Source organism: Bufo gargarizans, chromosome 2 (assembly GCF_014858855.1).
Source record: "Bufo gargarizans isolate SCDJY-AF-19 chromosome 2, ASM1485885v1, whole genome shotgun sequence".
Lineage (NCBI taxonomy): Eukaryota > Metazoa > Chordata > Amphibia > Anura > Bufonidae > Bufo > Bufo gargarizans.
This window is the reverse complement of record NC_058081.1, coordinates 524,746,477-524,818,565: the sequence shown is the minus strand read 5'-3', so window position 1 is coordinate 524,818,565 and position 72,089 is coordinate 524,746,477.

Below are 72,089 nucleotides of genomic sequence, written 5' to 3'. Positions count from 1 at the left end.
TGCGAATATGCCCCCCTAGAAGCGGTAACTATAAAGTCTGCCCACCAAGAACTCTGCAATGTGAGCCAAGGGAGTGAAGACTCCTCCCTCTGGGTTCCACCCTCATTCCCCACACTGAGTAAGCGAGCAGCAGCAGAGAAGATGGCGCTCCTACAACCTATGTGGGGAGAGATGCTCGCCAGTGTACGAACAGTACCCACCGGAGATCCGTGTATCCCAGCTGGTCCGGAAGAATGGCCCCTCAACGCTGACGACAATCCCGGAGGCAGTGGATCCCTCTGGGACGGCTGACTCTGCACCCAAGATGGCCTCCGACATCCAGACTGCTCCCGCGGAAGCAGCTATCAAGGCACCAGAGGAGATGACCACCTCTGCCTTCTTACCGACTGAACCAACCGTGGCACCGACGACCGACGCCCCGGTCCTAGAGCCAGTCGGAGGAGATGACCGTCGCCCAGAAGCAAGCCGCGATCAGCCTCGATGACCACCAGGAGGCACCGGAACCGGCCGCCTGGCCACGACACCAGGTAGGAGCAGTCACACTCCCTGAGGCCCCAGCCCGGTCCGAAGCTGCCCCTGCATCGTGCCCGGTGGACTCTGACACACCTCGCAGGCCCGAACAAGCTCCGCTACACATACCTGCTGGTGTGGTGTAGGCGGCCGGAGTATCCACTCCGCTGCCCAGAGCAAAAACCCCCAGGCCAGGACGCCTCAATCACGTCCAGACCACGTGGGAGTAAAAATCGGCTATTGAAGAGTGGGTCAAACAAGTGCTAAATGACCCCCGGCCAGGTGACCCAAAACTAGTCCAGCGCACAGGGACGGTCCTTTGGTTTGCTGTAGAGAGAGAAGTGGGCGTCCTCCAAGACAGTCCTTCAGGGGCTGAAATATTTGTGGGCCGCCGTTCTGTCAAGCGCTCTTACTTGCCCCAGGCCCATCACAACCTGTATGTGGGGATCAGGTGGAATACATCCCCATGCGCTCCATCCAAGGCACTTTCGCCGCCGGTGTGACTCTGCTGGCCAAGCCATTGTCCCCTGCCTTGACCCCAGAGATCTCTCAGGAAGATCCAGGCTCTGCAGGGAGAGTCGGCTGCATTCAGGAGGCCCCAGACGGAAGGATGTACTTTAAGGAACAACCCCAGCCAGAACCGAAGCCCCTCGTCCCTGACCTGGCCGCACCACCAACACTACGGGTGGGCCAGATTAATAATTATGTGCTTACATTCAACCCCAGGGTGCAGCCATACATATTGCCTTGGAAGCTGCCCCAGGCCTGCCAGATCCCCATCAGCCGGAGGTATTAACCACCTCTGCACCGGCTAGGGATCCCTGTCTGCAGCAGGTTATTGCAACCTTTGCCAGGCTGACTGCACAACCATTACCTAAGGACACCACCAGAGGGCAGTGGCGCACCACTACTGCTGCAACCCTAAGCTACCAGAAGCAGGAGCGCCCCCTAATGCGCTTCATTAGCTCCAGCAGCGAGGAGGACCTGGACGTCCTTCTCTAAATGCCCTTTCCTACTAAAATAAAAAAACTTTTAAAAGCCACAGCGTGGACTAGTCCTGAAAGCTGAGGGACTGTTGACCAGTTCTGTTTTATCCCGTTGCCTCAAGTTGCAGCCTCAGCCAGATGGCCACCTTTGTCAGGACTCCCCCCATCATCATCAACCCTTTGCATCCAAGTTTACATAGTTTTATCCCCTTTCTCAGGTTACTTGATAACCGTATGGAACTATGGTTCTTAATATGCTGCTATATTATGTGCTTTTACATGACATTTTTTACCATTTTTATTGGATTACAATTAACTCTATCATTCCTATTGGATTATAAGTGACTTTTTGTTTCCAGAGGATTCAACTTTGAAGCACTTCAAAAGAAAAAGGTCTCAAGCTATATTTGAGCTTATTATTATTGCACTGCAACGAATGCATAATATATTGGCACTGTTTTACAGATTATGCAACGTTAAAAGCTTGCACCCAAAGTAAAGACTCAAACGTATACCTCAGCTCTTTGTGATTTATACTGTGATATTATTGCACTAATTTTGCCTAAAGTTTACATGTTATGTAACGTTCAAGTATTATATGCCCATTGTGTGTATTCTTTTCTAGATGCCACAATGTGACCTCAGTCACTCATTGTGAAATTGCAATTACTTTTAGACTTAACCAGATATGTAGCAACTTACTCTTGTGTGCCTTGCTTTACAGCTCTTGTTCCCTTTATACGGACTGCCTATATCATGGATGTCAAACTCATGGCCCTCCAGATGTTGCAAAACAACAACCCCCATCATTCCCTGATAGCTGTAGTATGCCCAGGCATGATGGGAGTTGTAGTTTTGCAACAGCTGGAGGGCCACGAGTTTGACATCCCTGGCCTATATGGACGATTAATACTAATGGCCTACACCAGGTGTTATATACCCATAGGTACCCAGGGTAGGACCAAGTGATAAGTCCTGGCAGGTCCAGTAACTAACAGGTAACGCCGCTGCTTTGGGAATGGTTAGAGGAGTTTTTTACCCCTCCTTCCGGCTTGCTATTTGTTCAGGATTTCTCCCATCCTGAGGCGTCTTCCAGGAGTTTCATGGGATTATCATGCCCTCCTCCTGTGACTGCCAGAAGTCCATGGATATGCTAATACCTACCCTTCTGTACCTTTGCCTAAGGTATGGTACCTCAAGCCTTAGTGCCATTTTAGCTACCCATAGTCACCATAGTGATCGTGCTTTAAGCCTTATATTTTGACTTTGGTGCAGGGAAGGGAATACAGGATAACGCTACCCTTCCATTTGCAGGCATTTGATTACATAATGGTGGGACTACAGAGTAAAGACACCCCCATGCTTTCTTTGGTGTTAGGATCCAGAACACTTCAAAGTCAGTCAGTAGTTATTACTTTGTGCAGACCTTTGGTTCACTGGTTATACTGCCCTACTCATGCAGGCAGAAACCTCAGGGTAGCCGTTATATGTTTGTCTTTGTCTGTTATATGTGTACTACATGCAGCACTTTGTATTTATTTGGGTACCCCAGAGATGGTTTCTCCCCTCCTAAGCATAAACTGAGGGCGATGTAGAAGAGGATTGCGCTGCAGGAAAGGAATCTTCTTGTAAATGTAAGTTCCCTTTTGAAAGTCTTAAACCAATGGGATCACAGGCCAACTTTACAAACCTTCACTGGTATGGAAATCTGTGGTATAGAAAAAACGCACTATGGTGTAGCGAGTTCAAACATCTAACGCACCATGTGAACAGGATATACTCACAAGATTCCAGATGGGTAAGTGCACGTAGAGATCTAAAAGGTGTTTCCTATAGGGCTCTGCTGAGATGAGAAAACTATAGTGTAATATGCAAAGACACGGTGCACGCCTGCAAGACGATTGTACTCACAGAACTTCACTGGAATAATGCATGAAAGGATCCTGGCAAAATCTTCACAGGCAGCTGGGCAGATCGAACAGACGGAGGTCCAGGGGCGTCGGTATAGGAAATTTCGAATATCAATCAGCAGATTGAATACTCCTACACCTGGATGGCATCGGACCACAGCTTTCAGAAAGATCTCAGTAGAGGAATCGCAGATGTAATACGCACCAAAGGGATTTGGCTATAAGTTTGGCATCAAGGCTATAATTCCAATGGACGTAGAGATAATCAATATTTCCCCTATGGGGGTAGGAACCAGCATACACCCTATTACCATCAGGGTAATTATAATAATTACAATCACAAAAGATATAGGCAGCGTCCATATAATAATGGAGAGCAACAACAGCCACCCAGGTCCGGGCATGCTCCCACATACCCTACCAGGGATCAACTTAGTTTTAATAATTGTAGGAGTCCTGTAAAAAATATAAAAAATAATAAAAAACCAGTGGAGGAAATACCGCTAAACCAGACCAAGCCATTCCTCCGGAATTATTTGGGAGGAACACTAGTGTACGGCAGAATACCTTTGAACAAATAGGGATGGAGGATGGTAAGGATAAGTCATTAGTCATAGCAGATTTACATGAGAGAGACCTGAGCCAGAATTTTCCCCATCAAGGTATGCGGGGGATACAGAGGGACCCCCCCCCCCCCAGGAGAGAATAATCAAAGAGACAACCAGAACGCCCCAAAAAAGAAGCTACATCGAGGATGTAGAGGTAGGGGACGGAAATCCCATCCCAGGAGGGAAGAAAAGCAAGGGGAGCCAATAGGAATTTTCAACTTAAGCAAACATCCGCTATCTAAAGTAGAAAAATTGGTCTTACAGAAGGGATTAAAATTTGCACCCAGTAATGGCATCAATAAGTTCAGTCTATTCCTTGATATACATAGATACATCAGAAAATTGAACTTAGCAAAGTATCATTTAAATTCACAACCATCCCTGCCGGCAAATATTGTGACTACTGCAGGGGTCGTACATACCGATCTACGTAGTAGATCAAGATTTTGCCCAAAAAATAAAAATAACGAGTGCATTGATGCGTTTAAATGTAGCCTCCTAAACGAATTAGAGAAGATAGATCACAAACCTAAAAAACTAAATCTCTCTAGGGGGGAAAAGGAGGCACTGAAACAGCTGGAAAGGAATGATACGATAGTGATTAAACCGTCTGACAAGGGGGGAGGAGTTGTCATAATGGATGTTGACCAATATACTAGGGAAATGGATAGACTGCTTTCTGATGAAGATACTGTCATGGTCTTACCTTCTTGCTGTTCTCCTTCGTTTGACATGTGCTGGCGGCCATCTTGGTTTCTGGGTTTCTGTAGCCTCCCACCCTGCGGCTTCTCCTTCCCACTGGGAGGAGCTGGATGCCTAGCTCATATATATAGGAGGTCTGTGGCTTCAGTTCCTTGCTTGGTCCTCCTGTGTTCACATGCTTCTAAGACTGCTGCTGCTTCTGGTTCCTGATCCTGGCCTCGTCTGACTACCCCGCTGGTTCCTGATCCTGGCTTCGTCTGACTACCCCGCTGGTTCTTGATCCTGGCTTCGTCTGACTACCCTTCTGGTTCCTGACCTCTGGCTACGCAAGACCCTGCTTCGGTTTAGCCATCCGTTTGGACTTTTGCTTACAGCTTGATTTTCAATAAAGCCTTCTTATTTCCACTTATCTCTTGTTGTACGTCTGGTTCATGGTTCCATGACATTAGGACCAAGCCATGAATTCTGACGGTACAGGGCCATCCTCGCTACCTACGCTGATTGCCAGACTTGATCAGCAGGATCACCTGTTGGGTCGGTTCGCTGTGGCGTTGCAAACCCTGCTTGAACGCACGGCTCATTTCGCTTCCGTTGCCGATGGGTCGGTTGTCGCTCCTGGGCCCGCTCCTACTGCCGCTCCGGTTGTTGCGCCAGAGTCTACCCCGACACCTGTTGCTGCGCCTGCGGTGTCTCGGAGTATGACCGGTTCTGCCCCCCTTCCACAGCGCTTTGGGGGAGAGCCAACTCAGTGCCGAGGTTTCCTTAACCAGGTGGGCATTTATTTCGAGTTGCTGCCACATGCCTTTCCTACTGAGAGATCAAAGGTGGGCTTCTTGATCTCGCTGCTCTCGGACAAGGCCTTGGCCTGGGCCAGCCCTTTATGGGAGAACAACAATCCGGTGGTTGCCGAGTTTTCCGGTTTTGTTGCTTCTCTTCGGAAGGTATTCGATGTGCCGGCTCGTGCTGCCTCTGCTGCGAAGCTCCTTATGTCCATCAGACAGGGTTCACGATCCGTAGCTGAATACGCCATTGAGTTTCGTACCCTGGCAGCAGAGGTGGGCTGGAATAATGAGGCTCTGGTCGCTGCTTTCTCTCATGGTCTCTCGGATGCCTTGAAGGATGAGGTTGCAGCTAAGGACCTACCAGTGGAGCTCGAGTCTCTTATTTCTTTCCTGATTTTGATTGACACCAGACTCAGGGAGAGACCTTCCTTTAAGGAGAGCCTGCGGAGGCCTTCTAACAGATTGGCGCCTACGTTTGCTGTCCCACCCGTGCCTCCCTCTCCTCCCACGCCTCCTGGGGATGACTTGTCTGGGGGTGAACCCATGCAGCTGGGGTTTGCTCGCCTGTCCGAGGGGGAGAGGGTACTCCGGAGACGCGAGGGCCGATGCATGTACTGTGGTCTCGGTGGGCATTTTCGGTTGGCATGTCCGAACCGTCCGGGAAACGCTCGCACCTGAGATCCTGTCGGGGGCAGATCTTGGGTGGAGTCTCCTCGTCCCCGGTTTCCCGTGTTGACAAACCACTGATCACTGTTGTCCTCTCCTGGGTCGGGGGCTCGGTGACGACCCAGGCGTTGGTGGACTCTGGTGCTGGTGGTTTGTTCATTGATAGTGTGTTCGCTGCCGCCAATTCCATTCCTCTGCAGCCTCGAGGTTCCCCACTGGCTCTTGAGGCGATAGACGGCAGACCCCTTCTGCCGCCACACGTGACTCATGAGACCCTTCCAGTGGGGATAGCCATTGGTGCCGTTCACAGAGAGTCGGTCTGTCTCCAGGTGATTTCGTCTCCACACTACTCGGTGGTCTTGGGGTACCCCTGGCTCCAGAAGCATAATCCGACTTTCGATTGGAGATCGGCCGAGATCCTCTCGTGGTCACCGCAGTGTGGGGCTAGTTGCATCCATGGGCCTGTCAAGTTGCTGTGTACTTCCTCGGACTCTCTGTTGCCTCCTGAATACGAAGAGTACCGGGATGTATTCGATAAGGTGCGCGCGGTTGCCCTACCTCCGCACCGCCCATACGATTGTGCCATAGAGTTACAATCTGGTGCCGTTCCTCCTCGTGGCAAAGTCTATCCACTGTCGGTAGCGGAGAATGAGGCCATGGAGGAGTACGTGAGGGAGGCGCTTTCGCGCGGACACATTCGCAAATCCTCGTCCCCGGCAGGGGCTGGATTTTTCTTTGTGAAAAAGAAGGGCGGTGAGTTGAGGCCTTGCATCGATTACAGGGGTCTCAATCGCATCACGATCAAGAACGCTTACCCGATACCCTTGATTTCCGAGCTGTTCGATCGCCTCAAAGGGGCCACGGTCTTTACCAAACTCGACCTGAGGGCGGCATATAACCTGGTAAGGATCAAGGCGGGCGATGAGTGGAAGACCGCGTTTAACACCAGGACCGGTCATTATGAATCCTTGGTTATGCCCTTTGGGTTGTGCAATGCGCCCGCAGTCTTCCAGGATCTCATCAACGATGTTTTCCGTGACCTGTTGCAGCAGTGTGTGGTGGTCTATTTGGATGACATCTTGGTATATTCTGAATCCATGGAGGCCCACATTATGGATGTCAGACGAGTGTTGCAACGGTTACGAGAGAACAGGCTGTTCGGTAAGCTTGAGAAATGCGAATTTCACCGATCCCAGGTAACCTTCTTAGGTTACATCATTTCCGCTGAGGGGTTCTCCATGGATCCTGAGAAGGTTTCGGCTGTCTTACAGTGGCCCCAGCCCAGTGGTCTCCGTGCCCTGCAGCGCTTTTTGGGCTTCGCCAATTATTATCGGAAGTTCATCAGGGACTTTTCTATGCTAGCCAAGCCTCTCACGGATCTGACCAGGAAGGGCAGTAATTTCCAGGTCTGGCCGCTCGAGGCCATCCGAGCTTTTGAGGCTCTAAAGTCCGCCTTTGTGTCGGCTCCGATTCTGTCGCATCCCAACCCTGGGTTGCCCTTTGTCCTCGAGGTGGACGCGTCTGAGACGGGAGTAGGCGCCCTTCTGTCTCAGCGTAGAACACCAGAGGGTCCTCTGCTTCCTTGTGGGTTTTACTCCCGGAAACTGTCTTCCGCGGAGTGCAACTATCAGATTGGTGACAGGGAGTTATTGGCCATCGTGCAGGCCCTTAAAGAATGGAGGCACTTGCTCGAGGGTTCGGTGGTTCCGGTTCTCATCCTGACGGACCACAAGAATCTGACCTACCTTTCTGAGGCCAAGAGATTGACACCACGTCAGGCCAGATGGGCTCTGTTCTTGTCACGTTTTAATTACGTGGTCTCCTACCTACCCGGTTCCAAGAACATCAGAGCGGATGCCTTATCACGGCAGTACTCCGAGCTGTCCGGGGAGGAGTCGATTCCGACTTCGGTCATACCTCCGAATCAGATCCTGGCCGCCATTCGCACCAGCCTGACCTCTCCCCTGGGTGAGCAGATTTTGGCGGCTCAATCTGGTGCTCCCTCTGGGAGACCCAACGGCAGATGTTTGTGCCTGAGGAGTTGCGCACTCGGTTGTTGCGAACCTACCATAACTCCAAGGCCGCGGGGCATCCTGGAAAGAATCAGCTGTCCTGGGCTGTTTCACTTCTGTTCTGGTGGCCTTCTCTACGTTCCGACATCGCCGCATATGTAGCGGCATGCTCCGTTTGTGCCCAGAGTAAGTCCCCTCGGCACCTTCCGTTGGGCCTTTTGCAACCCATAGCCACCGGGGAGCGCCCATGGTCACACCTGGGGATGGATTTCATTGTGGACCTCCCTGCATCCCGAGGCCATACGGTCATTCTCATGATTGTGGATCGGTTTTCCAAAATGTGCCACTGTGTTCCTCTCAAGAAGTTACCCTCTGCACAAGAGTTGGCCACGATTTTCGCCAGGGAGGTCTTCCGGTTGCACGGTTTGCCCAAGGAGATTGTGTCGGATCCGGGGAGTCAGTTTGTGTCCAGGTTCTGGCGCGCCTTTTGCTCCCAGTTGGGGATTCATCTCTCTTTCTCCTCGGCCTACCACCCTCAGTCCAATGGGGCCGCAGAACGATCCAATCAGGCCTTGGAGCAATTCCTTCGTTGCTATGTCTCCGATCACCAAGACAATTGGGTTGACCTCCTGCCTTGGGCTGAGTTTGCCAGGAACACGGCGGTGAACTCTTCCTCTGGGACGTCTCCCTTCATGGTCAATTATGGGTTCCAACCTGCCGTGTTACCGGAGGTATTCTCTCCCCAGGATATTCCGGCTGTGGAGGATCACCTTTCCGTCCTACGTGCTTCTTGGGTACAGATCCAGAGGTCCCTTGAGGTCTCTGCGCAGCGCCAGAGACTCCAGGCTGATCGCAGACGAGCGCCCGCTCCTTCCTACCAGGTCGGAGACCGTGTATGGTTGTCCACCCGCAACCTCAACCTTCGAGTGCCCACTCCCAAGCTGGCGCCTCGCTTTGTTGGTCCCTTCCGAGTGCTTCGCAGGGTAAACCCGGTAGCCTATGCCCTTGCGCTTCCTCCTGGCATGCGGATCTCCAACGTGTTTCATGTCTCCCTGTTGAAGCCATTGGTGTGTAATCGTTTCACTTCCTCGGTTCCTCGGCCCCGTCCGGTCCAAGTGGGCAATCGTGAGGAATATGAGGTGAGCAATATCCTGGACTCACGCCTGGTCCGCGGTCGGTTGCAGTTTTTGGTCCATTGGCGTGGTTATGGTCCAGAGGAGCGTTCCTGGGTTCCCTCCGCAGATGTCCATGCTTCTGCTTTGCTCCGAGCCTTCCACGCACGCTTCCCTCAGAAACCGTTCCTTACTCCGCGGAGGAGGGGCCCTTGAGGGGGAGGTACTGTCATGGTCTTACCTTCTTGCTGTTCTCCTTCGTTTGACATGTGCTGGCAGCCATCTTGGTTTCTGGGTTTCTGTAGCCTCCCACCCTGCGGCTTCTCCTTCCCACTGGGAGGAGCTGGATGCCTAGCTCATATATATAGGAGGTCTGTGGCTTCAGTTCCTTGCTTGGTCCTCCTGTGTTCACATGTTTCTAAGACTGCTGCTGCTTCTGGTTCCTGATCCTGGCCTCGTCTGACTACCCCGCTGGTTCCTGATCCTGGCTTCGTCTGACTACCCCGCTGGTTCCTGATCCTGGCTTCGTCTGACTACCCTTCTGGTTCCTGACCTCTGGCTACGCAAGACCCTGCTTCGGTTTAGCCATCCGTTTGGACTTTTGCTTACAGCTTGATTTTCAATAAAGCCTTCTTATTTCCACTTATCTCTTGTTGTACGTCTGGTTCATGGTTCCATGACAGATACCTATTTAGTTTTGAAGAATAATCCACTTGTTCTGTTCAAGGGACAACTGAAGGTTATCCTAAAGAAGGGTTTGGAGAAGGAAGTGTTAAATAAGAAAGAATTTGAATACCTTTTCCTCAAATGCCCTGTTACTCCTGTCATTTATTTTTTGCCAAAAATGCATAAGGATCCCATCAATCCACCAGGGAGACCTATTGTTTCAGGGATTAATTCCCTGAACAGTAGGGTATCTGAGTATATAGATTTCTTTTTGCAAAAATATGTGACAGTGGCTCCTTCTTACCTCAAAAATTCCACGGATGTCATTGATCTTATGGATGACATGGGTGAGGTGCATGGACCAGTGTGGTTGGCCACAGTTGATGTTTCATCCCTCTACACCTGTATTCCTCAAATTTTGGGTATCAGAGGGGTCCAGGAAGCATTGGATCAAGATCCAGAGATGGGGTCAGATCAAAAAAGTTTTATTTTGGAGTGTGTAGTTTTCTGTCTCACTCATAATTATTTTCTTTACAAAGATAATTTTTATCTGCAGCACTCAGGCGTGGCGATGGGGGCGAAATTCGCCCCAAGCCTCGCCAATCTTTTTATGACTATGTGGGAGAGGGAGAATATTGATCAAATCCTCAAAAAAGATCAAGAAGGGGGGCAGCTATTAGTGTGGCGAAGGTATATAGACGACTGCCTTCTCATTTGGTCTGGTGAGAGGGAGGGTCTAGATGCCTTTATAGCAGGCATTAACGTCAATAATTTTAATTTAAAATTCACCAGCAGTATTAATGCTACTGCTGTAGATTTCCTTGATTTGACCATCTTTATCGAAGAGGGCAGATTTAAGACTAAGACTTTTTTCAAAAGCGTGGATGTGAACACGTACATTGAGCTTAAGAGTTGCCATCATCCATCATGGCTTAAAAATATTCCCAAAAGCCAATTCCAACGCATCTCAAAAAACTGTAGTAAGGTGGAGGACTATAGAGAACAGGGACAGATGGTCAAAAATAGGTTTCTGGAAAAAGGATACGAAAAAGAATTTTTAGATAATTGTAAGGATGAGATAGAACAAAGACGCACCAATACCAAACCACAGACAATTAAGAATAAAAAAGAATTCACTAAGGATTTTAAATACACATTTTTGACCCAATATAACAGCAAAATGGGCTGTATTAAAAATATGATTAAAAAAAATTGGCATATCCTTCAAAATGACCCTATTCTGAAAAAAGACTTGCCAGCAAGGCCTCCTGTAGTTTTTAAAAGAGCCGACAATCTTACCAACAAATTAGTTCGTAGTGCCAGTCTTGCCACTAGTAAAAACCCTATTAGTACCAATAAAGGCAGGTTTACATGGTGCGGTTTTTGCTTACCATGCAAAAACCGCAACCTAAAAGATCGAGCAAGATCTGTAGACACCATTTCAACTAAAAAAACAAAAGATACTACCCTGAAAATCAGAGGCCGTTTTTCCTGCAATAATGTTGGTGTAATCTATCTGTTGGAATGCCCTTGTGGGCTCCAATATGTCGGCAGGACCACACGGAGTCTCAAAACTCGGGTGCAGGAGCACATCCGTAATATTAAAAAGGGTCTTGAGACCCATAGTGTCTCATTACATTTTAAGATTTATCACAATAAAAATCCCAAAGGTCTGCGGTTTTTTGGATTAGAATTAGTACATACCCCCACTCGAGGAGGGGACTTTATTGCCTTAATAAATAAAAAAGAGGTGGAATGGATGTTCCTTTTGGGCACCATCCAACCGCAAGGGTTAAATATTGAGTGTGACGTTAATGCTTGCTTATTTTAATGTTTATTTTTCGCCAGTCTATTAGGTTCTGTCTTTTTGCTGCATTTTATTTGTTCAATTTTAGTCTGTCTATGTATGTCTGTTCCATTCCCAGTTTTTTTGGATGCTCATGACGTGGGATGGGGGAGGTTTTCCTGCTATTTAAAACCCAGCGGTATCTTGTTACCTATCAATGCCCCAGACGAAGCATCACTGCGAAACCCGGGTCGGGCTTTATAGAGATATTTTAAAACAGTTTTAGCTGTTAACTTTTTGTTTTTATCAAACATATTAAATATATTTTCATCTGACCCTTTGGTGCGTATTACATCTGCGATTCCTCTACTGAGATCTTTCTGAAAGCTGTGGTCCGATGCCATCCAGGTGTAGGAGTATTCAATCTGCTGATTGATATTCGAAATTTCCTATACCGACGCCCCTGGACCTCCGTCTGTTCGATCTGCCCAGCTGCCTGTGAAGATTTTGCCAGGATCCTTTCATGCATTATTCCAGTGAAGTTCTGTGAGTACAATCGTCTTGCAGGCGTGCACCGTGTCTTTGCATATTACACTATAGTTTTCTCCTCTCAGCAGAGCCCTATAGGAAACACCTTTTAGATCTCTACGTGCACTTACCCTATAGGAAACACCTTTTAGATCTCTACGTGCACTTACCCATCTGGAATCTTGTGATTATATCCTGTTCACATGGTGCGTTAGATGTTTGAACTCGCTACACCATAGTGCGTTTTTTCGATACCACAGATTTCCATACCAGTGAAGGTTTGTAAAGTTGGCCTGTGATCCCATTGGTTTAAGACTTTCAAAAGGGAACTTACATTTACAAGAAGATTCCTTTCCTGCAGCGCAATCCTCTTCTACATTTACCTACATAGCGGACTTTTCTCACATTGTCTTTTGGATTTGCAGCGCTAGAGAGGACAAGTATTTTCAATAGAGACTTTATCCTTTTATTCATAAACTGAGGGCGGCTTAACTCGAAGTAAGGGGTAATGTAACACCCCAGAGTTGTGTTACTAAACTCTTCTACCCCGCTACAATCTGTTAAGAGCTTTCACTTTGTCATCTGATGTAATTTTACATTATATCTTCACAGATGTGCATAAAACCTTGTTAACTCTGATAATTGCTGTAATTTCCATGTTCACAGCAGGTGGCAGCAATGTGTTAGCAAGGACGTGAGTTATAACACCTTAAAGGGCCCTGTGATTGTACCCTGCGCACGCTGCAATTGGCGTCACTAACAAACTATAGACTATTATACCCATATCCTGACCCACTGCATAAGTGGCGTCAGTGTACCCGTTCCTGCTCATTGCACATCCATGTGTAACCCATATTACATATATACTATTTGGCTGAAAAGTGGTTTCCAGAGCACTCCCACCAATAGTCCGTGATGCCATCTATGTTCAATGGTTTTCACAGAGCCATGGGCTTGATTGAATGGGCATCTTTGGTCCGCATCATGGACCAAGGTACTTTATGACTAGGGTTGAGCGAACCCGAACTGTAAAGTTCAGGTCCGTACCGAACTTTAGGAATTTTAAACAAGCGTTTAACTGTGTGACCTTAGAAGCCATCACAGCCATGCCAACTAGTGGCATGTCTGTGATTGGCCAGTGCAGCATGTGATCCAGCTTCTATATAAACTGGAGACACGTAGCGCTGCACGTCACTCTGCTGTGCTTAGTGTAGGGAGAGAATGCTGCTGGTGCTTTGAGGGAGAGAATAGGACAGAATCTGTGATCAGAACTCCAATTGAACTCAGCAATCTACATAGATTTAGTTGTGCGGGTGCAGTGCACAATCTTTTTACCCTGCCCTGAGCCCAGTGACAGAAAAAAATAACTTTTATCCGTCTGTCAGTTTGGTGGGCGTTGGCGGCAGCTATTTTATGCAAGCTCTGTGCACCAGCACTGCATCTGAACTTTTGTGAAATTCAAATCCAAGCTTGAAATACTGCACTAATAATCATTTTTTTTTTTTAAAACACACTTTTTGGGCAATATACAACATCTGGTGCATTTTCAGGATTAGTCAGTGTGCAATTTAAGCTAGAAATACAGCCATAATTTTCTGGGTTTTTACAACCACCCTTTTTTGGCAAAATACACTATTTTACAGCCCTTGATGCATCTGCACGTGTGAAAGTCAAGCGTTATATACAGCTTTCATATTCTGTTAGTAAAAAAACACACTTTTTTGGCAATATCCAAAATCTGGTTCCTTTGCAGGATTAGTCAGTGTGCAATTTAAGCTAGAAATACAGCCATCATTTTCTGGGTTTTTAAAAACACCCTTTTTGTGCAAAACACTATTTTACAGCCCTAGCTGCATCTGCACATGGGAAATTCAATCGTTATATACTGCTGTCATATTCAGTTATTAAATAAACACCGGTTTTGGGCAATTTTTTTTATTTTGCAGCCTTTGCTACATATGTCATTGCGAGATACACACTTTAGATACTGTGGTTCTATTCAGATATTTGAAAAACAACCATTTCGGGGAAAAATTTTTAATTGCGGCCTAGTCTGGATCAGGACGTGTGAGATACACCCTTTACATAATGTGGTTCTATTCAGTTATTTAAAAAACAGCCATTTTGTGAAAAAATAATTAATTCCGGCCTAGTCTGGATCAGTACGTGTGAGATACACACTTTAGATACCGTGGTTATATTCTATTATTTAAAAAAAACTGCCATTTGGGGCAAAAAACTTAAATTGCGGCCTAGTCTGGATCAGTCCGTAGAGATACACACTTTAGATACTGTAAATATATTCTGTTATTTGAAAAACTGCCATTTTGTGCAAAAAAATTAAATTGCGGCCTAGTCTGGATCAGTCCGTGTGAGATACACACTTTAGATACTTTGGTTATATTCTGTTATTTGGAGAACAGCCATTTTGGGCAAAAAAATTAATTGCGGCCTAGTCTGGATCAGTCCGTGTGAGATACATACTTTAGATACTGTGGTTATATTCTGTGTAATGGGATTAGCTCCCGGGACCGCCGTCTCCTGGGATAGACGGGCGCTATAGGCACATAAAACATAGTCCAGTCCAAGGAAGTATGGTGCAACTGGCCTCAGCCAGTTTTATTGACTTTTGCAGAAAAATAAATATTAAACAAAACAGTTCAAAACAAATGAAATACCTGGCCGTCTGGCCACTACGTCTAAACAGGCAGTAGTCCCTAACTACATGAAACTGAGCCTTATGCCCAGCTCCATCAACCAAACACACTGTTGTTTTTCACTCACCCAGTAGGGTTCTTCCCAGGAGCAGAGAGATCAGCTAGTGAGCTGTTTGCCCTTTTATAGCACACTCAGGTTCCAAGGTGATTAGCCACAGTTGCCCTGAATACCTGGAGTGGCTAATTGGAGCAGGGACCCACCCATCTCTCCCTGCTCCAAGCAGCCAGGCCCTTCTAACCAGGTTTTTTTTTTTAACAAAACCCTTGCAAAGAGAAAACCTAGTTTGCCTTGCTGTCAATTCCCTGGCTGCTTTTTTAGAACATATAGGACAGGAACCTAGGTGAAATGTAGACTCCTTCTACCACTTTCCCCCTGGTCCTGTCAAATCTGTTATTTGGAAAACAAACATTTTAGGCAAAAATCTTTAATTGCGGCCTAGTCTGGATCAGTTCTTGTGAGATACACACTTTAGATACTGTGGTTATATTCTATTATTTGCAAAGCAGCCATTTTGTGCAAAAAAATTTAAATTCCGGCCTAGTCTGGACCAGCACGTGTGAGATACACACTTTAGATACCGTGGTTATATTCTATTTTTTTTAAAACAGCCATTTGGGGCAAAAAACTTAAATTGCGGCCTAGTCTGGATCAGTCCGTGTGAGATACACACATTAGATACTGTGGTTATTGTAACAGACCATTTCAGCAGACAAGGGGTTAAGATCCGTTTAGGCGATATGCCCCTTTCCGAGAGACAGGCACAGCTACTGCAGAACACCAACCTCCCGAACTGGATACAAAATAGCACTCCAAACTGGAACCTCGCAAATAGCTGTCAGCAGACGAACAGGAAAAGCGTACAGTCAGCTTACACTCCTGGCAATCAGTCTCCAACAGCATACAGGGAATCCCCCCAATAACGAGACAAGGCTCCGTCTTGAGGGTCAGCAGTGGTCTGAAGTGCTGGCACACCCAGCCTGGTTTTTATTACAGTTTGTTGCAGATACAGGACAGATACAACACATCCCCACAATGCATCATGGTTTCCTCCCCTCTGTCCCGGAGACGACCGAAGACAATCCAATTATCTCTCAGGACAAAAGGGAGATCGCCAATACACATGTGGAGACAACAAGACAGACATCACCATTTAAACACACAATGGGACAATAGAAACACACCCACACAAAATCCTCCCCTCTGCCGATGATGACCATTGAACACAATGACGAATATAATTATCAAAGGCAGAGAAATACAGTTTTATAAAACATATCACAGGAACCCCAAAACATGCAATAACCCAATAACCAATATATCCTCAGAACCGGGGGATCTGGGTGAACCACATGTCCAAAATTCACCCACATCCGTTCAGTAGTTTGGAAGATACAGTTACACTGAAAATATACAAGTTATACCGAAAATAGTCACTAATAAATGTGTCCCCTGTTTGGTAGTTTCAAACTACTGAATGATGTCTCTGTGCACCAAATACAGGCAAGATAGCACCGTGTTGAAGAGTCAGAACAGTGTCTGTGAGTTAAAATGGCCGCTATCTATTGTTCTCCCCATGTGCTCTATCCAAGCAAGTAAGGCAAATGATGCAATCCAGGGACAGAGGGCTCCGTCCCAAGTGCCTTAAGACCCAATAACTTAAGGGACCATAATCCCAGGGCAGGAGGCTGGTAAACAGCCCCCTCCAAAACACCGTGGCGAGGTTGGTTTCGCCACAGTTATATTCTATTATTTAAAAAAACAGCCAATTGGGGCAAAAAACTTAAATTGCGGCCTAGTCTGGATCAGTCCGTGTGAGATACACACTTTAGATACTGTGGTTATATTCTGCTATTTGGAAAACAACCATTTGGGGCAAAAAACTTTAATTGCGGCCTAGTCTGGATTAGTCTGTGTGAGATACACACTTTAGATACTGTGGTTATATTATGTTATTTGGAAAACAACCATTTTGGGCAAAAAGCTTTCATTGTGGCCTAGTCTGCATCTGTACATGTGAGATACACCCTTTACATACTGCTGTTCTATTCAGTTATTTGCAAAACAGCCATTTTGTGCAAAAAACTTTAATTCCGGCCCAGTCTGGATCAGCACGTGTGAGAAAGACCCTTTAGATACTGTGGTTCTATTCAGTTATTTGAAAAACAACCATTTTAGGCAAAAAACTTTAATTGCGGCCTAGTCTAGATCAGTTCGTGTGAGATACACACTTTAGATACTTTGGTTATATTCTGTTATTTGGAAAACAGACATTTTGTGCAAAAAACTTAAATTGCGGCCTAGTCTGGATCAGTCCGTGTGAGATACACGCTTTAGATATTGTGGTTATATTCTTCCATTACTAAAACACCCTTTTTGGACAAAATACACAATTTTATAGCCCTTTCTGCATCAGCACGTGTGAAATTCAAGGGTTACATACTGCTGTCATATTCAGTTATTAAACAAACACCCAATATGGGCAAAGCATTTTGTTTTCCAGCCTTTGCTGCAGATGTCATTTTGAGATACACACTTTAGATACTGTGGTTCTATTCAGTTATTTGAAAAACAACCATTTTGGGGAAAAAAATTTAATTGCGGCCTAGTCTGGATCAGTACCTGTACGCCCTATGTCCGGAAGAGGTTAAAGGGCTTATGGAGGTGGCTGTCCCACAGTATGTCGTGCCCAGCTGCCACTAGTTTTCCAGGTGAGCCATCCCTTCCCTGCACAACCAAGTGGGGGACAAAATCAGGAGTGTACTGCGCAACGCCATCTGTGGCAAGGTGCACCTCACTACGGATAATTGAGCCAGTAAGCACGGTCAGGGACGTTATATCTCCATAACAGCACACTGGGTAAATGCAGTGGCGGCTGGGCCTGAGGCAGGTAGCAGTTTGGTGCATGTCCTTCCACCACAGAGGATTGCAGGGCGCTTCTCTTTGCCTCCTGTTGCTTCCTCCTCCTACTCTGCTTACTCATCCTCTACCAGCTCCTCATCCGGTCAGCGTAACACCTTCACCACCGACTTCAGCACAGCCAGGGGTAAACGACAGCAGGCAGTTTTAAAACTTATCTGTTTTGGGGACAAACCCCACACCGCGCAGGAGCTGTGGACGGGCCTTGAAAAACAGACCGATGAGTGGTTGGTGCCAGTGAGCCTCAAGCCTGGCCTGCTAGTGTGCGATAATGGGCGAAATCTCGTAGCAGCTCTGGGACTAGCCGGTTTGACGCACATCCCTTGCCTTACGCATGTGCTGAATTTGGTGGTGCAGAGATTCCTTAAAATTTACCCTGATATGTCAGAGATGCCGCATAAAGTGCGTGCCACCTGTGCGTGCTTTCGGCGTTCTCACCCTGCTGCTGCTTGCCTGTCAATGCTGCAGCGTAACTTCGGCCTTCCCGCTCACCGCCTCATATGCGACATGCCCACAAGGTGGAACTCCACCTTGCAAATGCTGGCCAGACTGTGCGAGAAGCAGCATGCGATAGTGGAGTTTCAGTTGCAGCATGCACGGGTGAGTCGCTCTGTGGAACAGCACCACTTCACCACCAATGACTGGGCCTCCATGCAATACCTATGTTCCTTGTTGCGCTGTTTCAAGTACTCCACCAACATGGTCAGTGCTGATAACCCCGTTCTTATGGTTACTATCCCACTTGCATGCCTCCTTGAAAAAACGCTGCTGGCGAGGATGTGGCACAGGAGGAGGAAGAGGGATCATTTTGTAGGGTTTCCGGCCAGTCATTCACAAGTGGCTCCGAGGGTGATTTCTGCACCCACAAACGCCAGGTACACAATTGTCCAGCCAGGGCACAGTTCTGGAGGATGATGAGGTGGAGGATGAGGAGATGGAGGAGGAGGAACCATGTTCACAGCAGGGTGGCACCCAGACTAGCTCATGGCAGAGGACACAGACTATACACCTCCCACAGAGGACAGCTTTTCGTTGCCTCTAGGCAGCCTGGCACACATGAGCGATTACATACTGCAGTGTCTCTGCAACGACCGCCGAGTTGCCCACATTCTAACTTGTGCTGATTACTGGGTGGCCACGCTGCTGGATCCCCGTTACAAGGACCATGTACTGTCCTTAATTCCCTCACTGGAGCGTGATCATAAGATGCGCGAGTACAAGCGCACACTGGCAGACGCGCTGCTGGTGGCATTCCCACCTGACAGCAGGGGCACAGTGGAAGCACAAGGCTCAGGCAGAGGAAGAGGTCACCCAGACAGCTGGGGCACCGCCAGTAGAGATGTCGCGAGCATAAAATTTTCCGTTCGCGAAGGCAAACGTGAATTTCCGCAAATGTTCGCGAACGAGCGAACCGGGCGAACTGCAATAGACTTCAATAGGAAGGCGAATTTGAAAACCCACAGGGACTCTTTGTGGCCACAATAGTGATGGAAAAGTTGGACTAACACCTGGACTGTGGCATGCCGAAGGGGGATCCATGACAAAACTCCCATGGAGAATTACGTAGTTGACGCAGAGTGTGGTAAGTTGAAATCGCAATGCAATTTATAGAACTTGAATTAATCGCATTGCGATTTCAACTTTCTCAAATCCGACAGTACATTCTAGCATGGAGCCGTTCCCATGGTGATGAGGACGCTCCATGAGCACGAAAGTCGGCAGAAGTTCTACATTGAAATCGCACTGCGATTTATAGAACTTGAATTAATCGCATTGCGATTTCAACTTAGAGCTTCTGCCGACTTCCGTGCTCATGGAGCATCCCCATCACCATGGGAACGGCTCCATGCTAGAATGTAGTTTCGGATTTGAGAAATTTGTAATCGCAATGCGATTAATGCAGGTTATATTAATCGCATTGCGAATTCAAATTAGAGCTGGGTTCCTAATGGTTCTATTGCTAGTATATAACGAAGATTGAGAATATAGTGCTATATTCGTTATATTCCCCTAAAGTGAGGAAAATTGGCTTCTACCTCACAGGTTTTTTTTTTCCTTCCTCTGGATCAACTTGCAGGGTGACAGGCCGAACTGGATGGACAAATGTCTTTTTTCGGCTTTATGTACTATGTTACTATGTAATACAACCATTAGGAACTTAGCTACAAGTTGAATTCGCAATGCGATTAATATAACCTGCATTATTCGCGTTGCGATTACAACTTAGATCTGAGTTCCTAATGGTTGTATTGCTAGAATTGACAACGAATATAGCACTATATTCTCAATCTTCGTTATATTCTATCAATATAACCATTAGGAACCCAGCTCTAAGCTGTAACCGCAATGCGATTAATATAACCTGTATTAATCGCATTGCGATTACAACTTTGTGACACTGCAGCTTCAGAATTAATCTAAGATGGATGCTATCCTTGCTTTTTGATAGGCGGTGGGAGGGAGGGTATGCTGATTGGCTGGAATGTGTCTGCTGACTGTGAGGTCAGGGTCAAAGTTTGCTCAATGATGACGTATAGGAGGCGGACCGAACATCGCATATGTTCGCCTGCCGCGGCAAACGCGAACATGCGATATTCACCGGGAACTGTTCGCCGGCGAATAGTTCGGGACATCTCTAACCGCCAGCACCTCAGAAGGCAGGGTTAGCATGGCCGATATGTGGAAAAGCTTTGTCAGCAAGCCACAACAACCAGCACCATAATGGAACATAGTAGTAGGAGGCAGCATTTCATCAACATGGTGGAGCAGTATGTGTGCACACGCCTACACGGACTGAATGACGGGTCTGCCCCCTTCAACTTCTTGGTTTCCAAATTGGGCATATGGCCTGACCTTTCCCTTTACGCCTTGGAGGTGCTGGTCTGCCCTGCAGCCAGTGTATTATCTGAACGTGTGTTTAGCCAGTATTGGCTACCTTGTCCTCCTCCAACGCTGCTTCCACCTACAACGCTACGTCCACCGCATCCTCAAACTCCTACTCCATATGGACCTCCACCTCATAAATCAAATGTTTTTTTTTTTTTATTTGTACGTATTTTATTTTATGTAATTTCACTACTTTGTCTGTTACATTTTCGGGTGTAATTCACCAATTTTTGGGTGTGATGTACCACTGCTATACCTATTAGACAGGTTAAAAAAATTCACAAATTTGTCTGTTACATTTTCAGGTGAAATTCACCAATTTTTTTGTGTGATGTACCACTGCTATACCTAGTAGACAGGTAAAAAAAAAATGAATAAACCCCTGCTCTGCATAGGTGACAGGAAATAAAATTTCAGATATTCTTCTTTACTTGATGTGCGCCACCTCCTTTCATTCAATGCTTAAACTTTAACAAGTTTTCCCACATTTGCGCTTCAATAACTTGTCCCACATTTGCGCTTCAATAATTTGTCCCTCATTTGCGCTTTAATAATTTGTCCCACATTTGCGCTTCAATAATTTGTCCCACATTTGCGCCTGATTACATTTAATTTCATCCATTGACCTCCCTTGGATGTGGTATCCCTTTCTCAGGCTCCATCTCCGGCCTGGAACCCTGAATCCACGCCACCCGTGATCACCATGGTAGGCGCATAAAAGAACATCGAAAGTTGATAGAGCAGATATCCAATTGGATCGTGGACATCACGGGGACGTGCAACATGGTGGAGCAGTATGTATGCACACGCCTACACGTACTGAATGATGGGCCAGCCCCCTTCAATTTCTGGGTCTTCAAATTGGGCACATGGCCTGAGCTTGCCCTTTACGCCTTGAAGGTGCTGGCCTGCCCTGCAGCCAGTGTATTGTCTGAACGTGTGTTTAGCACGACTGGAGAGGGTTATCACAGGTTATATTTCCCAATGTTTTGGGGGGTACCCTTATTTAAAAGAATAAAAAAAAAGTTAAAACCAAAATACTGTGTAGGCTACCTCCTCCACCGCCGCTTCCACCTACACTACTACATCCAGCGCCTCCTCAACCCCCTACTCCATTTGGAACTCGTCCTCCTAGATCAAGATTATTATTATTTATTTTTACGTATTTTATGTTATTTAAAGTCATTTCCCTAACCACTTTTGTTTGCAGAGCACTTGCCATGCTCTTAACCACATTTTGCTGGCATTTGCAGCCCTCTAGCCCTTTCCATGACATTTTTTCAGCCATTTTAGTGCTCAAATATTCAGGTCCCCATTGACTTCAATGGGGTTCAGGTTTGGGGTCAAGTTCGGGTCCCAAACTCGAACTTTTTTGTGAAGTTCGCTCGAACCCGTCGAACCCGAACATCCAGGTGTCCACTCAACTCTATTCATGACCCATGGCCAGTGGAAAAACAAGGATGTGTGATGAATGGGTCAGTGTGCAACCTGCAAAAAATGCAGATAGATCATGGATGAAAAATACAGTTGTGTGCATGAGACCTTAGCAGAACTCAACATTGCACACTAAACTTGTGAAGATGTGATGAAGTTACCAAGTATATCTCATGAATCAATACGCCAAAACTGACAGTTCTTATGTCTCTTAAATGGTCCAGATACAATGTGTGGATCAAATCTTCCTTCCGTCTGCCCACTTGCTATGTTGAGCCAATTTTCTTAAAGGACCAAGCAATTGGTTTCGCAACATGTCTGCTTTCTGTCTGAATGGAAGCAATAATTGCCTATATTTAGGCCCCTTTCACACGGGCGAGTATTCCGCGCGGATGCGATGCGTGAGTTGAACGTATTGCACCCGCACTGAATACCGACCTATTCATTGCTATGGGGCTGTTCACATGAGCGGTGATTTTCACGCATCACTTGTGCGTTGCGTGAAAATCGCAGCATGCTCTATATTCTGCGTTTTTCACGTAACGCAGGCCCCATAAAAATGAATGGGGTTGCGTGAAAATCGCATGCATCCGCAAGCAAGAGCTGAAGCGGTGCGATTTTCACACACGGTTGCTAGGAGACGATCGGGATGGAGACCCGATCATTATTATTTTCCCTTGGTTATAAGGGAAAATAATAGCATTCTGAATTCAGAATGCATAGTAAAATAGCGCTGGAGGGGTTAAAAAAAAATGAACTCACCTTAGTCCACTTGTTCGTAGCCGGCATCTCCTTCTGTCTTCATCTTAGCTTTATGTAGCAACAAGGACCTTTTGTGACGTCACAGTCATCACATGATTCATCACCATGGTAAAAGATCATGTGATGACTGTGACGTCACCAAAGGTCCTTGTTGCTACATAAAGCTAAGATTAAGACAGAAGGAGATGCCGGCTATGCGAACAAGTGGACTAAGGTGAGTTAAATATTTTTTTTTTTTTTAACCCCTCCAGCGCTATTTTACTATGCATTCTGTATTCAGAATGCTATTATTTTACCTTATAACCATGTTATAAGGGAAAATAATACAATCTACAGAATAACGATCCCAAGCCTGAACTTCTGTGAAGAAGTTCAGGTTTGGGTACCAAACATGCGCGATTTTTCTCACACGAGTGCAAAACGCATGACAATGTTTTGCACTCGCGCGGAAAAATCGCAGGTGTTCCCGCAATGCACCCGCACATATTTCCGCAACGCCTGTGTGAAAGGGGCCTTAGAGGCCAAACCTGAACCTGACCTGCTCCTGCTCCACAGACACAGGGCAAGAGGGGCTACTCAAGCTTTGTAGTAGTTGGCAGCTTCTAAATATATTATGCACCTTTTCTCGCACAGCAAGCAGAGATCTGGAAAACTGTGCTAAAAAATTTAGCATAATAAAAAGTTGTGGAACTTTTTTTTATTATACAGTGATTAAGTTTAATTTACAGAAAAATGAAAACCCCTTGAACTCTCCTATCCCAAAAGCAGGAGGGGGCATGTCACTCTTTCTTATGTGGGACTTTATCAGGGGCAGACACAGACAGCAGAGGACCCCTGTGCAAAGTATGTACCTGGGCCCCCCCCCCCCCCAAAAAAAAACACCCATACAGATATAAATATATACGTGCAAAACAAAAAATAAATCTTGATAATATGGGTCAATATGTTTATATATTTTTTTCATACTAGGTCACGCCTCTAACTTCTCCCAAGGCCAGCACATAGTAGTAACGCCCACACTATGCCCCCTTTTCACAGCACTTATGCCCAGATATGTGCCCCCTTTCACAGTAGTTATATCCAGATATGTGCCCCTCAAAGTAGCTATGCCCAGATATGTGCCCCTCACAGTAGCTATGCCCAGATATGTGCCCCTTCATAGTAGCTATGCCAGATATCTGCCCCCCACAGAAGTTATACCAGATATGTGCCCCTCACAGTAGTTATGACAAGATATGTGCCCCTTCACAGTAGCTATGCCCAGATATGTGCCCCTTCATAGTAGCTATGCCAGATATGTGCCCCTCACAGTAGTTATACCAGATATGTGCCCATCACAGTAGTTATGACAATATATGTGCCCCTCACAGTAGTTATGACAAGATATGTGCCCCTTCACAGTAGCTATGCCCAGATATGTGCCCCTCACAGTAGTTATGACAAGATATGTGCCCCTTCACAGTAGTTATACCAGATATGTGCCCCTCACAGTAGTTATGACAAGATATGTGCCCCTCACAGTAGTTATGACAAGATATGTGCCCCTTCACAGTAGCTATGCCCAGATATGTGCCCCTCACAGTAGTTATGACAAGATATGTGCCCCTTCACAGTAGCTATGCCCAGATATGTGCCCCTCACAGTAGCTATGCCCAGATATGTGCCCCTCACAGTAGTTATGACAAGATATGTGCCCCTTCACAGTAGTTATACCAGATATGTGCCCCTCACAGTAGTTATGACAAGATATGTGCCCCTCACAGTAGTTATGACAAGATATGTGCCCCTTCACAGTAGCTATGCCCAGATATGTGCCCCTCACAGTAGTTATGACAAGATATGTGCCCCTTCACAGTAGCTATGCCCAGATATGTGCCCCTCACAGTAGTTATGACAAGATATGTGCCCCTCACAGTAGTTATGACAAGATATGTGCCCCTTCACAGTAGCTATGCCCAGATATGTGCCCCTCACAGTAGTTATGACAAGATATGTGCCCCTTCACAGTAGCTATGCCAGATATGTGCCCCTCACAATAGTTATACCAGATATGTGCCCCTCACAGTAGTTATACCAGATATGTGCCGCTCACAGTAGTTATGACAAGATATGTGCCCCTCACAGTAGTTATGACAAGATATGTGCCCCTTCACAGTAGCTATGCCAGATATGTGCCCCTCACAGTAGTTATACCAGATATGTGCCCCTCACAGTAGTTATACCAGATATGTGCCGCTCACAGTAGCTATGCCCAGATATGTGCCCCTCACAGTAGCTATGCCCAGATATGTGCCCCTCACAGTAGTTATACCAGATATGTGCCCCTTCACAGTAGCTATGCCAGATATGTGCCCCTCACAGTAGTTATACCAGATATCTGCCCCTTCATAGTAGCTATGCCAGATATGTGCCCCTCACAGTAGTTATACCAGATATGTGCCCCTCACAGTAGTTATGCCCAGATATGTGCCCCTTCATAGTAGCTATGCCAGATATGTGCCCCTCACAGTAGCTATGCCCAGATATGTGCCCTCACAGTAGTTATGACAAGATATGTGCCCCTTCACAGTAGCTATGCCAAGATATGTGCCCCTCACAGTAGTTATACCAGATATGTGCCCCTTCACAGTAGCTATACCAGATATGTGCCCCTCACAGTAGTTATACCAGATATGTGCCCCTCACGTAGTTATGTCAAGATATGTGCCCCTTCACAGTAGCTATGCCTAGATATGTGCCCCTCACAGTAGTTATACCAGATATGTGCCCCTCACAGTAGTTATATCAGATATGTGCCCCTCACAGTAGTTATGACAAGATATGTGCCCCTTCACAGTAGCTATGCCCAGATATGTGCCCCTCACAGTAGTTATACCAGATATGTGCCCCTCACAGTAGTTATACCAGATATGTGCTGCTCACAGTAGTTATGACAAGATATGTGCCCCTTCACAGTAGCTATGCCAGATATGTGCCCCTCACAGTAGTTATACCAGATATGTGCCCCTCACAGTAGTTATACCAGATATGTGCCGCTCACAGTAGTTATGACAAGATATGTGCCCCTTCACAGTAGCTATGCCAGATATGTGCCCCTCACAGTAGTTATACCAGATATGTGCCCCTCACAGTCAGGGGCGTACATAGAAATCACTGGGCCCCATAGCAAAAATCTGAATTGGGCCCCTTAACCCCGCCCACTACCCACCATGGCCCCTCCCACTTCCTGACCTGGCTCCTCCCATGCCACACCCCCATTAAATAAATTTATACATGACCTACAGAAACTGTTAGGGATAAACATTTTTATTTTTTTATATTTTTATACAATGGGCATGTCACTTGCCAGGCTTTAGCAGAGTGGACACAGGGCGCAATATGTATGCCACACAACTGAGTGAGTGCAGGGCAGGAGTATCACTCCTCCTGCCTCTGTCCACTGTGCTAAAGCCGGACGTAAGCCATCCCCCACATCTTAACCCCTTTGCCACCTGCGCCATTTTGTCATCACTTCTCTTACCCCAAACCCCTTTAACTCCTTGCTGCTGAGTGTGCACATATGCGCATGTGTTTGTGTGTGTGTGTGTGTGTGGGGGGGTGGTTTGGCTGGTTGGTGAAATATCATTTGGTGGCTATGTGCACACTCAGCATTAGCAGCAAGGAGTTAGAGGGGTTAATATCCAACCCCTAATGCCCTCCAAAATGCCCGGGGGGGGGGGGGGGTTGTTAGGAAGGAGTAGGTGTAGGAGGAAAGCACACTGTCCTCTATGAGCCCCCCAACCCCTAATCCCCTAATGCCCCCCCCCCCAAAATTCTCAGGACAGTGTGCTTTCTTCCTACTCCCCCCCCCCCCCCTACCCCGGGCACGCCCCTTTTAACAAATACTGTAGTAGATCACTAGCAGTCCTATGTAACACAGTGATAACTCTCTGAGTACAGATAATGTAGATGGGTGTGAGGCCCCAGAATTCAGAACACACACAGTGTTACCTGAACTCTGGGGCCGGGCTGAGGCAGTGTGGGTCAAATTCTATATACCCCTTACCCTACCGAGAAACAGATATGTGCATGGATAATATTATTACAGGAGAATGCCGCCCCATACCTGTTACATCCAGTGACGTCTCCTGTGATGTAGACTTTTCTCAACGTCTTCATCCAGAGATAAGACCGCCGTGACACCTTCTTTCAGCCGCTTCTCGTCTCTGCAGAGTTTCACAGAAAGATTTTTTAGGTTCCTCACTTTACTATAAACCTCTCCTTCCTGGTGTCTCAACAACTCATCCTGCTGCCCCCCAATATTGTGCTAGAGCCAGACAGATAGTCCCCCATTCCCCATAATATTATTCCCCCTGTATATTATAATGGCCCCCACTTTGTTATTAATATAATGGCCCCCACTTTGTTATTAATATAATGGCCCCCTCTTTATTATTAATATAATGGCCCCCTCTTTATTATTAATATAATGGCCCCCACTTTGTTATTAATATAATGGCCCCCTCTTTGTTATTAATATAATGGCCCCCTCTTTGTTATTAATATAATGGCCCCCACTTTGTTATTAATATAATGGCCCCCTCTTTGTTATTAATATAATGGCCCCCTCTTTATTATTAATATAATGGGCCCCTCTTTAATAACAAAGAGGGGGCCATTATATTAATAATAAAGAGGGGGCCATTACATTAATAATAAAGAGGGGCCCAGGGGGCCATTATATTAATAAAGAGGGGGCCATTATATTAATAATAATATAATGTCCCCGTCTTTATTATTAATGTAATGGCCCCCTCTTTATCAATAATATAATGTCCCCCTCTTTATTATTAATATAATGGTCGACTCGTCTCTCCACTCTTATTAATACTATGATGTCCACTGACTGAGTACAGTCAGTGGTCCCCTTCTCTTGTCCCCAGTGCCTCTGCAATAAGGGTAGAACGTAGGGATTAGGGAACATAAAAAAATAATAATTAATACTTACCTCTCTAAGGACAGCTTGTGGCATCCTGGTACAGGATCGCTCACTGTGCCTTCCCGCGCCGCGTCATCGCGTCATCTCCCGAGATCCGACGCAGGAGGTCACAGTGAGCACCTCAACTGAAGCCGCTCCCCCGGCCCCTCCTCACTTCGCCTGCCCACTCCTCTCGCCGAGTTGCCGGCCTCCGCTCCGCCCCCCTGTAAATCTTATGTTATTCAGCTGCGGCTGGCCGGCTGCGTTCTAACGTGTGGGCGGGGCCTTCTCTGCGCTCCGGGCCCCCCAGTGCTGCGGGCCCCATAGCAATGGCGTGGTCTGCCTCTATGGGCGGTACGCCACTGCTCACAGTAGTTATACCAGATATGTGCCCCTCACAGTAGTTATGACAAGATATGTGCCCCTTCACAGTAGCTATGCCAGATATGTGCCCCTCACAGTACTTATATCCAGATATGTGCCCCTCACAGTAGTTATGCCCAGATATGTGCCTCTCACAGTAGTTATATCCTGATATCTGCCCCTTCACAGTAGTTATGTCCAGATATCTGCCCGTTCACAGTAGTTATGCCCAGATATGTGTCCCTTCACAGTAGTTATGCCCAGATATGTGCCCCTTCACAGTAGCTATGACCAGATATGTTCCCCTTCACAGTACTGATATCTAGATATGTGCCCATTCACAGTACTGATATCTAGATATGTGCCCCCTAGGGGTGAAAACAGAAAGCAGAGGGTCTGCGTCCCCCCGCAACCACACATACAGAAATAAATATAGGCCATAGGCAAAGATTAATACATAGTGACGTGTGACAGCAGAAGGCACACCAGATTGTCAGCTCCTCCCGATCCTTCAGGAGGAGGAAGGTGTGATCAAGGGCATCAAAGATGGTGGAGACCGTTCAGATCCTGTGGTCCATATTAATGCCCCCTTAATGCCCTCACACAGTAATTATTGCCCATTTGTGCCAGCACACAGTAGTAATATCCACATTGTGCCCTGTCACAGTAGTTATGCCAGATATGTGCCCCTCACAGTACTATGCCCTGATATGTGCCCCCTTACACAGACCCATTGAAATGAATGGGTCTGGAATCAGTCTGGATGATATGCATTTGCTACACACATCGCATCCAGTAGGAAAATTCGCTATTGAAAGAGGATTTAATCTGACATCACACGTGGAGAGACACCGCTGCATGCCATCTGCCGACTCCAGACAAAGCAACCATGCCACGCTCAGCAGGTATCGCACATGGACCCTTCTGATTTGATAATTGTTGGGTGTCGGAAATGTTTTTGCTCTTTCTCTGTGTCTGATCAGAAGAACCTGAGGGGGTCATTTATTATCCTGAAATACGCCTATATTTCAGGTGCAGTCGCCGCAATCTGCGATTTTTCCCCGCTCACGCCATGTCTAAATGAGTAGACGGGGAAGGGGAGGGGCCGACAGGCCTGTATCATTCACCATTTTCTACGCCTGGTTTAGGGGTAGAAAATGATCTACATCTAGAACCTCTCCATAACTTCGGCGGAAGCACCGCCAGATATAGGGGTTATTAAGATCGGGGTCTAAAACGCTGGTCTTAATAAATGACCCCCTGAGCAACACTTTTAACCAATTTACACGACACAAACCATATGCATTTTGTGATCTGCAAATTACGGATGACGTCCGTGTGCCATCTACCTTTTTTTTGCAGACTCATTAACTAGCCTGCATGTTGGGGACCAGTATAGGACATGTCACATTTTCTATCCTTTGGGGAACAGACATACGGATGCAGAAAACAAATTACTTCTATATGCTTTCCATATCCGTATGTCCGTTCTGCACAAAACAGAAAATGTGACACGTCCTATACTTCTCTACAAAATGCGGACTGCAGACCCATTTAAGTCAATGGGTCTGCAAAAATATGCGGATCGCACATGGACCACATCCATATCTTGCCGATCCACGGACCGCAAAATACATGAGTGTGGGCCAGGGCCAGTCACAGGAGGGCCAGAGGGGGACAGGGGTGATGGGTGGAGTAAAAGAAATAACATACCAAGTGTCAAGTTCAGTGTCTGGCAGGGACAGTGGGCACAGGGGCCACCTCCAGTCCTTACTCACTTTCTCCTGAGTTGCTGGTTTGCTGCAGGCCTCACACATTAAGCACCAACTCTAAGGTGCTGAAAAGCTAGGAGAGGACCAGATGTGGGTGAAGCGACCGATGGGGGCGACCACCATCACATGATGGGGCGGAGCTACCGCCACCACTAGATGTGGGCGGAGCTACTGTCATCAGTAGACGGGGCGGAGCTACCGTCATCACTAGACGGGGCGGAGCTACCGACACCGTGAAGTGGCTCAGCACAGGCCTGCCACAGGAGGCAGGGCGATCACAGATACAGCTCAGGACGGGCTGCCCAGGCCCTGCTGCTCAGAGCTGTGGACGGCACAGCACGTCCTCGGACTTAAGACAGTGAGCTGCAGATTGCCATGGGAGCCCCTTCTACATGCTGGATGGAGTTATGAATGGTGGAGCTGGGAGCGGGCGGCTCTCTGCTTCACCATTAGAATAATCAGCTGTCTGTGCGTCCTGTGGAGGGCCCCCTCCCACGCTGGGCCCCTGTGCAGCTGAATCGGCTGCCCAGGCGGTATGTCCGCCTCTGGACTTTATTGTTATTTAAATTGCTGATCATACAAAACCCCTCTCCAAACTTTATTTTATAGATCGTGTTATGTCATCCATAGCAACCTTCAGACACACACTATGCCATGCTCCATTAGATGGAGGCATGATATGGAGGCACCATATGGCAGTACGCAGTGGCCTGGATTTACTAATCCTGTAGATGGTAAAGTAGAGATGAGCGAAGTTTAGAAAACATTGATTCTGCTGCTTTGTCGAATTCGCCTTCTGATGAAATCCTGCATGGTGCGTGATGACATCATCACGCTTTCGTGTGGGATCTTCAATAAATATGGCCACGGTGGCCTCTTTGAGATCAAATGGATGAGGTTTGATATTTTTTACCGTCATTTCAGGGAAAATTTATTTGTTACCACGAAGCACAAGGAAATTTGGCTTTGCAGTGAATAGAATTTTCACTTGAAATTCGGATCAGGAGTCCACTTCAGATACTTCGATTTCGCTCAACACTAATGGTAAGCATAGACAAGCTTTCCAGACCTGCACCAGATTTATCACAGTGGCTCATGCTAAATGATAAATGTGGTTTAGGGATAGATGCTTCTCTCTGACTCCATACCAACTATTGGTTGGTTAAGGGTCCATTCACACGTCCGTTGTTTCTTTCCTGATCTGTTCCGTTTTTTGCGGAACAGATCTGGACCAGATCTGGACCCATTCATTTTCAATGGGTCCTGAAAAAAATCTGACAGCACAATGTCTGATTTTTTTTCAGGACCCATTGAAAATGAATGGGTACAGACAGGGCTGCCATCAGAAATTTTGGGGCCCCTTACACAGCTCAAGGCCTGGGCCCCCTCTCCTACCCCGCCCCTTTAGAATCCGTCCTGACCCCACCTCCCCTCCACCCCCAAGGACCTACCCCCAATTTCATAATTTTTTTACAACTACAAAGACAGTAAAAAGTGATAATCAGTGATTTCAGTAAGGAATTCATTTTTGACCAAATAATATGAAGCCTGCTACCACGACAAGGTAGACTCTTTTAAGCAGGACCCTCCACTAACACTAACTACACTACCTGTTCTAATCTGCCCTAGCAATCTTCCCCTGGCACATTTAAAAAAAAAAAAAAAAGCACAAGGTTTACTGTTACAGTGTTATGGGGGATCTGTGGATGACGTACTGTTATGGGGGGAATCTGTGGAGGACTTACTGTTATGGGGGGAATATGTGGATGACACAATTATGGGGGATCTGTGGATGACACACTGTTATGGGGGAATCTGTGGATGACACAGTTATGGGGGATCTGTGGATGACACACTGTTATGGGGGATCTGTGGATGACACACTGTTATGGGGGAATCTGTGGATGACACAATTATGGGGGATCTGTGGATGACACACTGTTATGGGGGATCTGTGGATGACACACTGTTATGGGGGAATCTGTGGATGACACACTGTTATGGGGGAATCTGTGGATGACACACTGTTATGGGGGAATCTGTGGATGACACACTGTTATGGGGATCTGTGGATGACACTGTTATGGGGATCTGTGGATGACACACTGTTATGGGGGACTCTGTGGATGACACACTGTTATGAGGAATCTCTGGATGACGCACTGTTATGAGGAATCTGTGGATGACACTGTTATGGGGATCTGTGGATGACACACTGTTATGGGGGATCTGTGGATGACACACTGTTATGGGGGAATCTGTGGATGACACACTGTTATGGGGGAATCTGTGGATGACACACTGTTATGGGGGAATCTGTGGATGACACACTGTTATGGGGATCTGTGGATGACACTGTTATGGGGATCTGTGGATGGCACACTGTTATGGGGGACTCTGTGGATGACACACTGTTATGAGGAATCTCTGGATGACGCACTGTTATGAGGAATCTGTGGATGACACTGTTATGGGGATCTGTGGATGACACACTGTTATGGGGGATCTGTGGATGACACACTGTTATGAGGAATCTGTGAATGACACTGTTATGGGGATGTGTGGATGACACACTGTTATGGGGGATCTGTGGATGACACACTGTTATGGGGGATCTGTGGATGGCACACTGTTATGGGGGATCTGTGGATGACACACTGTTTTGGGGGATCTGTGGGTGACACACTGTTATGGGGGATCTGTGGGTGACGCACTGTTATGAGGGATCTGTGGATGACACTCAACCACTCTCAAACCCAACTGGTCAAACTTGTTAAATGGATCCCAAACACAATATGCACAATAACACCCCCACCCCCTCCAACACTTAATTAACCCCTTCATGGCCTAAACATTTTTTTCAAAGCTGAACACAAAGCTAAATAGGGCTGGGTGGGCTGGCAAGGGAGGGGTTAATAACAATGATGGAGGATCATGGCCCTGTGGGATAATCCAGAAAACAGCTTAGCATTTTACCCCTGAGCAAAGACCACACAACAAGTTGAACATGCAGTACTTTTAGTCCGGCGGCCTTTTGCCATGCACTGACGTGCTGGGCCGGAGCTCCACCCCCGTCCCCATTATAGTCAATGGGGACGGAGCGGTGGTCCGGCGAAATAACGGCAGGACGGATCTGACAGGGTGAACAGCCTGTCGGATCCGTCCTGCCACTAGTGTGAAAGTAGCCTTAAAATCTCATGGCTTCTGAGCAACAGATTGCGTGGTCATCTGTCACTTCTCTTATCTCTCTGCTCCTGTCCCTTAATCTTATCACTGCTGCAACAAAAGCATCAGCCTCAGTGTAAACTGTTCTAGAGTCTGACTCACGGCTCTTTTAACTCAAAGAATCGAATGAGTCTCTAACTAAGTCGGATCTTTAGATTCTTTTAAAGGGTTTCTACCACATCGTTTTGACAAATTTAGCGATCCGCTAGTGTCTGCTCTACCAAACAATGCTATTATAATAGCTTTTTGTGCAGCCGTTTCCATAAAAAACTAACATTTATTGATATGCTAATGAGCCTCTAGGTGCTATGGGGGCGTCTTTTCAGCACCTAAAGGCTTGGTCTACCTTCACAAAATGCCGCCCAGCGCGTCCCTCCAGCACGCCCATCTCCTCTGGAATGCGATTCTACCTCTGAGTCAGCGGACGAATTCTCGCGCCTGCGCCGTGCGTGTCTGTCTTCGGCGCAGTAAATGTCTGACCGCTGCCTGCACAGACATCTCGGTCATCGGCGCAGGCGCAGTGAATGTCTGACCGCTCCCTGCACAGACATCTCCACTGCGCCTGCGCCGATGACCGAGATGTCTGTGCAGGCAGCGGTCAGACATTCACTGCGCCTGCGCCGAAGACAGATGCACCGAAGACAGAGGTAGGATCACATTCTAGAGGAGATGGACGGGCTGGAGGGACGCGCTGGGCGGCATTTTGTGAAGGTAGACCGAGCCTCTAGGTGCTGAAAAGACGCCCCCATAGCACCTAGAGGCTCATTAGCATATCAATTTTTTTTTAGTTTTTTATGGAAACGGCTGCACAAAAAGCTATTATAATAGCATTGTTTGGTAGAGCAGACACTAGCGGATCGCTAGTGTCTGACCGCTAATTATGTCAAAACGATGTGGTAGAAACCCTTTAACCTGTGACTCATTCGATTCTTTCTTAGACTCCCTGTACAGTGTGTGACTCAGACTCAGAGCTGCTAGTGCTTGCCTTGCCTCAGCTCTGATTGGTTGGTGGGCGGGGAGGGGAGGGGCTGGCAGAAGCAGCTTCCACTCTAGGATCAGATTACACTCCTCCCGAGTCCCTCCCCTCCCTGCTGCCAGCTGCTCTGCTATTGTGTGCTGGGTCAGACTGAGCGGCTTCACACGGATCGGCTCAGTCAGAGGATTATATATTTTTTTTAAATTGGAACTGGCTGGGCCCCCCCCCAGGGTCTGGGCCCCTTACTGGGGTATCGGCTGTACCCCCCTGATGGCGGCCCTGGGTACAGATTCGCAAAAAACGGAACAGATCAGGAAAGAAACAACGGACGTGTGAATGGACCCTTATTGTGAGACAGATTTTTATGTCAGAATTGTGATTAAATTTTGGACCAAAAGGGCACATCTTAAGTCCTGCACCATTTGCCATGATCCTCCACCCCCTTACTCTAAGCCCTACACTTTGCAAAGTATGTCAGAAAGAGGTGTAGAAACCTTAGATGTGCCCAATTGCACATTAGTAAATTTCGGCCACAATACCTATACACTAGAGCTGAGCGAAGCGAAGTTGATGAAGTGGAATTTGATCAGAATTTCAGGAAAAATTTGATTAGTCCCGAAGTCGAATTTCCTCACGCTTTGTGGTAATGAATCATATTTTTTCTAAAATGGCTTCTAATACTACAGATTTAGATTGTTTGCATTCTTTGATACATAAGTAATTTCAGTAATCCTTGATTCTATTATTGGTGTGAAACTATGGTCTGATACTATAGAATTTGGGGGGGTTCATTTCTTTTATATATAATTAAAACTGTTAATGCTTGATTGTGTTCTTGGGATAAAATTGCGTCTTAATTAGGGATGAGCGAACTCGAACTGTATAGTTCGGGTTCGTACCGAATTTTCGGGTGTCCATGACACGGACCCGAACCCGGACATTTTCGTAAAAGTCCGGGTTCGGGTTCGGTGTTTGTCGCTTTCTTGGCGCTTTTGTGACGCTTTCTTGGCGCTTTTTGAAAGGCTGCAAAGCAGCCAATCAACAAGCGTCATACTACTTGCCCCAAGAGGCCGTCACAGCCATGCCTACTATTGGCATGGCTGTGATTGGCCAGAGCACCATGTGACCCAGCCTCTATTTAAGCTGGAGTCACATAGCGCCGCCCGTCACTCTGCTCTGATTAGCGTAGGGAGAGGTTGCGGCTGCGACAGTAGGGCGAGATTAGGCAGATTAACTCCTCCAAAGGACTTGATTAATTGATCGATCTGCAGCTGTGCATCATTGAGCTGCTGATCCTCAATTGCTCACTGTTTTTAGGCTGCCCAGCACAAGCTGCGACCAAGTGCATTTAACCCTTAATGGTGTGGTTATTTTTTGGCTTATTCCTACATCAGTGTGAAGCTGTCACACCAAGTGCATTTAACCAACAATAGTCTGGTTATTTTTTGGCCATATACTACATCAGGGGAAAGCTGCGCCTGTCACCAAGTGCATTTAACCCTCAATGGTGTGGTTGTTTTTTGGCTAAATCCTAAATCAGGGTGAAGCTGTCACACCAAGTGCATTTAACCAGCAATAGTCTGTTTATTTTTTGGCCATATACTACATCAGGGGCAAGCTGTCACCAAGTGCATTTAACCCTCAATGGTGTGGTTGTTTTTTGGCTAAATCCTACATCAGGGTGAAGCTGTCACACCAAGTGCATTTAACCAGCAATAGTCTGTTTATTTTTTGGCCATATACTACATCAGGGGCAAGCTGCGCCTGTCAACAAGTGCATTTAACCCTCAGTAGTGTGGTTGGTCAAGCTGTCACACCAAGTGCATTTAACCAGCAATAGTCTGTTCATTTTTTGGCCATATACTACATCAGGGGCAAGCTGCGCCCGTCACCAAGTGCATTTAACCCTCAGTAGTGTGGTTGGTCAAGCTGTCACACCAAGTGCATTTAACCAGCAATAGTCTTTTCATTTTTTGGCCATATACTACATCAGGGGCAAGCTGCGCCCGTCACCAAGTGCATTTAACCCTCAGTAGTGTGGTTGGTCAAGCTGTCACACCAAGTGCATTTAACCAGCAATAGTCTGTTCATTTTTTGGCCATATACTACATCAGGGGCAAGCTGCGCCCGTCACCAAGTGCATTTAACCCTCAGTAGTGTGGTTGGTCAAGCTGTCACACCAAGTGCATTTAACCAGCAATAGTCTGTTCATTTTTTGGCCATATACTACATCAAGGGCAAGCTGCGCCCGTCACCAAGTGCATTTAACCCTCAGTAGTGTGGTTGGTCAAGCTGTCACACCAAGTGCATTTAACCAGCAATAGTCTGTTCATTTTTTGGCCATATACTACATCAGGGGCAAGCTGCGCCTGTCACCAAGTGCATTTAACCCTCAGTAGTGTGGTTGGTCAAGCTGTCACACCAAGTGCATTTAACCAGCAATAGTGTGGTTATTTTTTGGCCATATCCCAGTCTAATTCTGTCAGTAAATCCATACCGGTCACCCAGCGCCTAAATACTAGGCCTCAAATTTATATCCCGCTAAATCTGTCGTTACCGCTGTACTGTTGTGGCTGGGCAAGTTATTTAGTGTCCGTCAAAGCACATTTTTTGTTCTGGGTTGAAATACAATTCCCAATTTAGCAATTTCATAATTTAGTGGTTTCTGCTGTATCAGAGCTATTTGAAATCTATCCCTAAAAGGGTATATAATATTCAAGGTGCACATAGGGTCATTCAGAATAACTTCACACACACGCTACTGTGCATTTCCAAGTCTAATTCTGTCAGTAAATCCATACCGGTCACCCAGCGCCTAAATACTAGGCCTCAAATTTATATTCAGCTGAATTTGAATACAATACATTGGGCCAAATAATATTTTTGTTGTTGTGGTGAACGATAACAATGAGGAAAACATCTAGTAAGGGACGCGGACGTGGACATGGTCGTGGTGGTGTTAGTGGACCCTCTGGTGCTGGGAGAGGACGTGGCCGTTCTGCCACATCCACACGTCCTAGTGTACCAACTACCTCAGGTCCCAGTAGCCGCCAGAATTTACAGCGATATATGGTGGGGCCCAATGCCGTTCTAAGGATGGTAAGGCCTGAGCAGGTACAGGCATTAGTCAATTGGGTGGCCGACAGTGGATCCAGCACGTTTACATTATCTCCCACCCAGTCTTCTGCAGAAAGCGCACAGATGGCGCCTGAAAACCAACCCCATCAGTCTGTCACATCACCCCCATGCATATCAGGGAAACTGTCTGAGCCTCGAGTTATGCAGCAGTCTCTTATGCTGTTTGAAGACTCCGCTGGCAGGGTTTCCCAAGGGCATCCACCTAGCCCTTCCCCAGCGGTGGAAGACATAGACTGCACTGACGCACAACCACTTATGTTTCCTGATGATGAGGACATGGGAATACCACCTCAGCATGTCTCTGATGATGACGAAACACAGGTGCCAACTGCTGCGTCTTTCTGCAGTGTGCAGACTGAACAGGAGGTCAGGGATCAAGACTGGGTGGAAGACGATGCAGGGGACGATGAGGTCCTAGACCCCACATGGAATGAAGGTCGTGCCACTGACTTTCACAGTTCGGAGGAAGAGGCAGTGGTGAGACCGAGCCAACAGCGTAGCAAAAGAGGGAGCAGTGGGCAAAAGCAGAACACCCGCCGCCAAGAGACTCCGCCTGCTACTGACCGCCGCCATCTGGGACCGAGCACCCCAAAGGCAGCTTCAAGGAGTTCCCTGGCATGGCACTTCTTCAAACAATGTGCTGACGACAAGACCCGAGTGGTTTGCACGCTGTGCCATCAGAGCCTGAAGCGAGGCATTAACGTTCTGAACCTGAGCACAACCTGCATGACCAGGCACCTGCATGCAAAGCATGAACTGCAGTGGAGTAAACACCTTAAAACCAAGGAAGTCACTCAGGCTCCCCCTGCTACCTCTTCTGCTGCTGCCGCCTCGGCCTCTTCTGCTGCTGCCGCCTCGGCCTCTTCCTCCGCCTCTGGAGGAACGTTGGCACCTGCCGCCCAGCAAACAGGGGATGTACCACCAACACCACCACCACCTCCATCACCAAGCGTCTCAACCATGTCACACGGCAGCGTTCAGCTCTCCATCTCACAAACATTTGAGAGAAAGCGTAAATTCCCACCTAGCCACCCTCGATCCCTGGCCCTGAATGCCAGCATTTCTAAACTACTGGCCTATGAAATGCTGTCATTTAGGCTGGTGGACACAGACAGCTTCAAACAGCTCATGTCGCTTGCTGTCCCACAGTATGTTGTTCCCAGCCGCCACTACTTCTCCAAGAGAGCCGTGCCTTCCCTGCACAACCAAGTATCCGATAAAATCAAGTGTGCACTGCGCAACGCCATCTGTAGCAAGGTCCACCTAACCACAGATACGTGGACCAGTAAGCACGGCCAGGGACGCTATATCTCCCTAACTGCACACTGGGTAAATGTAGTGGCAGCTGGGCCCCAGGCGGAGAGCTGTTTGGTGCACGTCCTTCCGCCGCCAAGGATCGCAGGGCAACATTCTTTGCCTCCTGTTGCCACCTCCTCCTTCTCGGCTTCCTACTCCTCTTCTTCCACCTGCTCATCCAGTCAGCCACACACCTTCACCACCAACTTCAGCACAGCCCGGGGTAAACGTCAGCAGGCCATTCTGAAACTCATATGTTTGGGGGACAGGCCCCACACCGCACAGGAGTTGTGGCGGGGTATAGAACAACAGACCGACGAGTGGTTGCTGCCGGTGAGCCTCAAGCCCGGCCTGGTGGTGTGCGATAATGGGCGAAATCTCGTTGCAGCTCTGGGACTAGCCGGTTTGACGCACATCCCTTGCCTGGCGCACGTGCTGAATTTGGTGGTGCAGAAGTTCACAACTACCCCGACATGTCAGAGCTGCTGCATAAAGTGCGGGCCGTCTGTTCGCGCTTCCGGCGTTCACATCCTGCCGCTGCTCGCCTGTCTGCGCTACAGCGTAACTTCGGCCTTCCCGCTCACCGCCTCATATGCGACGTGCTCACCAGGTGGAACTCCACCTTGCACATGCTGGACAGACTGTGCGAGCAGCAGCAGGCCATAGTGGAGTTTCAGCTGCAGCACGCACGGGTCAGTCGCACTGCGGAACAGCACCACTTCACCACCAATGACTGGGCCTCCATGCGAGACCTGTGTGCCCTGTTGCGCTGTTTCGAGTACTCCACCAACATGGCCAGTGGCGATGACGCCGTTATCAGCGTTACAATACCACTTCTATGTCTCCTTGAGAAAACACTTAGGGCGATGATGGAAGAGGAGGTGGCCCAGGAGGAGGAGGAGGAGGAGGAAGAGGGGTCATTTTTAGCACTTTCAGGCCAGTCTCTTCGAAGTGACTCAGAGGGAGGTTTTTTGCAACAGCAGAGGCCAGGTACAAATGTGGCCAGCCAGGGCCCACTACTGGAGGACGAGGAGGACGAGGATGAGGAGGAGGTGGAGGAGGATGAGGATGAAGCATGGTCACAGCGGGGTGGCACCCAACGCAGCTCGGGCCCATCACTGGTGCGTGGCTGGGGGGAAAGGCAGGACGATGACGATACGCCTCCCACAGAGGACAGCTTGTCCTTACCCCTGGGCAGCCTGGCACACATGAGCAACTACATGCTGCAGTGCCTGCGCAACGACAGCAGAGTTGCCCACATTTTAACCTGTGCGGACTACTGGGTTGCCACCCTGCTGGATCCACGCTACAAAGACAATGTGCCCACCTTACTTCCTGCACTGGAGCGTGATAGGAAGATGCGCGAGTACAAGCGCACGTTGGTAGACGCGCTACTGAGAGCATTCCCAAATGTCACAGGGGAACAAGTGGAAGCCCAAGGCCAAGGCAGAGGAGGAGCAAGAGGTCGCCAAGGCAGCTGTGTCACGGCCAGCTCCTCTGAGGGCAGGGTTAGCATGGCAGAGATGTGGAAAACTTTTGTCAACACGCCACAGCTAACTGCACCACCACCTGATACACAACGTGTTAGCAGGAGGCAACATTTCACTAACATGGTGGAACAGTACTTGTGCACACCCCTTCACGTACTGACTGATGGTTCGGCCCCATTCAACTTCTGGGTCTCTAAATTGTCCACGTGGCCAGAGCTAGCCTTTTATGCCTTGGAGGTGCTGGCCTGCCCGGCGGCCAGCGTTTTGTCTGAACGTGTATTCAGCACGGCAGGGGGCGTCATTACAGACAAACGCAGCCGCCTGTCTACAGCCAATGTGGACAAGCTGATGTTCATAAAAATGAACCAGGCATGGATCCCACAGGACCTGTCCGTCCCTTGTCCAGATTAGACATTAACTACCTCCCCTTAACCATATATTATTGTACTCCAGGGCACTTCCTCATTCAATCCTATTTTTATTTTCATTTTACCATTATATTGCGAGGCTACCCAAAGTTGAATGAACCTCTCCTCTGTCTGGGTGCCGGGGCCTAAATATATGCCAATGGACTGTTCCAATGTTGGGTGACGTGAAGCCTTATTCTCTGCTATGACATGCAGACTGATTCTCTGCTGACATGAAGCCAGATCCTCTGTTACGGGACCTCTCTCCTCTGCCTGGGTGCTGGGCCTAAATATCTGACAATGGACTGTTGCAGTGGTGGCTGACGTGAAGCCTGATTTTCTGCTATTACATGCAGACTGATTCTCTGCTGACATGAAGCCAGATCCTCTGTTACGGGACCTCTCTCCTCTACCTGTGTGCTGGTCCTAAATATATGCCAATGGACTGTTGCAGTGGTGGCTGACGTGAAGCCTGATTCTCTGCTATGACATGCAGACTAATTCTCTGCTGACATGAAGCCAGATTGTCTGTTACGGGACCTCTCTCCTCTGCCTGGGTGCTGGGCTAAATTTATGAAAATGGACTGTTGCAGTGGTGGGTGATGTGAAGCCTGATTCTCTGCTATGATATGAAGACTGATTCTCTGCTGACATGAAGCCAGATTGTCTGTTACGTGACCTCTCTCCTCTGCCTGGGTGCTGGGCCTAAATTTATGACAATGGACTGTTGCAGTGGTGGCTGACGTGAAGCCTGATTCTCTGCTATGACATGAAGACTGATTCTCTGCTGACATGAAGCCAGATTGTCTGTTACGGGACCTCTCTCCTCTGCCTGGGTGCTGGGCCTAAATTTATGAAAATGGACTCTTACAGTGGTGGGTGACGTGAAGCCTGATTCTCTGCTATGATATGAAGACTGATTCTCTGCTGACATGAAGCCAGATTGTCTGTTACGGGACCTCTCTCCTCTGCCTGGGTGCTGGGCCTAAATATATGCCAATGGACTGTTGCAGTGGTGGCTGACGTGAAGCCTGATTCTCTGCTATGACATGAAGACTGATTCTCTGCTGACATGAAGCCAGATTGTCTGTTACGGGACCTCTCTCCTCTGCCTGGGTGCTGGGCCTAAATTTATGAAAATGGACTCTTACAGTGGTGGGTGACGTGAAGCCTGATTCTCTGCTATGATATGAAGACTGATTCTCTGCTGACATGAAGCCAGATTGTCTGTTACGGGACCTCTCTCCTCTGCCTGGGTGCTGGGCCTAAATATCTGACAATGGACTGTTGCAGTGGTGGCTGACGTGAAGCCTGATTTTCTGCTATGACATGCAGACTGATTCTCTGCTGACATGAAGCCAGATTGTCTGTTACGGGACCTCTCTCCTCTGCCTGGGTGCTGGGCCTAAATTTATGAAAATGGACTCTTACAGTGGTGGGTGACGTGAAGCCTGATTCTCTGCTATGATATGAAGACTGATTCTCTGCTGACATGAAGCCAGATTGTCTGTTACGGGACCTCTCTCCTCTGCCTGGGTGCTGGGCCTAAATATCTGACAATGGACTGTTGCAGTGGTGGCTGACGTGAAGCCTGATTTTCTGCTATGACATGCAGACTGATTCTCTGCTGACATGAAGCCAGATCCTCTGTTACGGGACCTCTCCCCTCTGCCTGGGTGCTGGGCCTAAATATCTGACAATGGACTGTTGCATTGGTGGCTGACGTGAAGCCTGATTCTCTGCTATGACATGCAGACTGATTCTCTGCTGACATGAAGCCAGATTGTCTGTTACGGGACCTCTCTCCTCTGCCTGGGTGCTGGGCCTAAATTTATGACAATGGACTGTTGCAGTGGTGGCTGACGTGAAGCCTGATTCTCTGCTATGACATGCAGACTGATTCTCTGCTGACATGAAGACAGATTCTCTGTTACGGGACCTCTCTCCTCTGCCTGGGTGTCGGGGCCTAAATATCTGAGAATAGACTGTTCCAGTGGTGGGTGACGTGAAGCCAGATTCTCTGCTATGGGACCTCTCTCCAATTGATTTTGGTTAATTTTTATTTATTTAATTTTCATTTTAATTCATTTCCCTGTCCACATTTGTTTGCAGGGGATTTACCTACATGTTGCTGCCTTTTGCAGCCCTCTAGCCCTTTCCTGGGCTGTTTTACAGCCTTTTTAGTACCGAAAAGTTCGGGTCCCCATTGACTTCAATGGGGTTCGGGTTCGGGACGAAGTTCGGATCGGGTTCGGATCCCGAACCCGAACATTTCCGGGAAGTTCGGCCGAACTTCTCGAACCCGAACATCCAGGTGTTCGCTCAACTCTAGTCTTAATATTACAGATTTTAGGATGTTCACGTTCTTTTATATGTAATTCAATCCGTTAATCCTTGATTGTCTAATTTGGGTGAAATTGCAGCCTGATACTATTTTTGGGGTGTTTATTTTTTATATATATATATATAAGTACATCCATTCATCCTTAATTCAGGAGTGAAATTGAGGCCTGATACTACACATTATAGGGTGCTCAAGTTCTATTATAAATAAATATATCCGTTAATCCCTAATTGTGTAGTTGGGGTAAAATTGCGGCCTGACACTATACATTTTTGGGGTGATCAAGTTCTATTATACATAAGTATATCCATTAATCCCTAATTGTGTAATTGGGGTAAAACTGCAGCCTGATACTACACATTTTAGGGTGTTTGCGTTCCTTATTCCATAAGTAAATTTTTAATCCACAATTGTGTAATTGGGGTGAAATTGAGGTCTGATACTACCGCTATGTTACCCTTAAAATTACTGTTACAGTACTGTATGTCTGACAGACAGGTAACAGGCTCTTCTAAGGGAACAGGCAGTCGCAAACATGTTTCTGGAGCTAACAGAAGTAGCAGCAGAAGAAGGGGGTGTTGGTAGCAGCAGTTGCAGTGACAGGCCAAAGCTGCCAGTGTCATCCAGCTGTTGTGTTTTGACCAACAACCCAGCTGTCCTTAAATGGTTGACTCGGTCTTCAACTTCATCTTAAGTGACATAAGACACCCCCAGCAGGAGTACTGTGGGTTCCTCTGACACCACGCTTAGTTGGCATGGCCAGGAGCAAGCTCTTTGTCACCACCTGTCCTGAACCTGTTTCTTTCATTTTCTGTTCCTTCTTCTTGAGAAGTATTATATGCCGTCGGCTTGGCTCCTCTTTTCAGCGAGGACGAGCTTCTTGAGGACAGTCAGCAGATACTGCCCAGCCAAGATGTGGAGGAGAGATACACTGCTTCCTCCAGTAGGCGGGCAAGTAGCGGTGATGAGACTCGTGTGGGAGCTGGTGTTGCGAGTGGTCAGGCACGGGACCCTGATACTGATCACAGTAGTGGATGACGATGTAGCAGATCGCATGTGATAGCCAGGTGAAGAGGGAGCCTCATCATCATCAGGGGAAGAGGGTGGCAGCTTGTGCGCGAGGCAGCGGCTGAGCCAGCAGGGTGGTAGCATGGCCGTGAGTCAGCAGGGTGGCAGCAGTATGAGGTCTGGAGCCAAACCTGCCCGGGGTAGACCATCTGCTACATAGAAGGCCGCGGCAGCCTCCCACAGAGGACAGCTTGTCCTTACCCCTGGGCCTCCCACAGAGGACAGCTTGTCCTTACCCCTGGGCAGCCTGGCACACATGAGCAACTACATGCTGCAGTGCCTGCGCAACGACAGCAGAGTTGCCCACATTTTAACCTGTGCGGACTACTGGGTTGCCACCCTGCTGGATCCACGCTACAAAGACAATGTGCCCACCTTACTTCCTGCACTGGAGCGTGATAGGAAGATGCGCGAGTACAAGCGCACGTTGGTAGACGCGCTACTGAGAGCATTCCCAAATGTCACAGGGGAACAAGTGGAAGCCCAAGGCCAAGGCAGAGGAGGAGCAAGAGGTCGCCAAGGCAGCTGTGTCACGGCCAGCTCCTCTGAGGGCAGGGTTAGCATGGCAGAGATGTGGAAAACTTTTGTCAACACGCCACAGCTAACTGCACCACCACCTGATACACAACGTGTTAGCAGGAGGCAACATTTCACTAACATGGTGGAACAGTACTTGTGCACACCCCTTCACGTACTGACTGATGGTTCGGCCCCATTCAACTTCTGGGTCTCTAAATTGTCCACGTGGCCAGAGCTAGCCTTTTATGCCTTGGAGGTGCTGGCCTGCCCGGCGGCCAGCGTTTTGTCTGAACGTGTATTCAGCACGGCAGGGGGCGTCATTACAGACAAACGCAGCCGCCTGTCTACAGCCAATGTGGACAAGCTGATGTTCATAAAAATGAACCAGGCATGGATCCCACAGGACCTGTCCGTCCCTTGTCCAGATTAGACATTAACTACCTCCCCTTAACCATATATTATTGTACTCCAGGGCACTTCCTCATTCAATCCTATTTTTATTTTCATTTTACCATTATATTGCGAGGCTACCCAAAGTTGAATGAACCTCTCCTCTGTCTGGGTGCCGGGGCCTAAATATATGCCAATGGACTGTTCCAATGTTGGGTGACGTGAAGCCTTATTCTCTGCTATGACATGCAGACTGATTCTCTGCTGACATGAAGCCAGATCCTCTGTTACGGGACCTCTCTCCTCTGCCTGGGTGCTGGGCCTAAATATCTGACAATGGACTGTTGCAGTGGTGGCTGACGTGAAGCCTGATTTTCTGCTATTACATGCAGACTGATTCTCTGCTGACATGAAGCCAGATCCTCTGTTACGGGACCTCTCTCCTCTACCTGTGTGCTGGGCCTAAATATATGCCAATGGACTGTTGCAGTGGTGGCTGACGTGAAGCCTGATTCTCTGCTATGACATGCAGACTAATTCTCTGCTGACATGAAGCCAGATTGTCTGTTACGGGACCTCTCTCCTCTGCCTGGGTGCTGGGCTAAATTTATGAAAATGGACTGTTGCAGTGGTGGGTGATGTGAAGCCTGATTCTCTGCTATGATATGAAGACTGATTCTCTGCTGACATGAAGCCAGATTGTCTGTTACGTGACCTCTCTCCTCTGCCTGGGTGCTGGGCCTAAATTTATGACAATGGACTGTTGCAGTGGTGGCTGACGTGAAGCCTGATTCTCTGCTATGACATGAAGACTGATTCTCTGCTGACATGAAGCCAGATTGTCTGTTACGGGACCTCTCTCCTCTGCCTGGGTGCTGGGCCTAAATTTATGAAAATGGACTCTTACAGTGGTGGGTGACGTGAAGCCTGATTCTCTGCTATGATATGAAGACTGATTCTCTGCTGACATGAAGCCAGATTGTCTGTTACGGGACCTCTCTCCTCTGCCTGGGTGCTGGGCCTAAATATATGCCAATGGACTGTTGCAGTGGTGGCTGACGTGAAGCCTGATTCTCTGCTATGACATGAAGACTGATTCTCTGCTGACATGAAGCCAGATTGTCTGTTACGGGACCTCTCTCCTCTGCCTGGGTGCTGGGCCTAAATTTATGAAAATGGACTCTTACAGTGGTGGGTGACGTGAAGCCTGATTCTCTGCTATGATATGAAGACTGATTCTCTGCTGACATGAAGCCAGATTGTCTGTTACGGGACCTCTCTCCTCTGCCTGGGTGCTGGGCCTAAATATCTGACAATGGACTGTTGCAGTGGTGGCTGACGTGAAGCCTGATTTTCTGCTATGACATGCAGACTGATTCTCTGCTGACATGAAGCCAGATTGTCTGTTACGGGACCTCTCTCCTCTGCCTGGGTGCTGGGCCTAAATTTATGAAAATGGACTCTTACAGTGGTGGGTGACGTGAAGCCTGATTCTCTGCTATGATATGAAGACTGATTCTCTGCTGACATGAAGCCAGATTGTCTGTTACGGGACCTCTCTCCTCTGCCTGGGTGCTGGGCCTAAATATCTGACAATGGACTGTTGCAGTGGTGGCTGACGTGAAGCCTGATTTTCTGCTATGACATGCAGACTGATTCTCTGCTGACATGAAGCCAGATCCTCTGTTACGGGACCTCTCCCCTCTGCCTGGGTGCTGGGCCTAAATATCTGACAATGGACTGTTGCATTGGTGGCTGACGTGAAGCCTGATTCTCTGCTATGACATGCAGACTGATTCTCTGCTGACATGAAGCCAGATTGTCTGTTACGGGACCTCTCTCCTCTGCCTGGGTGCTGGGCCTAAATTTATGACAATGGACTGTTGCAGTGGTGGCTGACGTGAAGCCTGATTCTCTGCTATGACATGCAGACTGATTCTCTGCTGACATGAAGACAGATTCTCTGTTACGGGACCTCTCTCCTCTGCCTGGGTGTCGGGGCCTAAATATCTGAGAATAGACTGTTCCAGTGGTGGGTGACGTGAAGCCAGATTCTCTGCTATGGGACCTCTCTCCAATTGATTTTGGTTAATTTTTATTTATTTAATTTTCATTTTAATTCATTTCCCTGTCCACATTTGTTTGCAGGGGATTTACCTACATGTTGCTGCCTTTTGCAGCCCTCTAGCCCTTTCCTGGGCTGTTTTACAGCCTTTTTAGTACCGAAAAGTTCGGGTCCCCATTGACTTCAATGGGGTTCGGGTTCGGGACGAAGTTCGGATCGGGTTCGGATCCCGAACCCGAACATTTCCGGGAAGTTCGGCCGAACTTCTCGAACCCGAACATCCAGGTGTTCGCTCAACTCTAGTCTTAATATTACAGATTTTAGGATGTTCACGTTCTTTTATATGTAATTCAATCCGTTAATCCTTGATTGTCTAATTTGGGTGAAATTGCAGCCTGATACTATTTTTGGGGTGTTTATTTTTTATATATATATATAAGTACATCCATTCATCCTTAATTCAGGAGTGAAATTGAGGCCTGATACTACACATTATAGGGTGCTCAAGTTCTATTATAAATAAATATATCCGTTAATCCCTAATTGTGTAGTTGGGGTAAAATTGCGGCCTGACACTATACATTTTTGGGGTGATCAAGTTCTATTATACATAAGTATATCCATTAATCCCTAATTGTGTAATTGGGGTAAAACTGCAGCCTGATACTACACATTTTAGGGTGTTTGCGTTCCTTATTCCATAAGTAAATTTTTAATCCACAATTGTGTAATTGGGGTGAAATTGAGGTCTGATACTACCGCTATGTTACCCTTAAAATTACTGTTACAGTACTGTATGTCTGACAGACAGGTAACAGGCTCTTCTAAGGGAACAGGCAGTCGCAAACATGTTTCTGGAGCTAACAGAAGTAGCAGCAGAAGAAGGGGGTGTTGGTAGCAGCAGTTGCAGTGACAGGCCAAAGCTGCCAGTGTCATCCAGCTGTTGTGTTTTGACCAACAACCCAGCTGTCCTTAAATGGTTGACTCGGTCTTCAACTTCATCTTAAGTGACATAAGACACCCCCAGCAGGAGTACTGTGGGTTCCTCTGACACCACGCTTAGTTGGCATGGCCAGGAGCAAGCTCTTTGTCACCACCTGTCCTGAACCTGTTTCTTTCATTTTCTGTTCCTTCTTCTTGAGAAGTATTATATGCCGTCGGCTTGGCTCCTCTTTTCAGCGAGGACGAGCTTCTTGAGGACAGTCAGCAGATACTGCCCAGCCAAGATGTGGAGGAGAGATACACTGCTTCCTCCAGTAGGCGGGCAAGTAGCGGTGATGAGACTCGTGTGGGAGCTGGTGTTGCGAGTGGTCAGGCACGGGACCCTGATACTGATCACAGTAGTGGATGACGATGTAGCAGATCGCATGTGATAGCCAGGTGAAGAGGGAGCCTCATCATCATCAGGGGAAGAGGGTGGCAGCTTGTGCGCGAGGCAGCGGCTGAGCCAGCAGGGTGGTAGCATGGCCGTGAGTCAGCAGGGTGGCAGCAGTATGAGGTCTGGAGCCAAACCTGCCCGGGGTAGACCATCTGCTACATAGAAGGCCGCGGCAGCAGGCAGTCAGTATGGGGTGATGGGGGGAAAATGCCAAACTCAGCGGTGTGGGAAATTTCCTTCTGCCGGAGGATGCGAGCATGGCCATTTGAAGAATCTGTGAGCAGAAGGTGATGCGTGGCCAGGGTCCCAATATTGGCACCATGGCCCTGCATCAACACATGCAGCATCACCATAAAGTGGCCTGCGAAAACTGTGGCACTAATGTAGTGGTACAGCCAACTGCTACATCACCCAGTGGCCCACACCCCTTCTCCAGCAGTCAAAGCTTCTCCAGCAGAAGGGAACTGTGTTTCCATACCAGCATCTACTGGTCCTGATGCTCCTGCTCCTCCTCCTTGTCATTCGTTTCATCAGCAATCATTCATCGGGGCAATTGCAAAAAGACAACAGTATGCATGCACTGATCCAACGTCGCAGAAGCTGAATGTGCTCCTGGCCAAGTTGCTGGTACTACAGTCCCTCCCTTTCCATGTGGTGGACTCTGCACCTTTCAGAGAACTGATGGCTTGTGCCAAGCCAAGGTGGAGAGTCCCAAGCCATCATTACTTCTCCAAAAAGGCTGTACCAGCCCTGCACACGTATGTTGAACAGAAGGTAGGCCAGTCCTTGAGCCTGTCAGTGTTTGCTAAAGTTCACGGCAGCGCCGACATGTGGATCTGTATATTCGGTCAATATATGTCCTTTACCACGCACTGGGTAATTGTGGTTTCTGCCTAGCCACACCAGCAACTTGGCCAGGGGACGCACTATCGCCTCCACATTCTCAAGATTTGAGTCCTGTGCCAATGTCCTCCTCTGCCTCCTCATCATCCACCTTGTCACGCTGTTCTGCACCTAGTTTTCCTGGGCACACTGGGGAGGAACTGCTCCGCGTTCTTCAAGAGGAAATTTAATCTTGTCCGTTTCTTTGGCAACTTAAAATCGGAACCATGGTCGCCGACATCAGGAAGAACATTGTGTCGGTGCTGTGTCAAGTAGGGCTGAGCCATGTGCCCTGCATAGCGCACTTCTTTAATCTAGTTGTAAAGCAGTTCCTGAAGTCTGTCACCCAACTGCAAGACATCCTGAAAATAGATAGGAAACTGTACATGCACTTCAGCCACTCTTACACTGCAAAGCGCAGCCTCCTTGAGTTGGAAAAGGCAGAATAGCGTTCCCCAACATCGCCTGGTATGTAAAATCTCCACCTGTTGTAACTCCACCCTCCAAATGTTGGACCGACTATATGAGCAGAGGAAGGCCGTAAACGATTTCTTGATGATGATGGCAGATAGGACCACTCTCCTGTGAAACTTAGACGTTAGCCAGTGGCAGCTCATGTGTGACACCTGCCATTTGCTCAGGCCCTTTGAGGAGGTCACTTTATTTGTCAGTCACCAGGACTACGGGATGAATGACATAATTCCACTCCTTCATGTCCTGGAGCAGATGCTGATAAATCTGGCTGGCCAGTGGACAGGAGATGTGATGCTAGCTTGGCCACTTAGGCCACCCTGAAAAGTCGGACTGTAAAACCCCACCCCTAGCTCCATTAAGCCACGCTCCCTATCCGGTTAGACCATGTCCCCTCCCACTCCGCAGCCGATGGAGATTTAAAAAATGACTGTAAGATCAACTTTGTGTCAGCTGCAGGAGTGGGAGGGAGGGTACGTTTTTCCCTGCAGCTCACGTTCAGACAGCACAGTGCTGCTGTCTGAGCCTGAGCTGTTCAAAAGGACATCCCTGTGTCCGTCCAGGCCCTGCGCTAGACTGAGGATAGGGAGTCTGAAAGCCAGACTGTCCGGTCTAAAACCGGACCTCTGGCCACCCTATGTGATGCCTATATCTCATATCCACCTGAGCCCTGTGGGGACTGAACTGGAGGAGGAGGAAAATATTCACACACAAGCAATGTATACAGAATTGGGTGGTGTTTCTGCACAAGTGACAGGAGCAGGAGGAGCTAGAGAGAGCAATGAAGAAGACCAGGCAGATTATCCCGACACACTGTGACAGTATGCAGTGGAGAAGGAGGCAGGGAGTACTCTGAGTCCCTTGTGCAAATGGCCAGATGCATGCTAAGTTGCCTGCTTAGTGCCAGCCGTATTATCACCATCATGTTAGGCCCTCGCTACCACTCCAAAATGGGGGCCTTTTTGTCCACCCTCTGAGGATAAACTCAACTACTATGGAGACATCCTATGTAGTCAGTTGGCCGCTGCCTATGTGTGCCATCGCTCCTCCTTATGAAGGTCTGACCAGGGGTGAGCCCCTGCGCTCACTTTCCACTAAGATTGCTCCATCAGCAGCAAATTAAGTCTAGAGTCTCTTATGAGCACTTTTCTTCACCCACCTACTTAGGAAACCACCCACCAGCAGCAGCAAGACATGGAGCAGAACCTGAACCAGGTGGCATACTTGAACTGCACTCTGCCACCCCGAATCCAAGATCCACTGGGCTACTGGGCAACCAAACTAGATTTTTTGCCCCAACTGGCCGAGTATGCCCTGGACAAGCTTTCCTGCCCGGCCAGTAGTGTGGCATCAGAGCAGGTGTTTAGTGCAGCAGGGGGCATAGTTACCCCAAGTAGAACTGGCCTTTCCACACAAATTGTGGGGACACTGACCTTTGTGAAAGTGATTTCCACACCAGTGCCTGATGCATCAGACTAGATCATTCTGGGTGCCACACCTAAACTTTGTCATACGAGACCAGTTTCTTCGGGCCACCTGCTTCAACCACTATTTTGATGATGACACCCGCCTGATGCCACACACCTGCTGCCATGTTCTCCTCCTGCCACCCACCATCTTGTGTTGTTACTGCCACTGCTGTTTTTCCCCACCTCCCCACTCTGTGACTAGGCCATTGTGTGGACTCCTCATGCGGTTGTCACCCTCACCACTCTGTGACTGGGCCACTGTTTTGACTCCTCATGCGGTTGCCACCTCACCACTCTGTGACTGGGTGTCACGGTAAGTGAGGAATGGAAGAACACCAAATAAACCAACTACAACAGTAATAGTGTTGATCACGAATATTCGAATTGCAAATTTTTATCGTGAATATAGGTAATTCGAAAATTTGCTAATATTTAGAATATAGTGATATATATTCATAATTTCGAATATTCGAGATTTTTTTATTGCGAATTTTCAGCACAAATTTTTCAACTGCCGAGTAAAAACATGATTCCTCCCTGCTTCTTGCTTGTGGGCCAATGACTCATTGGGCCAATGACTCATCACTCGGCTGTAACAGCCCTAAGAAACGCAGTAGAGTATTCCAAGTTCTCTGAAAGATCGGTGCAGATATAATACTCCTTCAAGAGACCCACTTTTCCCATTTGCATGTTCCTAACCTTGGTAACAGCCCTTTTAATGTCTGGTATCACGCCACTTCCAGCAGTTCTGCGGCCAGAGGAGTCAGCATAGGCTTCAAACGAGGCCCCCCCTTTACATTACATTCTGAAGTAAAGGATCCAGAGGGGAGATATCTTTTATTGAAAGGAGAGATAGGACATATAGTCACGATCTGCAATCTTTATGCGCCAAAAGTGAAACCAGTCAGTTGGCTAAAGGATGTGTTGGGTAAGATGGGTCCATTTGCTGCGGGTATGCTGTTAGTGGGTGGGGACCTTAATCTCACCCTGAACCCTCTGCTTGACTCCTCTGCCCAGAAATCAGCCGTCTCATTCCGTGCTCTCAAGTCAGTTCAGACACACCTTAGATCTCTGCATCTTAGCGATGTTTGGAGATCGGTGCATTGTGACAGACGTGATTACACGTTTTACTCTAACCCTCATAAATCATACCACAGGTTGGATTACCTCTTTGTGCAGGAAAAATACCTGCCAGCAGTCAAGTCCTCTACTCTCCATAATATCACGATCTCTGACCATGCGCCGGTCTCCCTTGCCATTTGCTTTCCAGAGTTGTGTGCTAGGGAGTGGACCTGGAGGTTGAATCATACCCTCCTAGACTCACAAACCCGAGTAGATTCCATCTCACAAAAATTACAGGAATACTTCACTAACAACACAACGCCCAATATGTCCCATGCAATATTATGGGAGGCGCATAAGGCGGTAATTAGGGGGGAGTTTATTGCGCTGGGGTCTCATATTAACAGAACAAGAGCGAGGAAACTGTCAGACCTATTATCTCGCATTGCTAGTCTAGAAGCCTCACATAAACGCTCTTGTGCGCTTAGAGCCCATGAGGAGTTGAAGGCCATGAGACGAGAACTACAGGAGCTGTTAAATATTAAGGCGTCTAGGGCCTATCTGAAAGTTAAACATAAACATTATGTTCATGGGAACAGGGGCGGTAAAATAATGTCCGCACTTATTAAAAAACGGGATGACCAAGTTTACATCAAGCGCATGAAATCGCAGGAAGGGCCTGTTTTGACGGATGCCCGAAAAATATAAAAAATTTTCAGGGATTACTATCATAACCTGTACAACCTTAGAGGGGAGGAACGGGAGGGTATACGGATAGAGTGCAGGGGGGAAATTGAAAATTTACTAAAGTCTCTGAATCTACCGGTCCTAAGCGACTCTTCTAAATCATCATTGCTGGCCCCTGTCACTCTGGCTGAAGTGAAAAAAGTTCTAAACACAACTCCATCTGGTAAGAGCCCAGGCCCTGATGGACTTACAGTAGCTTATTATAAAAAGTTTTTCTGAGTCTTAGGTCCACAACTGGTAAACTTCTTTAACGCCCTGCTAGGTGGAACTCCCATAACTAATCAGGCCTTAGAGGCGCATATAGTTGTGTTGCCAAAACCAGGCAAGGACATCGAGGTCCCTTCCAGTTTTAGAAAAATCTCCCTGCTAAATGCAGACGTGAAATTGTGGGCTAAGATTCTGGCCAATAGGCTCTCCCCTCTACTTCCGGGGATTATATCCCCTGGACAATCAGGCTTTGTGGGGGGCAGAGAGTGCAGAGACAGCACCTTTAGCGTCCTACAAGCCCAACAATTTGCTTTAAAACAGGGGAAGAAACTCATATTCCTCAGCACCGATGCTGAAAAGGCGTTTGACAGAGTGGAGTGGGATTACATGAAAGCCACACTGCTAAAATTTGGCCTTCCCCCGCAATTTGTGGGGGCGGTGCTGTCTCTGTACTCTAACCCCTCCGCAAAAGTGCAAGTGAACGGTATTTTGTCACCTCCCTTTAAGATTTCAAACGGGACGCGCCAGGGTTGCCCGCTCTCGCCTTGTTTATTCTGTGTTTAGAAACTTTCATACAATCTCTGAGACAGGACCCAGCAATCCAGGGGCTTACAGTAGGCAAGGATGTGCACACTGTTGCCGCGTTCGCAGACGACATGCTCATCTTTTTTACTAAACCTGAAGAGGCACTACCGGCTCTCTTAAAACAACTAGATGTGTACGGCTCCCTGTCCAATTTTAAGATTAATCTTTCTAAATGCACGGCATTGGGCATCAACATCTCCCGTTCATCTGTGGCACGATTAGAGAGAGACTTCCCGTTTAAATGGAACAACTCACATATTAAATACCTGGGAGTCAACGTAACCAAAGACCCTGGTCAGTTATTCCTCCAGAATTATTCGCCATTATATGACAGCATTAAACAGCAGTTAGCTGACATAAAGATCTCCTTTCTATCCTGGTTGGGGAGAAAAAAATTATTAAAGACCTACATTTTACCTAGGATATTATATACTCTGCAGACTTTGCCTATTCCCCTCCCTCAGTCATTCCTAACACGGATCCGTAGACTCTTTTCCTCATTTGTATGGGGTGGCTGTAGACCCAGGTTGACGTATAAAGTTCTCACTAAACCCGTATTTAGAGGAGGTTTTGGACTTCCCGATGTAGCTGCATATTATAGAGCTATTCAGCTCAGATTGCACTCTGAAATTAGTAACCCTACGAACACCAAACTAGGTTGCAAGATAGCCAGAAGCCTACTAGGCCCTAATGGTGTGGCGACCTTATGGGATCCTAAATTAGTGAGGAATCACAACATAGGAAAGGGAGGTCTAGACCCTCTTCAGGGAATAATGAACACTTGGTCTAAAATATCACCACTCTTACGCACTTCCCCATGTCTATCTCCGTTTACCCCCACTTGCTATGTTCCATACTTGGTAGTACAGGGTTTCCAAGATGATCTGGGCCTTTGGAAAGCGCTAGGCTATGTGGCGATAGGAGATATCCTGAAAAAACGGACAGTCCCTTCTGTTCAAAGCCTGACATCAAGTTTCCCTCACATTCCATGGTCACCCATACACTACTCACAGTTTTTGAAAGTTTGCACTCTATATCTAGCCTGCACACCTAGCAAACTTGATCCCACTTGGTATGACGTGTGCTTACTGCAACAGGCGGGCAAAAAAGGTTCTATCTCTAGGGTATATAATAAATTACTGGAAGAAACAGGTCCTTGCAGACCTTGGTTTATTTACCAATGGGAAAAAGATCTGAACACCACCTTTGATGATAGTACGGTAGATAGGATCCTTTGTCATTCTCATGGATATTCTAGATGTATTAGGATCCAGGAGAATGCATAAAAACTGGTGACTAGGTGGTACAATACGCCGGCCAAATTACATGCCATGGACCCCTCACACTCAGATCAGTGCTGGAGGTGTAAAGGGGCGACAGGTACTCTAATTCACATCTGGTGGACCTGTCCTTTGATAACACCATTCTGGGACATGATCTCTAAGTATGTACTAGACATTGTCCCCTCCACGTCACCACTGACCCCTTTGGTGGTTTTGTTGAACTTACCTAGTGAAAAATTTATTCACACCAAACATTCCCTATTATCCTCCTTAGTAGCTGCGGCAAAACTCCTGATCCCAGTATTTTGGCTCACCAATAAAACACCAAGGCTAACTGACTGGATTAACAAGGTTCAAGAGATCCGCTTGTTGGAGGAGTTGACTAGTTGGGAATCCCTATCCCATGATAAATATCTGCAGATGTGGGCTCCATGGCTGAAATGGCAGGCTAATAGTCACAATGCCTATGCTCTTACGTCAGCACCTAGTCCTACTAGCAGTAATTAATACCTATTATCTTCTTTGTACTGTTCACATCCACAGTTTAGGTAAGGGGAAACTCGATGTCGCATGTGAACAGCTGGAAGGAGGCTACCTTTTTAACCCGAGCAATATGAAATACAGGTCATTAGTACCCTTAGAGGTCCTATCCTAACATTATCTTCAACTGTAGGTTTGCTCCTGTGAATGTTATCACATATGTATGTGTAATTGGCTTGCCATCCAGTATGATATGTACTTCGCGTAGATTTTCTTCTTTCGACCTTGCAAATGTTTCATGTATGATCTGTATCAGACCAAAGATGTACCTTTATGTTTATGTTATCGTTTTATTATTCGATATGCACTTTATTATTGTCACATAACTGATGATGATCTTAAATAAAGATTTGTTTAAAAAAATAATAAACCTTTCAGTGATTTTTTGGAAGTGTGTCAAATGTAAATGGGTAAGGGAGACAGAATGAGCAAGAGATAAAACTTTTTCAGATGTCGGGACTTTACCAGAACTAAGTAGTTCCATTATTGGAATATGATCGAGACTGTCCCAGAGCTCCAGATATGATGAGTCAAGGCTAGTCAGAACTCTGGGGATTAAGTTTGACGGGAGGAGAGGGGATGGGGTGGGAGCCAGCTTATCCCTCAGATTTAACCATACTAGGCACGTTCCCTTTAGTAAGGGGTCAAAACCGGGGCTCCGGACCAGGCCCACCTTGGGTTCCCAGAGGGTTTTCGACAGGTCAGAACCCAGGGACTGTTGAGCTACTTCTTATAAATCTAGCTGCTTGCTGGGCTTAAGGAGTTATATCCATCTGTTGAGGTGTGTGGCTTTATAGTATGAGAAAATGTCTGGTAGACCCATTCCACCATGTTCCCTCTTCTTAACAAGCAAGGTGTAGGGTAGCCTGGGTCTGCGTCCCCTCCATAGGAATCTAGTAAGAAGCGCCCTGATAGAGCTGAAGAAGGTTGCAGGTAGGTAGATGGGTATGATTGCTAAAGTGTATAATATTTTAGGGGTTATGTATGTTTTTAGTAAGTTCTTACGCCCCATCCATGATATGTAAGGGAAGTCATAGCTTTGTAAAATACTTTTTAGCTCGGTTATGAGAGGGTCACTTGGCAGCTGAATTCCTAGGTATTTGAGTTCAGTTGATGTCCAAGGGTAGGTGGAGTGTTGTTTAGCTAAGGCCACGTCTTTAGCTGGTATTGAGATATTAAGCAATTCATATTTAGTTACATTCACTTTGAAATTAGACAACCTACCAAAGTCCTTAAGCAGGGTTGTGAGTAGTGGAAGGTCACTTAGCGGGTTGGAGAGCAGAAACAGTAAATCGTCTGCGAAGGTGACACATTTTAAGTGTGAGCGTCCGATTTTTAAGCCTACTAGAGGTGGATTCTGTCGAATACTTTATATTAATGTCTTTACTACTAGGATAAACAAGGAAGGGGAAAGTGAGCATTTCTTATTTTAAAGCAAGGGGAAAGCATGCCATTTATTTTAATCCTAGCATATGGATGTGAGTAGAGGGTAAAAATAATTGAGATCATTCCTGGGGGAAAGTGAAATTTGCGAAGGGCGGCCGCCATGAAAGCCCAACTGACTCTATCAAATGCTTTTTCAGCATCGATTCCTAGTAAGGCCAGTGTTTTTTTTATATTTGTGAGCCATATGTATGATATGGAGTAATTTGCATGAGTTATCTCTCCCCACCCTGTGCTTGACAAACCCTACTTAGTCTTTTTTCTATGAGGTGTGGGAGTAGAAAGTTGATACGCATGGCTAGTATTTTGGCCCAAATCTTCAGGTCCAGATTGAGGAGAGAGATCGGGCGGTAGTTGCTACAAAATTGTGGATCTTTTCCCTCTTTGTGTATAAGTGTGATGTGTGCCTCTTGAGCTTGTGCTTAGAGGGTTCCTCCAGATAGTAAGTGGTTACATAGGGCTACTAGATGTGGTAGTAGAGTGTCTTCAATTTTTTGTAATGAAGAAGGGGAAGTCTATCGGGGCCCGGCTCTTCCCAGGGGGAAAACTGCGGAGTACCCTTCGTACTTCATCTTCGGTCACTGGGGAGATCAGGGAGGCCGCCTCTTCTTGGGCTACTGTGGGGAGCTGTAGTGAAACTAAGAAGGAGTTGATTATTTGTGCTTGAGAGTGGGGGGCATTTGAGGAGTCCGGTAGGTTGTACAAGTCCTTGTAGTAGGACTGGAAAGCTCTGGCTATGTCAGATGTTTGTGTACAAGTACGTCCATCAGGATCTTTAACTTTGTGAATGTATGTTCTGTCTCTTGATTTTTAATTAGAGATGACATTAGTTTACCTCCTTTGTCGCCATGGGTGTAAAGCTTATGTTTGTAATACAGATATTGTTTCGATACTCTTTGTTCTAGCATTTGTTTAAGGTGTTGTCTAAGGGTTAGCAACTATTCATGTCTACTCTGGAGAAAGGAGATTTTATTGAGCTTCTCAATACTAGATAGTTGATCAAGGATATGGTCTATCTTCTTTTGTTTCTCTCTCTTCTCTCTCGATCCCATAGCCACTAGTATACCTCTAATGTAGGCCTTGTGCGTCTCCCATATTAAAGATGGTGATGTTTGAGGCTATACATTGTTCTTGAAGAACTCTCTTAAGTGTAGATTGACTTTTTCGCGGTTAGTCTCAGAGTCCAATAGATTCATTTAATCTCCATACCCATTCTCCTCAGGGAAGCTGTAAGAATAAGCATTGTACTCAACAGGGGGCATGGTTCGAGACTGTGATCAGACCAATTTGGGCCGAGGAGAAGAGAGAGAGAGCTGAGGTGGACACAAAAATATAATCTAGGCGCTGAAACGTGTTATAAGGGACGGAGTGAAAAGTGTAGTCTCTTGTGCCCGGGTTGCTCAGTCTCCAGATATCCGCTAGACGCATGTCCTGTAATTTTGCTCTCAGTTTGTTTAGGAGTTTGGTGGAGGTCTGAGACCTAGAGGTAGAAGAGTCAACCAAGGGGTCAAGGGCGAGATTGAGGTCTGTGCCCAGAATCACTATTCCTTCTGCAAAGAGTTGCAGCGTGCCTAAAGCTTTCAGTAGCCAAGGGACTTGACCTGTATTTGGCACATAGAAGTTAGCTAGAGTATACGTCTGTGGACCAATCTCGCCCTCGGCCAGTAGGAGCCTTCCCTCCGTGTCTGTGAACGATTGCTTGAGAATCAGATGCACTGATCTGTGGATTGCTATCGAGACTCCTCTGGATGCGGATGAGGGGTTACAGCTATGATACCATTGTGAGAAGGGTGAGCTTGGTAACTTGGGGATGGAGTGTTATTTAGCTATGATACCATTGTGAGAAGGGTGAGCTTGGTAACTTGGGGATGGAGTGTGATTTAAAGGGGGTTTCTTGTAGGAAGATGATGTTAGATTTCAATTTACGGAGCAGAAGAAAAATGTGGCTTCTTTTGTTAGGTGAATTGAGGCCTTTAACGTTGAAAGTAGTGATGTTGTAATCCATTGGTAAAGGGGGGGTGGGAGTACTCTGGGTTGAACGCGGAGTGGGTAGTTTAGTAGAACCCTAGGACGATAGGGGATGCGGAAAGTAATGTGTGACCGAGGTGGGGGGGGCTCTTATATACCTAAACTAAAATTAATTAGGTAGTATAAGGGCTATAGGTTTGAGGCAAGTAACACTAGTGTGTCTAAGGTGAGGGGGGTGGGGTGGAAAAGGTCAGGGGTGGAAGTATTAGCAAAAACAAAAACTGTCCTGACCAGCAGTATGTCTGCAGATATAAACAGAAATGAACATGGTATAAAGAACATTTTAAACTTATGATAACTAACACAATATCATAGGCATGGTTTGAGCGAAGGCCTGCGCATACAAGTATATGCTCTCTAGTTTGTGTATAAGGTCTGGTGAGTTACTTATGTCAGTGGATCCCCACTGACAGCTGATATGCGTGATTGCGTATACTACCCTATATGCGGAGGCCACACTCGCATCACGACCCAGTTCTGGATGTAATAAAGACGGTAGCTATCATCAAGTACATGGCATCTCAGGGTAGTATTTACTGTTAGACTCCTTTGAGGGATAATGCTCTAGGGGGAGGAGGGGTCAGCAGTGGAACAATCTCAATATGTCTTGAGGAGAACATTCATAACACATGTTTACATATTTGGCATTAGCAGTATAGGCATATACAACCTGAAAAAACTTGAGTGCGATTTGAATCACAGCGTCCAGAATCAGTGTAATCGCCTCCGTGTGATAACTGGAGCCAAGTGGCTCATGTCCCTCAGGGTGAGGGGACACTGCATACATGGTCACATCTTGACTGTGGTTGGCGAAAGTCTCTCTCAAGCTGGATCATGTGAGTCTTGCAGGGCTTTCGGGCCTTGTCTTGGGCGCTTGTGCCTAGTTGCTGAGAGCCAGGGATCCTGCTGCGGGTTCTGCAGTATGCAGATGTCTGTGTCTGCTGGCAGCCATGATGGTATGTCTAGCGGTTCGATGTCGAGAAGCGGACAGACTTTAGCGAGGTCTCCTGGGGTATGGACGCGTATGCATTTGCCATTGTGTGAGATTGAGAGGCCAAACGGATAGAGCCAGGAATATGTGATGTTCCTCCAACGTAGTTGCTCAAGCAGGGTTCTTAGTATCCTCCTTTTTACAAGTATGGATTGGGCTACGTCTTGGTAGAATACCAGCTCAGACCCCTCGTATAGCACAGGTGCCTTCTCTCTTATATTACGCCTTCTGTTTCTATTTTCTTGGTCCTCTATTAAGGTCAATGCTTTGTTAATGTGGGTGAGGTGTTCCACTGACCTGGCCTCCAGCGCTGAGGAGTGCGATATGATGGCTGTGCATGAGGTCTCCAGGGCTTCAACTTTAGTACCAATATGCTTAACGTCCGCCTTAATTTCAGCGAGTTCGGTGAGTAACGGGCGCAGAGCTTGGGTTATTGTTGCTTTAAAGAAGGCTTTGGATGTTGCTGCGAGGTCTGACTCGCCTCTGTCCTGTACATGTCACAACCAGACAGCTGAGAAGCTCTGACAGAAGCCTTTCAGAACCTCCTCCTTGAGTTTCTTTGTTGTGATGTTCAGTTCCTCATCTCGATAGCCTCTCTCAGCTGTCATGTAGTTGGACTGATTGCATCCCTTTAAATTCCGCCCCATAATGCATTACTGGGCGGCTTATACTACTTCCTGGAGTGTGTGTGCATGCTGATCTTGTTTTCCAGTCTGCTACAAAGTTAAATGCTAAACATTTATTTGTTATTTTCTGTTTGCTGGATCCCAGGTGACCCTGACTCCCTCCGTGTCTGGTGTAGGGAGCCGGTGGTCGTGTCCCCTCACTATTGTAGGGTGTTCAGAGGTTATATAGTCGAGGTACGTGGATATGCAACCATCCACCTCTGGGATCTTTGCATAGGCTGAGCAGCCAGGGAAAGTCTCAGGTCTTGTGCAGGGGTCTCCCTTTTGGTTCCTTAGCTTTGGATCCAGTGAGTCATATATGCATGTTGCTTTGTCTTGTTTCCTGTACACCGTCCGTGACATTATAAGCCGCCAAAACCGTCTCAAGCATGGATCCGGTTTCACTTTTGGCTGAACGCTTCCAGGGTCTTTCATTGGAGGTAGCTGATCTCCGTAAGACTTTTTCTCAGCTTCAAGTGACCGGTTCAGCTTGCGTTCATGGAGTTTATTCTGAGCCTAAGATCTCGCTCCCGGATACGTTCTCCGGGGGTAGTGAGAATTTTGTGTGTTTTAGAGAGGCTTGCAAACTCCATTTTCGCCTTCTTCCCCATTCCTCTGGTGATGAGGAACGGAGGGTGGGGATCATTATATCGCTGCTCAGGGGTAACGCTCAGTCGTGGGCCTTTTCGCTGCCGGAGGGGGCACGGCCTCTCCGTTCAGTGGATGAATTATTTTTAGCCCTGGGTCAGATATATGATGATCCGGATCGTATAGCTCTGGCTGAGTCTAGACTACGTCTATTATACCAGGGTAAACAATCCGCAGAGATATACTGCTCAGAATTTCGGAGATGGGCAGCTGATACTAGTTGGAATGATGCTGCACTCCGAAGTCAATTTTGCCATGGTCTTTCAGAGGGATTGAAAGATGCATTTGCCTTTCATGAGAGGCCTATTTCTTTGGACTCTGCTATGTCTCAGGCCGTTCGTATTGACAGGCGTCTTAGAGAGAGAGGGGAGATGTCCCCTTCCTGTCATACTCAGTCCCAGGACAGTGCAGCGGTCTCATTCTGTGCGCATGGGTCTCAGTCGCTGTCAGCCCCTTCTGAGCAGGAGCCCATGCAGCTGGGGGTTGATTGCTTCTGACAATAGAAGATTCAGCTCGCATGGGAGGGTTTGTTTTTGTTGTGGAGGTATAAATCATTTGGCAAATGTTTGTCCTTCTAGGAGATTCAGGCAGTTTTCTGGGAGTAATAAAGAAACAAACAGGAAAAAATCTTTTAAAAATGTTCCGTCTGTTACTATTGGCAGGGTTGAGGCGGAGATTGAAGGTTTTCCGTTTGCTTGTAGTTCCCGTTTTGTCCTGCTGGCTAGGGTGGCGCTAGAGAGCAAGAACATTTTTTGTGAGATTTTTGTGGATAGTGGAGCAGCTGTCAATCTCATTGATAATCAATTTGCAATAACTCATGGTTTCCAGGTGCGCACTTTGGGAAAGGATATTCCTGTTTTTGCTATTGATTCCGCTCCACTTTCTCAGAAATCATTAAAGGGCATAGTTCACAATATCCGTTTAATTGTGAGTGATGCTCATGTTGAGGATGTGTCATGTTTCGTCCTTAGCGGTTTGCCTACTCCTCTAGTGTTGGGGCTACCCTGGCTCACTAAACATAACCCCACCATTGATTGGCAAGCGAGGCAAATAAATGGTTGGAGTGACTTTTGCAGAGAGAATTGCCTCACGACATCTGTTTCCGAGGTTGCTACTAAGACTGTACCATCTTTTCTCTCTGAATTTTCGGATGTCTTCTCTGAGAGTGGAGTTCTGGATTTGCCCCCACACAGGGAGTACGATTGCCCTATTAATCTCATCCCAGGCGCCAAACTGCCTAAATCTCGTTTATACAATCTTTCCCAACCTGAGAGGATAGCTATGCGTGCTTATATCTCTGAGAGTCTGAGAAAGGGACACATACGATCCTCGAAGTCACCTGTTGCCGCTGGTTTTTTCTTTGTTAAGAAAAAAGATGGTTCTTTAAGACCTTGTCTGGATTTCAGGGAGCTGAACAGTATCACTATTCGTGACCCTTATCCGCTTCCTCTGATCCCGGACCTGTTTAACCAGGTTGTTGGGGCTAAAGTCTTTTCCAAATTAGATCTAAGAGGGGCATACAACCTGGTCAGGGTCAGAGAAGGAGACAAATGGAAGACGGCCTTCAATACCCCTGAGGGTCATTTTGAGAATTTGGTTATGCCTTTTGGTTTGATGAATGCCCCAGCCGTTTTTCAGCATTTCGTGAACAGCATTTTTTATCATTTGATGGGAAAATTTGTATTAGTGTATTTGGATGACATTTAGATTTTTTCTCCCGATTTCAAAACTCATAAGGAACATTTACGTCAGGTCTTATTCATCCTGCGGGAGAATAAATTATATGCGAAACTGGAAAAATGTGTGTTTGCGGTTCCAGAAATTCAATTTCTGGGGTTTCTTCTCTCCGCTTCTGGTTTTCGCATGGACCCAGAGAAGGTCCGCGCTGTGCTTGAGTGGGAGCTTCCTGAGAATCAGAAGGCGCTGATGCGTTTTTTGGGCTTTGCCAATTATTACAGGAAGTTTATTTTGAATTATTCCTCTATTGTTAAACCACTCACTGATATGACCAGAAAGGGGGTAGATTTTTCTTCTTGGTCAGTAGAGGCGCGTAAGGCTTTTTCTAATATCAAGGAGAGTTTTGCTTCCGCTCCCATCTTGGTGCAACCTGATATTTCTTTACCCTTCATAGTTGAGGTTGATGCTTCTGAGGTGGGTGTGGGGGCGGTCTTGTCTCAGGGTTCCTCTCCTGCCAAATGGTGACCGTGTGCCTTTTTCTCGAAAAAACTCTCCTCCGCAGAGAGAAATTACGATGTGGGAGATAGGGAATTGTTGGCCATCAAGTTGGCTTTTGAGGAATGGCGCCATTGGCTAGAGGGAGCCAGACACCCTATTACCGTATTTACTGACCATAAAAATCTGGCCTACTTGGAGTCAGCCAAGCGTCTGAACCCGAGACAGGCCAGATGGTCTTTGTTCTTTTCTAGGTTTAATTTTGTTGTCACGTTCCGCCCTGGAGTTAAGAATGTGAAGGCAGATGCCCTGTCACGTTGTTTTCCGGGAGGCGGGAATTTTGAAGACCCGGGTCCCATTTTGGCTGAAGGTGTGGTGGTCTCTGCTCTTTTTTCTGAATTGGAGGCAGAGGTGCAGGCAGCCCAGTCAGAGGCTCCTGATCTTTGTCCTCCTGGGAGGTTGTTTGTGCCTATCGCTTTAAGACACAAGATTTTTAAGGAACACCACGATACGGTCCTTGCTGGGCACCCGGGGGCAAGAGCCACACTGGATCTCATCGCTTGGAGATTCTGGTGGCCTGCGCTTCGTAAGTCGGTTGAGGGTTTTGTGGCAGCCTGCGAGACTTGCGCTCGTGCCAAAGTCCCTCATTCACGGCCATCAGGTCCTCTCCTTCCCTTACACATTCCTTCCCGTCCTTGGACACATCTGTCCATGGACTTCATAACGGACCTGCCTCGTTCCTTAGAGAAGACTGTGATTCTGGTGGTGGTGGACCGTTTTAGCAAAATGGTGCATTTCATCCCTTTTCCTGGTTTGCCCAATGCTAAGATGCTGGCGCAGGCATTTATTGATCACATTGTCAAATTGCACGGTATTCCTTCAGACATAGTCTCTGATAGGGGCACGCAGTTTGTTTCCAGATTCTGGAAGGCTTTCTGTTCTCGCTTGGGGGTTTGGTTGTCATTCTCTTCTGCTTTCCACCCGCAGTCGAATGGCCAGACAGAGCGCGTCAATCAGAATCTGGAGACATATCTGCGCTGTTTTGTGGCGGAAAATCAAGAGGATTGGTGTTCTTTTTTGTCCCTTGCTGAGTTTGCTTTAAATAACCATCGTCAGGAGTCCTCTGATAAGTCACCATTTTTTGGTGCATATGGGTTTCATCTGCAGTTTGGGACTTTCTCGGGAGAGGGGTCTTCTGGTTTACCTGATGAGGACAGATTCTCCTCGTCTTTGTCATCTATTTGGCAAAAGATTCAGGATAATCTAAAGAGCATGAGTGAGAGATATAAGCGTGTGGCAGATAAGAGACGTGTGCTTGGTCCGGACCTGAATGTTGGTGATCTGGTGTGGTTGTCTACCAAGAATATCAAATTGAAGGTTCCCTCCTGGAAGTTGGGTCCTAGGTTTATTGGGCCTTACAAAATCCTGTCTGTCATCAATCCTGTTGCCTACCGTCTTGATCTTCCTCAGACTTGGAAGATCCATAATGTTTTTCATAAGTCCTTATTGAAACCTTATGTTCAACCCATTGTACCCTCGCCTTTGCCTCCTCCTCCGATTATAGTTGATGGGAATCTTGAATTTCAGGTCTCTAGGATTGTGGATTCTCGGCTTGTCCGCGGTTCTCTCCAGTACCTTGTTCATTGGGAGGGTTATGGCCCTGAGGAGAGGATGTGGGTCCCAGTGACGGACATTAAGGCCTCTCGTCTCATCAGAGCTTTCCATAGGTCCCATCCTGAGAAGGTGGGCTCTGAGTGTCCGGAGTCCACTCGTAGAGGGAGGGGTACTGTCACAACCAGACAGCTGAGAAGCTCTGACAGAAGCCTTTCAGAACCTCCTCCTTGAGTTTCTTTGTTGTGATGTTCAGTTCCTCATCTCGTTAGCCTCTCTCAGCTGTCATGTAGTTGGACTGATTGCATACCTTTAAATTCCGCCCCATAATACATTACTGGGCGGCTTATACTACTTCCTGGAGTGTGTGTGCATGCTGATCTTGTTTTCCAGTCTGCTACAAAGTTAAGTGCTGAACATTTATCTGTTATTTTCTGTTTGCTGGATCCCAGGTGACCCTGACTCCCTCCGTGTCTGGTGTAGGGAGCCAGTGGTCGTGTCCCCTCACTATTGTAGGGTGTTCAGGGGTTATATAGTCGAGGTACGTGGATATGCAACCATCCACCTCTGGGATCTTTGCATAGGCTGAGCAGCCAGGGAAAGTCTCAGGTCTTGTGCAGGGGTCTCCCTTTTGGTTCCTTAGCTTTGGATCCAGTGAGTCATATATGCATGTTGCTTTGTCTTGTTTCCTGTACACCGTCCGTGACAGTACATCACTGCTACGGAGGTCTGAGTCGTCATCGCTTTCTGGCGTGGCTGAATCTCTGGGCGCCATCTTGGGTAACTTCTGCAGGGAGCCCGCGGGCTTCTGTTGCAGGAATTTATGTATGTCTAATGAGTTTTTCGCCTGTTGAGAGGGGCCCATGGCTTCTGGGCGTTGGTCTCTGCTATATTTCACCATGTTCAGGCTGGAATGAAGGCTCTAAAAGCTGCAGATAGGGACTGCGGTGGAGGAGCAGCAGCGATCTTAAGCGTTTTCCTCCATTAGCAGTCAGGCTCCGCCCCCCTTTTATTTTACCCTTCTGATCCATCAGAAGGACAGAAACATTTTAAACACAATGGATCCAGTCTTTGGAGCATCCGTAAGACCTGTATCACACGGTCTCTATTTTGCATCAGGATATACTCATTATATGTAAAGCAGGAGTGGGTAAAAAAAACACTGAAGACATGCAAAGTTTCCAATCACATGTCATCTCTGTTTTGGATCCACTCCTGTTTTGTTTGGCCTTAGCAATACTGATGGATTACTGACAGGGCCATCTTTAATATTGATTGGACCCTAGGCAAGAATTTACTTTGGCTCCCTGGATCCCGCCTTTCCACACCCTAGCATGCAATCATGCCCTCCACCACAACACACACACACACAAAGAAATTCACACACCTCGTAGAGTAGTAAACTTTAATAATGATGAGTGGCCACTAGAGGTGTTCCTTGGCAGTAATGTAAATCTGGCAGTGTTCACATTAAAAAGCTTGCAGAGACACCAGAACTACTACATTTAGCTATTATGGTTCTGGTGACTATAGTGTCCATTAATATATAGAAAAAGTACAAAAGTATCAAATAAAATGGCTGTATCATTATTCTAAAAATGAAAAAAGCACAACTTCTGACACAAATATATAGTATATTGCAGATTACTTTTTTTTAATTTTTTATAATGTGCCGATAGTACTGTACTACTAACCCCTCCATCCACCCCTACATACAGGGTAATACAGCGCCACTTACCTCTTACATCCAGTGACGTCTCTTTGATGTAGATGTTCTCTTTCCTCATCTTCTCCTTTCAGACCTTCAGACCAGACCACCATTTTACAGCCATTTCTCGTCTCTGCAGTTTGACAAAAAAAAACTTAGTTTACTACTTTTCCATCATCCTCCCATCTTCTGAAAAAATCATCCTATCACCCCCAATATTGTGCCGCTGTGCTCCCCAATATTATACTGCAGAAACAGGTAAACCCCCTGATAGTAGTAGTACCATGCAGATAGTGCCCTTCATTAATTATTGGCACACAGTGCCCTAAAAAACTGTGCCTCTCAAATAGTGATCCTGACACTAATAGTGTAAACATAACGTCCCCCAAAAATAATTGTGGTAAGCTGATACTGTGCCAAGGTGCCCCCACAGTAACATTGCACCCAAAAGTCCCACCAATAGGAATAATTCTCTGCTAGAGCACACATGGTAGTAATAGTGCTCCTACAGTGCCCCCAAAATGTCCCCAACATGTCCCCACTGTGCCCCAGAAGTAATAATGCTCCCATAATGCCCATGCTAGTAATCATGTTCCCCATAGACCCCCAGTAGTAATAAAGCCCATCATAATGCCCCCCAATAATTATCCTTATAATGTGCCAGTGCAAAAAAATACCCCCTTTTAATACCCCCAGTTGAGCTAATGTCCCCATAGTGCCCTCATATTTTGCCAGTATAAAATACCCCTATATAGTGCCCCTAGTAAATGCCCCTTAGTGCTCCTCTCCCTCTTATTCCTAGTGCCTCCCATAATGTACCACTTTAAAATACCCCTTCTTAGTGCCCCCCATAGATGAGCCCATAGTACTCCTCTCTCTCCTTCCCCGTAGTACCCACCATAATGTGCCCCAGTATAAAATACCCCTATACAGAGCCCCCCATATAAAATACCCCTTCTTTGTGGCCTTAGTAGAAGCCTCCATAGTATTCCTCTCCCCCTTCCCCGTATAAAATACCCCTTCTTTGTGACCTCAGTAGATGCTCCCATAGTGCCCCCAATAATGTGCCAGCAAGAAGTGCCCCATAGATGCCCCCACAGTTCCCCCCAATCGTGTACCCGTAAGATGTGCCCCCAAAGATGCCCCCCAATAACGTGCCAGTTACATGTGCCCCATAGATGCCCACCAATCATGTGCCAGTAACAAGTACCCCATAGATGCCCCCAATCATGTGCCAGTAAAAAAGTGCCCCCATAGATGCCCCCAATCATGTGCTAGTAAAAAAGTGCCCCCATAGATGCCCCCAATCATGTGCCAGTAACAGGTGCCCCCATCGATGCCCCCAATCATGTGCCAATAGTAAGTGCCCCCATAGATGCCTCCAATTATGTGCCAGTAACAAGTGCCCATAGATGCTCCCCAATCATGTTCCAGTAACAAGTTCCCCCATAATCATGTGCCAGTAGTAATACTATATCAAAAAAGTAAACACTTATACTTACCTCCATCAGGCTGGGAGCGATGCGATGCCATGCCAGCCTCTTTCAACCTGTGTCCCGCGCTGTACGGCTCAGGCGGCGCAATGACATCATCGTGCTGCCTGCAGCCTATCAGAGGAACGGGGAAGGGAGACGCCTCTCCCTCCCCTGCCCCGCCACAGCATTTCCATCTGTATCACTGTCCTGAGGATGACGATACAGAAGACTATGGAGATGAGAGCTTCCACAATGGAAGCGCTCATCTCTCTGTGCCCTGCCGCTGCCTCCCACGTCACCAGTGGCCAGCGGGGCTCAAGAGGCAGCTGCCTTGGGCCCCCCAGGAGCAACTGGACCCAGGGCAGCTGCCCCGCATCAAAGATGGCCCTGATTACTGACCAAATGCTGACCATGTGAAGGTGGACGCTCAAAAGAGGGGGTTGTTTGGGGGTTGTTCTTATGACGGGTCAGAAGAAGGGAAAAATAAACAGCAACGTCAACACAAATTTACTGCTGACATCCTCTCCACTCTATCACGGGGCCACTACTTGTTTCAGCGTGTAACAGAACAGGTTCTGTAGAAATCTATGTGGAATTAGCTGACAGAAAGGAGTGCGCTCTTTCACTCTACAGGTGAAACTCGAAAAATTTGAATATCATGCAAAAGTCTGTTTATTTCAGTAATACTAATTAAAAAGAATTGCATTAATGCAGCTTAAAGTTAGAATTTTATGAAAAGGTTCAATATTCTAGGCTCAAAATGTCACACTCTAGTCAGCTAATTAATCCATATCCCCTGAGCAAAGGGGGCCTCAAAATTGTGACTTTGGGGTTTCATGAGCTATAAGCCCAAATCATCCAAATTCTAACACATAAAGGCTTGAAAAATCTCGCTTTGCATGTAATGAGTCTATCTCATATATTAGTTGTGGTCATGGCTAAGGCCAAGAGATATCCGAAGAACACTAGGGAGAGAAACAACGGGAACAACCTAACCCAGCTAGGCGTGTCTTAGCTAACCTGACTAAATGGCTTGTTGTGTGCCCTAAGCCATGATCGTGGGTAGGCCTATAAGTGGGCATACCCTGTGGAAATTAGAAGATAAGGGAGGGAGGGTGGGGCACCTGAGAACACACGCCTGTGAGTGAGGCTGTGGCTCGTATATGAAGAGCCTCGGCCCCTCCCACAAATGCAGGCTGACTAATCAGCCTTACCAACTTGTGGTCATGGCTACGGCCAAGAGATATATGAAGAACACTAGGGAGAGAAACAACGGGAACAACCTAACCCAGCTAGGCGTGTCTTAGCTAACCTGACTAAATGGCTTGTTGTGTGCCCTAAGCCATGATCGTGGGTAGGAATAAAAGTGGGCAAAAACCAAGCCAAGTAGGGTAGAAAAGGAACTCTGATGGCATGTGCAAACTAATCCCCAAGCCAACTGCAAGGTGTCAGGGATCTAGAGCGAAAAATTTGGGGTGTATGAGGCAAGGCCAGAAGGAGACCTACAACTCATCTTGTGGATGACAAGGCCAGAGACATGATGCTCAATATTGCGAATACTGCCCCAAAGCGGAATGGAGGACCGGGAATATGTTGTGAAATGGATCATGAAAACCAACTGAACCTTGTAAAGTTTTGGTTCTAGGGAGTACTGGCAATTCCCTAGCCTCAAGAGATCGTGGGACCGAAACATAAATGCTTAGACTATGCAGGAATGAGGGCCAAAAATAACTATGTAGATAGGAAGAGAATCCTTGAATAGTTCCCCAGACAACAGCTATCTGCTAGCCGTGGTCCGCGCGTTGTTCTACTGTGTGCCCCTGAGAATTGTTTTAATGCTTGAGACGTGAAGACCGACCTACTATCTGAATCTTCTACCGTGAGGAAATGCTGAACCTTGTCCAAAACCCGATTTAATGTGGTTGTAGGGAGTCTGAGGTTAGTGCGGAAAGAAGCTACGAAGCCATAATATACAAGATTCTGTCTATGACCTCCCATGAGTAAGGGAATGCAATTGCAATGAAGCTACCGGCGAAAATTAATTCCTAGTCGTGGTAAAAAGGCAAAGACTTTGCGCGGGGACCTGGTTGACAAGATATGGTCGGAGACCATACGATCAGAGACTGAAATGCTAGAGGGAATTACCCTACTTGTTCCTCCTCTGGCAGGACCTGAACGAAAGCATGAACAATTAAAGCAAGACGAAATATCTGCGTAAGACATGACAATAATGCTGTAGGGCGAACCGGACCAGTTTGCAGTCAAAACATAAAGTGAGCGCTCAATATGGATTATTAGGAAATTAGGGAAGCAGGTATGTATGTGATACATACGGGCCAAATCAGCCCAGATGCACAGATGGACAACCAACCAGGCAATCAGCCCAGCAGGACTGAAAACAGTCATCGGGCCCCCGAAGTCATGGGGCCGAAGGCGTCATCGGGCCCCCGAAGCCATGGGGCAGATTTTTTATTTATTTTTTTAAATCAAGAAATTATGACTATAATAAGTGACCTGAATAAGGTGCAGGTGAAATTAAACCATGAGCCTGACCGATGTGGCAGGCGATACCTAAGATAAACTACGTGGCCTGAATAACATGCAAGACGAAATATCGTTAGGAAAGAGACCTGACCGACGTGAAAGGTGACCCCCAACATGAATTCAACTGCATAACCTGAAAAGACAACGGGAAACGTGACAGAAAATGGAGATAATAACGGACATTAACTAAAATGAAACCTAAATAACATAAGCTGGCAAGCAGGTAAAGATGTGAGTAATTCAAAACCAAAAGCATAGCTGCACAGGTGGACAGACAACCATTGGTCGGACCCCTGAAGCCATGGGGCCGAAGCAACCACCAGGGGCCCATGGGGCCAGGCAGCCACCGGGGTGCGAACCTTAGAATTGAGGACGGCTGGGGAAAAGATTGGGGCTCAACCCGACGGGTTTAGTAATCAACCAGGACTCGATAACCTAGAAAGACAAAGACATGGGGTAAAGCTTCTTAATGAAATGAGGCTGAAATGTACCGCAAGTACTAATCTGTAAAATATAAATGAACAAAAGAAAACTTCTGAAAGGTGTGCCATGGAAAATAGTATCAGATGGCCGTATGACCTACCAATGTCGATGACAATTGTGAAATCCTCTAAGTCAAGAGCCACTCCAGTGAGGCTCTTATGGCGGGAGCCATGCGTGCAAGTCCCTTATGGCGGGAGTCATGCGTGTGAGTCCCTTATGGCGGGAGCCATGCGTGCGAGTCCCTTATGGCGGGAGCCATGCGTGCGAGTCCCTTATGGCGGGAGCCATGCGTGCGAGTCCCTTATGGCGGGAGCCATGCGTGCGAGTCCCTTATGGCGGGAGCCATGCGTGCGAGTCCCTTATGGCGGGAGCCATGCGTGCGAGTCTTTATGGGAGGGGCCATGCATGCGAGTCTCTTATGGCAGGAGCCATGTGTGCGAGTCCCTTATGGCGGGAGTCATGCGTGCGAGTCCCTTATGGCGGGAGCCATGCGTGCGAGTCCCTTATGGCGGGAGCCATGCGTGCGAGTCCCTTATGGCGGGAGCCATGCGTGAGAGTCCCTTATGGCGGGAGCCATGCGTGAGAGTCCCTTATGGCGGGAGCCATGCGTGAGAGTCCCTTATGGCGGGAGCCATGCGTGAGAGTCCCTTATGGCGGGAGCCATGCGTGCGAGTCTTTATGGGAGGGGCCATGCATGCGAGTC